This window comes from Corythoichthys intestinalis, chromosome 11 (genome assembly GCF_030265065.1).
Source record: "Corythoichthys intestinalis isolate RoL2023-P3 chromosome 11, ASM3026506v1, whole genome shotgun sequence".
NCBI lineage: Eukaryota > Metazoa > Chordata > Actinopteri > Syngnathiformes > Syngnathidae > Corythoichthys > Corythoichthys intestinalis.
The window spans coordinates 56,889,839-56,961,927 of record NC_080405.1 but is presented as its reverse complement, the minus strand read 5'-3'; the positions used below and the strand labels follow the sequence as shown (position 1 = coordinate 56,961,927).

The 72,089-nt window shown below is 41.2% G+C and overlaps 1 protein-coding gene across 1 annotated transcript; it reads left to right on the top strand.

The window, feature by feature from the left end:
- The first annotated feature begins 26,584 nt into the window (after window positions 1–26,584).
- On the top strand, window positions 26,585–70,438 carry fgf18a (fibroblast growth factor 18a). The gene is made up of 5 exons (XM_057849367.1): window positions 26,585–26,961; window positions 50,368–50,407; window positions 50,488–50,665; window positions 64,738–64,844; window positions 64,927–70,438. The coding sequence occupies exons 1-5, from the start codon at window positions 26,930–26,932 to the stop codon at window positions 65,197–65,199; spliced, it is 630 nt and encodes a 209-aa protein (XP_057705350.1). The 5' UTR covers window positions 26,585–26,929; the 3' UTR covers window positions 65,200–70,438.
- Window positions 70,439–72,089: the final 1,651 nt, after the last annotated feature.

Genomic DNA, 72,089 nt, shown 5'->3' with positions numbered 1-72,089 from the left:
TATATTTTTTGAGAGATAGGAATATTATTTTTGTTGTGCTTTCACTAAATGATACTGTAGCGACTTAACTGTTCCGCCCAAATGCATGATGGGAAGTTGGGCAACCATGACTGTCACTGGTGGCTGCAAATGATATACAGCAGGGTTCACTTAATGTGGACCTCGATGCCACCTCCCCTGCCGTTTTCTATGTCTCAGTCTCCTAAGACACCGGAATCAAATGACTATGTCATCAGCAATCTCCAGAAGCCTGGTATTGATCCTGATTACCATAAATTTTGGACCTGACTATAAGCCGCACCCACCAAATTTGACACAAAAACGGCATTTGTTCACAGATAAGCCGCACTGTACTATAAGCCGCAGCACTCATCACTGTATTATGGAATATTTACACCAAAAGAAACTAACCGGTAACAATTTATTTGACAGCGGCACTGTAAGACTGTCATAAGACCAAATGAACCACCATGGAGCTTTGAACCAATGGTCTGAAAAGCTTCATTGCTTCGAGAAGCTTAATTTGCCCATCACTGCTCCACCTGCTGTCAACACTGTTGTCGTCCAACATGCCTCCTAGCATGCATTGCAGCACTACAGATGTAAATAACAATCAAAATTCATGTTCTATGCAAATTATTTCTTCAGTTACTGTTTCAGTTGTTTCATTTATTGCTAGATATGGTATTTGGTAACTCTTTATTTGAAAGTGGTGCCATAAAACTGTCATTAGACAATCATAATTATGACATGACACTGTTCTGACAAATAATGAATGCTTATACCAGATGTCATTTAGTGTTATCCGGCAAATTATCTCATTTTTGAATGGATGTAAAAGATTCGAGCTGAACATAAATGGAGATAGTGACATAGTTTGCCGGATGACACTTAATGACATCTGTCATAAGCATTCAGTAATGCTTGATAGTGTCATGTCATACTTATGACGGTCATAAAATTTATAAGACATATGTGGTAACATTTTATTTGATAGTCGTGCCATAAGACTATCATAATTATGACATGACACTGCCATGAGCATTAATGAATCCTTATGACATGTCATTTTGTGTCATCGGCAAATTATCTCACTTTTGAATAGATTTAAAAGATCCGAGCTGGGCATAAATGGAGTTAGTGACATAGTTTGCTGGATGACAATGACATCTGTCATAAGCATTCATTAATGCCCTTGATAGTGTTATAATTTTGACGGTCTTATGACGCCGCTCTCAAATAAAGTGTTACCTATTAACCCAAATAAATTTACAAATAAGCCGCGCTGGACTATAAGCCGCAGGATACTGAGGGAGGGAAAAAAATAGCGGCTTATAGTCCGGAATTTACGGTATTTGATTCAGGTGTGTAAGAGGAGGGATACATGGAAAATGTGGCACGCTGAGGTCCGGATTTGGTGAACCCTGATTTACAGTATGTTCCGCGTTGTGTTCAATTAAGCGTATTAAGAAAAAGATCGTCTCCTGTGAGAGATAGAATATTATTTTTATTGCGCTTTCACTAAATGATACTGTAGCGACTGTAACTGTTCCGCACAAATGCATGATGGGAAGCTGGGTAACCACGACTGTCAGTGGTGGCCACATTTCCTTTTTGTTTTTTTTCAATGGCGTTTCTTCCCAGCCAATACTGTTTCACCGATCGACACCATAACGACCGGAATTCTCGTGTGATACAGGCTTTCTTCAGTTTGACACCCCAGAAATGACTATTTGCACAAAAATGCATTTTTTATGAAAACATGAAATTTCAAAACTCTACTTGTCCCATTCAACGTATTCCCCTAGTCATTTCCATTGATTTCCAATGGCCAAAATTTCCCATTCATTTCCAATGGCCATATTTGCCATTCCATTGGTAGGAAGTGGCGTGTGATCAACAGGAAGTGACCCGTTATAACCTGGAAAGTCCCTAAACACTTTACTATGCTCCTTTGCATTTCTCATGTTTGCCATGTTATATTCTCTCGTTTTTTTTTGTTGGTCTTTAGCCTTGCCACTGGGTAAAGGAGGAACTGTAAACCTTTTTAATGTGGTAGGTAATTACCCTGGCCGCAACTCCCATCATTACTCAACTCAACAAAGCACCTTCCAGTTGAGAGTCAAAGTGGGAGACCAAGAGGCTGCGCACCCCCTGCCAGGCTGCCATTAATCTCTCATTTCTCATGTTTTACTCATCTTTTCCCTCTTTTCGCACTCTCTCCATCCCTAACACTTTCCCCTGTACCAGGATTTTTAAAAAAGTGATATTGAATCCTTATTGCTATGTATGTGAATACTGGATAGGTTAACGAGGATATTACTTTTGGGGCCATTTTTGGCCTTGACCCGTGATCTGGTTTTTCTGCATGCATCCGGGTGGTGTGTTATGGGGTCGCTTTAAATAAGAGTGGAATTTTTTTATATGGGTGATGGTCCCAGGAGTGACCTGAATGGGGGATGACCACCATGCACTGTAAGACAAATAAAACGGAAATACGAAAATGGAGAGCTTCTACCAGTGCATTATGGGGACCTGTTGGGCAATCAATCAATCAATCAATCAATCAATCAATCAATCAATCAATCAATCAATCAATCAATCAATCAATCAATCAATCAATCAATCAATCAATCAAATTTATTTCTATAGCCCTTTACAAAAACCTGACAGACTTTCAAAAGTGCTTTACAACAAAGACAAATATGGTTCATGAAAGATAAAAGGAAAGAAGGCATGACATTGGGGAAAACATTAAGGAAAACATAATAATGCATCACGATAAAAGTCAAAACAGCAAATTAAAAAATAAAACAGAATCCAAAAACATTAAAACCCTTAAGAAATAAAGAGAGGCTAATTACTTACTCAGTAGCACTTTTTTTTTTTTTTTTTTTTTTAAAGCGCAGCCTCTCAAATAAATGCAAGAGTTGCATAGAAAATGCAATTCCTGGAGAAATTGCGATGGTAAGCTTTGCTGTGTTGGTTGGTATTTTAGGTCACTTCCTCCTGATTTTAAGGGCATTTCCCAAATCACTTCCTGTTTATTCAGAAAAATTTCAGCGTCACTTACTGTTAATACTGGGTTGTTGATACTGTATTTAAAATCTACGGTTATACAGCGCTAATGTCAAAATAAAAGCATGTGATCTTTTTTTTGTAGAATAGTGGTTTTTCAACCTTTTTTGAGCCACAGCACTTTTTTTCATTAAAAAAAAGAAAAAAAAAGGCACTCCACTTAGTCGATTATGCAAATATGTAAAAATAAATGTCAACTTTAACAATTGCTAGCCGTTAGCTGGCAGCCACTGCTGCTAGCCGGCCGGCGCTAGCTAAATACTAGCTAGACGTCGGCCACCGCTAGCTGTACACTAGCTAGCCATCTGCCGGCGGTAGCTGGAGGCTAGGTAGCTGGCGCCGGTAGTCACCACGAGCTAGCCAGCCCCCGCCGATACTAGCCGTCACTAGCTAGCTGGTTGCTGCCGCCAGCTGCTACTAGCTAGCTGGCTGCCGCCACTAACTGTACACTAGCTAGCCGTCCACCACCGGTAGCTAGCCATCCGCCGCCGGTAGCTGGACACTAGCTAGCCAGCCGCCGCCGCTAGCTAGCCGGCCTCCGCCGGTAGTCAACACTAGCTAGCTGGCTGCCGCCTCTAGCCACCACTAGCTAGCTTGACGCCGCCGCTAGCTGGATATTATCTAGCCATCCGCTGCCACTAGCTAGCCGTCCGGCGCCTGTAGCTGGACACTAGCTTGCCAGCCGCTGCCGGTGTAGGCGCACTATCCTATTATCAACAAATATTAAAGTTGTATAATCATATAGCCAGAATAAGGAACGTCACTGACAAGCGCAGGCCCCCGCGAGTGGATAGTGAGGGGAATAGGATAGTGCACCTACACCGGTACTCACAACTAGCTAGCTTGCCGCCGTCACTAGCTAGCTGGCCGCCGCCACTAGCTAGCTGGCCGGCACCGCCAACTGCTACTAGCTAGCCATCCGCCGCCGCTAGCTGGACACTAGCAAGCCATCCGCCGCCGCCAGCTAGACACAAGCAAGCTATCCGCCGCCGCTAGCTGGACACAACCAAGCCATCCGCTGCCGCTAGCTGGACACTAACTAGCCGGCCGCCGGACACTAGCTAGCCGGCCGCCGCTGGTAGTCACCAATAGCTAGCCGGCCCCCGCCGATGCAAGCCGCCACTAGCTCGCTGGTCGCTGCCGCCAGCTGCTACTAGCTAGCTGGTCGCTGCCGCCAGCTGCTACTAGGTGCTGGCCGCCGCCACTAAGTGGACACTAGCTAGCCGTCTGCCGCCGCAAGCTAGCCATCTGTCGACGCTACTTAGCCGGCCGCCGGCGGTAGTCACCACTAGCTAGCTGGCCTCCGCCGTTAGCCGCCACTAGCTAGCTGGCCGCCGCCGCTAGCTGGACATTGGCTAGCCGTCCACCGCCACTAGCTAGCCGTCTGGCGCCGGTAGCTGGACACTAGCTTGCCAGCCGCTGCCACTAGCTTGCCGGCTGTTGCCAGTACTCACAACTAGCTAGCTTGCCGCTGCCACTAGCTAGCCGGCTGCCGCTAGCTGGACACTAGCAAGCCATCCGCTGCCACTAGCTGGACACTAGCTAGCCGGCCACCGCTGGTAGTCACCAATAGCTAGCCGGCCCCTGCCGATGTAAGCTGCCACTAGCAAGCTGGTCGCCGCCGCCAACTGCTACTAGCTAGCTAGCCGCCACCACTAGCTGGACACTAGCTAGCTGTCCACCAGTCACTACGGTACGGCACAGTAGTGTGCCGCGGCACAGTGGTGAAGAACACTAATGTAGAAGATGAATGAGCCTGTCTGTCAGGCAGAACAAACCCGCCAGTGGGTCGGACTGGACCCCTTGCTGTGACGCTTCTGGCCGGCGGGCCATAGATTTGACACCCCTGTCCCACACGGAGCACAGCTGCATGAAGGGCGTAGATTGGTTCGAAGTACGCCAAGTCACACTCCAACAAGGGAACACACACACGCAAAGACATGATACAGCGCACACCCTTCTTGAAGCCGTCAGAATTGTCAGCGGAAACAATAGAGGCACGCGGCAAACAGCTGAACGTCGCATATTTATACACAAGATCATTGGTCAAAAGCAATTAGTGAGTACATCATCGAACAGCGTGCGATCCGGCGCCTGTTAATCAAGGTCAGACAGCATGCAGGCTGCCTTTTCTCTGCAAAATTCTTTGTTGTCCCATTGGACGTCTAGGGCCACCAATGGCAGATAGTGAGTTAACTTATTTGGCGAAAAATTAATTGGACACATGATATGTGACCGCCATTAATATAATCGATTAGGGAATAGTGTCGTTTCTCGTATTTACTGTTTAACTGTTTGTATTACTCTAACACACCCAATACTGCATAAAATAAATAGCACTTATACCGTAGTTTAAGGACAACGATCAGAATATAGGGAGTAAGAGATACAGGACGCCTTCTTATCACAAAAGCCCAACGTGTGCGTCATGCAACTGACTGAGCAAAATTGACGCTGACAAGCCTACGTCTGCACCACCAACTCTCGCAATCAGTTCTCCCGGACAGTCCAGAACAAATGGCGGGACGGCGTGGCTCAACACAAGGAACAGCGGAGAACGCCCGATATCCAACTGATAAAACTAGACTCCAAGAGCCCCTTTGACGATGAGGTGGCAAAATCCACAACCCTTGTTGCCCTGACAACAGTAACTCCCGAATCCTCCTGTCCAATCCACAAACAGACAATAATCCCAAACACACCCTTCTTCCTGCCCACGGCCCACCCCAAGAGAGCCTTCAAAAGACTATATGTTTAACCAAGCATGATCATTTCTCTCAAAACCAACAAAATATGACACCAACAGCAAGGCCGAGAACAAAAGGTGGAATTTGCCATGCGGCAAAATGATTTTGTCAGGTAGCATATTTTTTGCCATGTGGCAAAATGGATTTTGCCATGTCGCATTTTTTGCCATGTGGCAAAATAGATTTTGTCATGTGGAATTTTTTTTGCCATGTGCAAAATGGATTTTGACGTGGCATTTTTTTTGGTATACGGCAAAATGGATTTTGGTTTGTGACTTTTTTGGGGGGGGGTATATGGCATTTTTGGGGGGTATATGGCAGTTTTGCAGCCCATCCAGGTCCATGCCATTGACGGCCATGCACGTCCAAATTTTCCATTCATTTTAAATGGCAGAAAAACAGGTGTGGCTGTGATATTTGACGATACACTTCACATTACAGTGCATTATCATTCAACAGACACCCAAGTCAGGCTATGCCATTGACGGCTATGCATGTCCAAATTTTCCATTCATTTTAAATGGCAGAAAAACATGTTTAACTGTGATTTTTGCCCATCCACTTTACATTACAGCGCATTAACATTCAAAGGACACCCAGGTCAGGTTATGCCATTGACGGCTATGCATGTCCAAATTTTCCATTCATTTTAAATGGCAGAAAAACATGTGTGGCTGTGATTTTTGACCATACACTTTACATTACAGCGCATTAACATTCAAAGAACACCCAGGTCAGGTTATGCCATTGACGGCTATGCACGTCCAAATTTTCCATTCATTTTAAATGGCAGAAAAACATGTGTGGCTGTGATTTTTGACGATACACTTCACATTACAGTGCATTATCATTCAACGGACACCCAGGTCAGGCTATGCCATTGACGGCTATGCATGTCCAAATTTTCCATTCATTTTAAATGGCAGAAAAACATGTGTGGCTGTGATTTTTGACCATACACTTTACATTACAGCGCATTAACATTCAAAGAACACCCAGGTCAGGTTATGCCATTGACGGCTATGCACGTCCAAATTTTCCATTCATTTTAAATGGCAGAAAAACATGTGTGGCTGTGATTTTTGACGATACACTTCACATTACAGTGCATTATCATTCAACGGACACCCAGGTCAGGCTATGCCATTGACGGCTATGCATGTCCAAATTTTCCATTCATTTTAAATGGCAGAAAAACATGTGTGGCTGTGATTTTTGACCATACGTTTTACATTACAGCGCATTAACATTCAAAGGACACCCAGGTCAGGTTATGCCATTGACGGCTGTGCACGTCTAAATTTTCCATTCATTTTAAATGGCAGAAAAACGTGTGGCTGTGATTTTTGACCATACACTTTACATTACAGTGCATTAACATTCAAAGAACACCCAGGTCAGGTTATGCCATTGACGGCTATACATGTCCAAATTTTCCATTCATTTTAAATGGCAGAAAAACAAGTGTGACTGTGATCTTTGACCATCCACTTTACATTACAGTGCATTAACATTCAACGGACACCCAAGTCAGGCTATGCTATTGACGGCTGTGCACGTCCAAATTTTTTTTAATTAATTTTGAATGGCAGAAAAACATGTGTGGCTGTGATTTTGACCATACACGTTACATTACAGCACAGTAACATTCAACAGACACCCAAGTCAGGCTATGCCATTGACGGCTATGCACATCCAAATTTTCCATTCATTTTAAATGGCAGAAAAAAATATGTGACTGTGATTTTTGGCCATCCACTTACCGCCACATGGAAAAAAAAAAAAGCCACATGGCAAATACCACTTTTGGTTCTCGCTGTCTCTCCCAAATAAACAGGAAGTAGCCTGGAAGTACCCCAAAATCAATGTGAAGCAGCCCGGAAATGCCTGAAAAATCATCATCAAATGACCCAAAATTTACAGAAGGTGACAGCGAATATTTCTAATTTGTGTGCGTGCACTATTGCACCTGGCCCACTTTCATGTCCACAGTTACATTCGTTCATTCGGCCCCTCCCGATCAAAATGGATTGGGCATTTAGTGCCGTCAATAGCTAGTTAACAAGAAAGTGACCTAAAAATGCCCCAAAACTCCAGGTTTCTGTGGAGCTTCACTCCAGCTAAGTTTAGCGACAACAGCTGTAAAAGATTCCGGGACCTAGCGGAGCGCGAACCATATAAATCAGATTCATCTTCCGACGCCAAAAGACGAGAGTTGGCGGCGCGCTGCCGACTAACAAAAACAACATTGTGCCTTTATCTCGACCGCACGTCTCTATCACACAAGCGTCTCTCTGCTAATTTCTGGAATCCCTGCTCTCAGTTAGCTGCAGCTGTACCATTTCGCACGCGCAAACAAGTGGCGAGCAGGTTCTCGTTTCAAAGAGCGCCACATTGCGCGCATTCCACCACTTTGCATTGGGGCCCCAATTTCAAAAGACCTTTAAAAGTGTCTCATACGTTTACACATTGGGGAACACTTTAAACTTGGCCCGTGATTAACAGGGCTGCAATATCAATCCCAGAAATCCAATATTAGGCTAACATCTCAACATCTGACTTGGAGATGTTGGCTTAAGACATTTAAGGGACTGCAGGTATTAATAAAAGCCCATCAAAACATACAGTATACATACAGGACGTACGGTCAGTGGCGGAACAAATGTGAACAGTACCTGGGTGCTATTAGTATAGACGCCCCCGCCCCCCCCCCCCCCCCCCTCTCAAGGTGAACATCCAGCGGGTGGGGGGTCCTAGTGGATAATTATTTGCGGGTCCTTCCAGATGATCGTGTGCTGTGTTGGGTGAGGGCGGTGCTTGTGGAAAATTTTTCTGACAAAAAGCAGAGCAGGGGGCACATTTTAACAATTAAACACCATATTCCAGTTTTGCGCATCATTTTACCTTTCTGTTTGACTCCTCTCATCGCCTAACCACGCCCCCTGTACAACAGAAAACCGAGCCCCCGAGAGTTCGGCCTGGTGTGGGAGGGTATATTTTATAACTTAAACACTAGAGATGTCCCGATCGATCGTCCGATCACATCATTTTCAAAGTATCGGAATCGGCAAAAAAAATATCGGCCATGCCTTTTTTTAATATATATGTATTTTTTTTTAAATTAAATCGTTATCTAATTGTATTTAACGTTACAGACATAATATGTTACACTCATCCAGAGTCTTTAGTTTAGGCTTAAGGTAGGGTTATCAAATTTATCCCGATAACGGCGGTAATTAATTTTTTCAAAAATGTATCACGTTAAAATATTTAACGCAATTAATGCATGCACTGCACGACCCACTCACGCATTGTCGCGCTCAATCTGTAATGGCGCCGTTTTACCTATATAGAGAGATAAAAGGCTGCGTAAAATGAGTAAAGTGAATTTTGGCAGCCTTTGGAGCCTTTTTTTAATTGGCTAAAGCCTTACAATCCCTCTCCCTACGATTAGAAATATCATGGGAAGCAATGTGGGGAAGCAAGGTAGCAATTGATCTTTTTCTTAACACCTAATGTTATTTCCCAACGCAGAGAAGATATATCAATTGGTAGCACTACGCACAGTCGTGGTTCCACTTCCCATCATGCATTTGGGTATAGCTACAGTATCATTTACTGAAAGCTCAACAAATACACTAGATGGCAATATTTAGTCACAATATACAAAGTCACAAGTCTTTCTATCCGTGGATCCCTCACAGAAAGAATGTTAATAATGTAAATGCCATCTTGAGGATTTATTGTCATAATAAACAAATACAGTACTTATGTACTGTATGTTGAATGTATATATTCGTCCGAGTTTTATTCATTTTTTTCTTAATGCATTGCCAAAATGTATGTGATTGGGAAAAATTATCGGGAATGATTGGAATTGAATCGGGAGCAAAAAAAAGCAATCGGATCGGGAAATATCGGCAGATACTCAAACTAAAACGATCGGGATCGGATCGGGAGCAAAAAAACATGATCGGAACAACCCTATTAAACACTAAATGACAGCTCAGTGCATCATTTTAGCTTCCATTTTGACCCTTCCCCTTGCCTAACCACGCCCCCTTTACACCAGCAAACTGTGCTCCCTGAAGGTGCAGGTGTGGCCAGGTGGAGGGGGGTGTATTTGATCAAATTAAAACTATTTTATAGTTCCGCACGTCATTTTACCTTTCTGTTTGACCCTCCTTTCGCCTAACCACGCCCCCTTTATACAAGCAAACTGGGCCCCCTAGAGGCCCACGTGTGGCCTGGTGTAGGAAGGTATATTTCATCACTTAAATAATATTTAAGAGGTCGGCGCATCATTTTGCCTTTCTGTTTGACCCCTCTCCCTGCCTAACCACGCCCCCTTTACACCAGGAAACCCGGCCCCTGAGAGGCCCATTTTCGGCCTGGTGTAGGAGGGTATATTTTATAGCTTAAACACTAAATGACACCTCTGCGCATCATTTTAGCTTCCATTTTGACCCCTCCCCTTGCCTAACCACGCCCCCTTTACACCAGCAAACTGGGCCCCCAACAGGCAAAGGTGTGACCAGGAGGAGGCAGATGTATTTCATCAATTAAACACTACTTTACAGTTCCGCGCATCATATTACCTTTCGGTTTGACCCCTCCCCTTGCCTAACCACACCCCCTACACACCAGCAAACCGGGCCCTCAAGAGGGCCAGGTGCGGCCTGCTGTAGGAGAGTATATTTGATCACTTAAACACTATTTGACAGCTCCGCGCATCATTTTACATTTCTGTTTGACCCCTTGCCTTCCCTTCCCTTCCCTAACCACACCCCTTTGACGCCAGAAAACCGGGCTCCCTAGAGGCTTAGGTGCGGACTAGTGAAGGAGGGTATATTTTATCACTTAAACACTATTTTATAGCTCTGCTCATCCTTTTACCTTTCTGTTTGACCCTCCCCTTACCAAAACATGCCCCCTTTACGCATAGGCGGATCTATTATTCAGGCGAGGTAGGCGATCGCCTTAGGCCCCCAACTAGTAGGGGGCCCCCCCAACCTGCTGCCGTTGCCCCAATGAGCAAGGGCTTGGGCCACCAGAGCCAGCAGCACCCCCAACTATTCGTCATGTATAATTATGTCAGCATACCAAACAAACAAATAACAAAACAAACAAAAAAAAGCCATTTGAATGCTGCATTTATATTATCTCTCCCGCACACACACACACTATCAGTCGCTTAGCTTCATTTAGCGCCGTTTAGCTTCGCTTAGCTCCGTTTAGCATCGCTTAGCTGGCCAAACAATGCAGTACAGTTCCAATCAGTCATACAGTAGCACTCAAGAGCTGGTTAACAGCATTTGCTAATGAAAATAAAATTAAATCTATTAGTGACACCACAAGCAATGACGAAGAATGTTTTTTTACGGAGTGTAAAGCTTTAGGTTAGTGGTTTAGCGAACGTACCTCCGGTGAACATTTCAAAATAAAAGCACGTCATGTTCGTCATATTAATAAGAATTTCTGGAGTTAATCCCACATACTTCAGAATGAATATTAAAATATGCTGAGTAAATACTACAGAATACAGTTTCTACACAAAGAATAGACTCTTTGTGACAAATATGATTGGCAATGAATAATTATTATACTATTATATATAGTAGTATTCTATAATTTAGTTTTTTTTGGTTTTTTTTTTTAAGAATTGTTTTGAATAATGTTGGAAAGGCAAAGTCAGTGTTCTGAATCTGTTTACTTTCCATTCTTTTGCACTAGTAAATGCTATCAGCATTTAACCTCATTGTTTATTTGTGATTAATTATTGTTATTCACATGATTATTTGTAGTTTGATAAAGAATTTAAGTGTTCCAAAATGGTTTTGTGAATTAATAAGCGTCAACAAAAATTTCATTGCTAAATTAGTGAAAAAAAAAAAAAAAATTTGATTAATCGACTAATCATAAAACTAGTTGGCTTACTAATCAGGAGAAAACTTGTCGTTTAGGACAGCCCTAGTGTACCGGAACATATTTCCTCCACACCCTTCTCAGCTTTTTAACCCCTGACCCATGAAGAGGGCCCCTGGATATGTTCGCCTTTGGCCCCAAAATTGCCAAGTCCGCCACTGCCTTTACGTGAGCAAACCAGGACCCATAGGCTAGGTTCATACCGCAGGTCTTAATGCACAAATCCAATTTTTTCGTGTCTTTCCGACTCGAGTAAGGCATTAACTTGACTGTCTGGACGGGAAAAATCGTATAAAAGTGGACCATTTCAAATCCGATCGAAGTCACTTTCGTATGTGGTTGAAATCCAATTTGGGCCCCATTTTTCCAGAATTTTTCCAGAATTTTTCAACAATGTACATCGAAAATAAAGACATTGATTGACTGAAAATGGTTCAATATTCGATTAAATGGCTGTTTTTCCTCATGTATATCTATAATTGCTCTTTACCTTAAAAAAAAAATGTTTTATCCAATTACTCGATTAATCGATAGAATTTTCAGTCGATTACTCGATTACTAAAATATTCGATAGCTGCAGCCCTAGTGCTGTGAGATCCAAATTTAATATTTTGTATGACTTCCATGCAAGGCTTAAAGGACTGCATCCATGCGCTTCAGCAAAAATTCATACACGTCATCAGGAACATCAAAGAAAGTAGTCTTGCATGCCTGCCAGAGTTCATCAACATTCTTGGGTTTCGTCTTCCATGCTTCCTCTTTCATCCTACCCCAGACATGCTCAATGATGTTCATGTCTGGTGACTGGGCTGGCCAGTCCTGGAGGATCTTGATCTTCTTTGCCTTGAGGAACTTTGAGGTAGAGATTGAAGTATGCGATGGAGCACCATCCTGCTGCAGAATTTGTCCCTTTTTATGGTTAGGAATGTAAAAGGCAACTAAGATTTGTTGATATTTCAGGCTATTTATGTTGCCTTCCACCCTGCAGATCTCTCGCACACCCCCATACTGGATGTAACCCCAGACCATGATTTTGTCACCACCAAACTTCACTGTTTTCTGAGTGAATCTCGGATCCATGCGGGCTCCAGTAGGTCTCCTGCAAAACTTGCAGCGACGGTGGTGTAATTCGATGGAAGATTCATCTGAAAAATCCACCTTTTGACACTTTTCCAGCGTCCATCCTTTTGATGGACTTTTTATTTGTCCCTTTTTATGGTTAGGAATGTAAGAGGCAGCTAAGATTTGTTGATATTTCAGGCTATTTATGTTGCCTTCTAACCTGCAGATCTCTCGCACGCCCCTATACTGGATGTAACCCCAGACCATGATTTTGCCACCACCAAACTTCAATGTTTTCTGAGCGAATCTCGGATCCATGCAGGCTCCAGTAGGTCTCCTGCAATATTTGCGGCGACTGTGGTGTAATTCAATGGAAGATTCATCTGAAAAAGCCACCTTTTGCCACTTTTCCAGCGTCCATCATTTTGATGGACTTTTTATTTGTCCCTTTTTATGGTTAGGAATGTAAGAGGCAGCTAAGATTTGTCGATATTTCAGGCTATTTATGTTGCCTTCCAGCCTGCAGATCTCTCCCACACCCCCTTACTGGATGTAACCCCAGACCATGATTTTGCCACCACCAAACTTCAATGTTTTCTGAGTGAATCTCGGATCCATGCGGGCTCCAGTAGGTCTCCAGCAATATTTGCGGTGACTGTGGTGTAATTCAATGGAAGATTCATCTGAAAAATCCACCTTTTGCCGCTTTTCCAGCGTCCATCCTTTTGATGGACTTTTGATTTGTCCCTTTTTATGTTTAGGAATGTAAGAGGCAGCTAAGATTTATTGATATTTCAGGCTATTTATGTTGCCTTCCACCCTGCAGATCTCTCGCACACCCTCTTACTGGATGTAACCCCAGACCATGATTTTGCCACAACCAAACTTCACTGTTTTCTGACCAAATCTCGGATCCATGCGGGCTCCAGTAGGTCTCCTGCAATATTTGCGGCGACTGTGGTGTAATTCAATGGAAGATTCATCTGAAAAAGCCACCTTTTGCCTCTTTTCCAGCGTCCATCCTTTTGATGGACTTTTTATTTGTCGCTTTTTATGGTTAGGAATGTAAGAGGCAGCTAAGATTTGTTGATATTTCAGGCTATTTATGTTGCCTTCCACCCTGCAGATCTCTCGCACACCCCCTTACTGGATGTAACCCCAGACCATGATTTTGCCACAACCAAACTTCACTGTTTTCTGACCGAATCTCGGATCCATGCGGGCTCCAGTAGGTCTCCTGCAATATTTGCGGCGACTGTGGTGTAATTCAATGGAAGATTCATCTGAAAAAGCCACCTTTTGCCACTTTTCCAGCGTCCATCCTTTTGATGGACTTTTTATTTGTCCCTTTTTATGGTTAGGAATGTAAGAGGCAGCTAAGATTTGTGGATATTTCAGGCTATTTATGTTGCCTTCCACCCTGCAGATCTCTCGCACTCCCCCTTACTGGATGTAACCCCAGACCATGATTTTGCCACAACCAAACTTCACCGTTTTCTGAGCGAATCTCGGATCCATCCAGTAGGTCTCCTGCAATATTTGCGGCGACTGTGGTGTAATTCAATGGAAGATTCAACTGAAAAATCCACCTTTTGCCACTTTTCCAGCGTCCATCCTTTTGACAGGCTGTGGGCCTTGGCAAATGCCACACATTTTTTTAATTGTCTGCACCCTGAGAGTTCTACACACCAATGGATAAGCAACAAGACTTTTGTCAGGGAATGTATGTCTGGGTATTTGGGTCTCGTTATGTTTTTAGTCTCCCAAGACACGTTCTTTAAAAAACTGTTGGTCGACGAAATATTTTCGTTACGGGCGTCATTGACGAAAACAAGAATGCCGGACTCCCGTTTAAAGGAGTCAACAAGCCCCACTCCTTCTCTGTCACGACCTTGGGTCAAAGCAGAACGCCCTCATATCATGGGAGTGCCGTTTGGGGATTTGCCCGACTGTGATAAAGAAAGGGCACGCACACACAATGCACCCTGGCCTTTTGTCTGGGTGCTAACGCTATTGACTAGCACTGATCGATGTTAATTGCGAGACAGAATGGCCGTATTGACCCGGCTCCATGGATGAAGAATCCTGCCGGCCGGCTGAAAAGAGTGCCACATACAGACAAAGTAGTTTTGTAGTTACTCCTATCCCAATTACACACTCTCACTCTCTCTCGCTCTTTCATTCACTTTAATGAGACGAGAGAGCCAAACAAAGGCATCATGTCCATCAATGCCAAGTCTATAGAACACAATAGCGGGCAAAAATGTGTATGTTTGAGAATATAGGAATGTACAGTATGTGTTTGTGTTTAAGGAGGCCGTGAACTACCAGTATTACTACTACTAATAGATAGCAAAAGACAATAGGACCTTCATATGTGTTGTAGTTTGAGTGAATAAAAGTTGGTGTGTGAGTCCGTCTTAACCAAAGATCGATAGGCAGTAGCTGGAGAAGCAGAGACATGAGCAATCAATAATCAGGCAGCAAACTGAGGGAGCTGATAACATGGCAGGGCAGATCGAAGGGACTGATAGTGAGGACCGAAAATAAAAGAGTGAATGAAAAAGGAAACGCTTCCAGTCTCTTTTCTCTCAACTTTAAGATCAGGTGTGTTGAAATGCTTTCATGTCCAAAGCCAATACACAGCATTTATTGAGTTCCTTTCTCCTGAAAGATAGCATTTTTAAGTATACCAGCCATTTTCATTAAGGGTGTTATCGTACACAAGTCACGGTTCGATACAACAGGAAAAATAAACCCTTTAACCCTAAAACTAAAAATACAGCTCTATTTAAAGTGCAAAAATAAATAAAAGACAACATCAAACTTGTGAATTTGTGTTGTTATTGTTCTAAGAATCTTTATTTCACAGTTGATGTGCAAAAATAGACAAAACACCCTTTTTTGTAGGGATCAACTGAGGTAACAATTAAAGTCAGGTAGCACTCGCCTGCAGGTGACCTTTTTTTTTTTTTTTTTTTAAATATACTGTATATAAAAATAAAATACAACCATTTTCAATGTTAGATTACACACAATTAACTGTAATCCATTACCAGTCAACATACACGCTCACATAAGATTGATATTGAGATAGCTAGCTTGCTAACTTGATAGCCTTTACTGTATTATATTGTATACTAGAAACTGCAATTTCTGGAGAAATTACTTCTGGTCTTTGCCGTGTGGCGATACAGATCTTACCCCCGCCCAGGGTTATCAAAAGAATGGACAAACATGCCCGTCAATGGCATTAAACAAAGTAAATGCCATTAGAAATGAATGGGAAATTTGGACGTCTATGGCCGTCAATGGCAGCACCCTTCAAAAGCGTCAATGGAATCGGGGAAGTTTGGGGGACACGTCCTATTGATATCTGGTCATTTCCTGTTGATTTGGGGAATTTTTTGTTTTTTCCCATTGAAAATGAATGGGAAACATTTTGGACGTCCATGGCCGTCAATGGCATTGAGTTACATAGGCGTTGATAGAATTCAAGTCCATTAGCATCAATAGATTTGACATACATGGCCGTCAATGGCAACAATGCAATGTAGATTCTATTGGAAATCCCATTGAAAGTGAATGGGACATTTCCCATTAAAAATGAATGGGAACGTTTTTGGCAAATTCCCAGGGAACCGTAAATTTTTTCCAAATTCTGTATACAATCTTCATGCGCCTCACCATCCGAATTTTTGATGTCCAAATTATGTGATTTGGTCAAAAATTGTAGGACAAGTAGCGTTTTGAAATTTTTTTAAAAATCGGAAAATCGGCGTTTACGTGAAAACGGAAAAGTTTTCGGGGCCGTTTGACAAAAAGCCACAGTCACACTAAAATTCCGGACGTGTCGATGCCTAAACGGCGCCAATCGGTGCAGCGTTACGGGCTGTGCGGCGCGCCGAAAAAACGCGGAGAATAAGTTGATTTTTAAAAAATCATAATAAATAATAATAAAGTCGCAGAATAACATTATCTGGCTTTACCAAAAAGGCAAAGACCAGATAATGAACCTACATGAAATTACAAAGGCCTTGTTCAGACTCGCAGCCCAAATATGGTTTTTAGCCTATCCAGACTGGATGGCTCTTTTGTAGTCCGAACAGTCCCAAAGCACAGAAATCAGATTTTTGCAACTGATTGAAACCACATACGGGAGGTAGGCCATCATACATGGTCTTCGTTGTCACAGCGACCTGTCAGGTGTGTAAAAAATATGGTCCAGTTTGAATAGGCCCAGATCTGATTTGGACACCTGCTAAAAAATTGTGTGAACACTCAGTCCTAAAAATCACATTTCTGGAGGAATCTGATTGGAATCAGATATGCCTCATTTCTGAACGCAGCTAACGTGGTTTTAATCTGTCTCGTAAATATCAGATGTCTGTGCTTTGTGACTGTTCAGACTACAAAAGAGCCATCCAGTTTCAATCTGGATCAGCTAAAAATGGGGTTTTGGCCACCAGCCGCCACACACCCAAAAAAGGAGAAATGTCAACAGTTAGCCCTAAAAATTGGGTTTGAGGACAAAAAAAATCGGATTTGAGGACAAAACAGATTGGAATCAGATATCCCTGCAGTCTGAACGCAGCCAATGTGGTTTCAATCAGTCTCACAAAAATCGGATTTTTGTGCTTTGTGACTGTTCAGACTACAAAAGGGCCATCCAGTTTCAATCTGGATCAGCTAAAAATTGGATTTTGGCTACCTGTCTGAACAGACCCAATTCTGATTTGAACACATGTTCAAAAAATTTCAACAGTTAGCCCTAAAAAATCGGATTTGAGGACAAAAAAATCGGATTTGAGGACAAAACAGATTGGAATCAGATATCCCTGCAGTCTGAACGCAGCCAATGTGGTTTCAATCAGTCTCGCAAAAATCTGATTTCTGTGCTTTGTGACTGTTCAGACTGCAAAAGGGCCGTCCAGTTTCAATCTTGATCAGCTAAAACCGGGGTTTTGGCCACCAGTCTGAACAGACCCATTCCAATTGCACACATGATTAAAAAAAAAAAATGTCAACAGCCAGCCCTAAAAATCAGATTTGAGGACAAAACACATTGGAATCAGATATGCCTGCAGTCTGATCGCAGCCAATATGGTTTCAATTTGTCCTTCAAAATCAGATGTCTGTGCCTTGTGACTGTTCAGACTACAAAAGAGCCATGCAGTTTCAAACTGGATCAGCTATAAATGGGATTTTGGCCGCCAATCTGAACAGGCCCAATTCTGATTTGGATACATGTTCCCCCCAAAAATGTCAACAGTTAGCCCTAAAAATCGAATTTGGGGACAACAAAAATTGAATCTGAGGACAAAACAGATCGGAATCAGATAGGCCTGCAGTCGGAACACAGCCAATGTGGTTTCAATCAGTCTCACATACAGTAAATCGGATTTCTGTGCTTTGTGACTGTTCAGACTACAAAAGAGCCATCCAGTTTCAATCTGGATCAGCTAAAAATTGGATTTTGGCCACCAGTCCGAACAGAACCAATTCCGATTTGGACACATGATAAAAAAAATGTAAACAATTAGCCCTAAAAATCGGATTTGAGGACAAAACAGATTGGAATCAGATATGCCTGCAGTCTGAACACAGCCAATATGGTTTCAGTCTGTCCCTTGAAATCTGATGGCTGTGCTTTGTGACTGTTCAGACTACCAAATAGCCATTCAGTTTTAATCTAGATGGGCTAAAGATCGGATTTCGATGCTTAATGACTGTCCATACTACGAAAGATTTTCAATCTGGATTGGCTAAAAATGGGATTTTGGCCACCAATCTGAACAGACGCAATTCGGATTTGGACACATGCTTAAAAAATGTCAACAGTAAGCCCTAAAAATCAGATTTGAGGACGAAAAAATCGGATTATAGGACAAAACAGATTGCAATCACATATCCCTGCAATCTGAACACAGCCAATGTGGTTTCAATCCGTCTCACAAAAAGCAGATGTCTGTGCTTTGGGACTGTTCAGACTACAAAAGAGCCATACAGTTTCAGTCTGGATCAGCTATGACTGGGATTTTGGCCACCAATTTGAACAGGCCCAATTCCGATTTGGACACATCCTAAAAAAAGATGTCATCAGTTCGCTCAAAAAATCAGATTGGAGGACAAAACAGATTGGAATCAGATATGCCTACAGCCTGAACACAGCCAATGTGGTTTCAATCTTTTTCACAAAAATCTGATTTGTGTACTTTGGGACTGTTCACACTACAAGAGAGCCATGCAGCTTCAATCTGGATCAGCTAAAAATGTGATTTTGGCCACCAGTCTGAACAGACCCAATTCCAACTTGGACACATGCTCAAAAAAATGTCAACAGATAGCCCTAAAAATAGGATTTGAGGACAAAACAGATTGGAATCAGATATGCCTACAGTTTGAACGCAGCCAATGTGGTTTCAATTTGTCCTTTGAAATCGGATGTCTGTGCTTTGTGATTGTTCAGACTACAAAAGAGCCATCCAGTTTCAATCTGGATCTGCTAAAAATGTAATTTTGGCCACCAATCTTAACACACTCAATTCTGATTTGCACGCATGCTCAAAAATGTCAACAGTTAGCCCTAAAAATCAGATTTGAGGACAAAACACATTGGAAACAGATATGCCTGCAGTCTGAACGCAGCCAATATGACTTCAGTTTGTCCCTCAAAATCGGATGTCTGTGCTTTGTGACTGTTCAGACTACCAAATAGCCATTCAGTTTTAATCTAGATGGGCTAAAGATCGGATTTCGATGCTTAATGACTGTCCATACTACGAAAGATTTTCAATCTGGATTGGCTAAAAATGGGATTTTGGCCACCAATCTGAACAGACGCAATTCGGATTTGGACACATGCTTAAAAAATGTCAACAGTAAGCCCTAAAAATCAGATTTGAGGACAAAAAAATCGGATTATAGGACAAAACAGATTGCAATCAGATATCCCTGCAATCTGAACGCAGCCAACGTGGTTTCAATCCATCTCACAAAAAGCAGATGTCTGTGCTTTGGGACTGTTCAGACTACAAAAGAGTCATACAGTTTCAATCTGGATCAGCTATGACTGGGATTTTGGCCACCAATTTGAACAGGCCCAATTCCGATTTGGACACATCCTAAAAAAAGATGTCATCAGTTAGCTCTAAAAATCAGATTTGAGGACAAAACAGATTGGAATCAGATATGCCTACAGCCTGAACACAGCCAATGTGGTTTCAATCTTTTTCACAAAAATTTGATTTGTGTACTTTGGGACTGTTCACACTACAAAAGAGCCATGCAGCTTCAATCTGGATCAGCTAAAAATGTGATTTTGGCCACCACTCTGAACAGACCCAATTCGGACTTGGACACATGCTCAAAAAAAAATGTCAACAGATAGCCCTAAAAATAGGATTTGAGGACAAAACTGATTGGAATCAGATATGCCTACAGTCTGAACGCAGCCAATGTGGTTTCAATCTGTCCTTTGAAATCGGATGTCTGTGCTTTGTGATTGTTCAGACTACAAAAGAGCCATCCAGTTTCAATCTGGATCTTCTAAAAATGTGATTTTGGCCACCAATCTTAACACACTCAATTCTGATTTGGACGCATGCTCAAAAATGTCAACAGTTAGCCCTAAAAATCAGATTTGAGGACAAAACACATTGGAATCAGATATGCCTGCAGTCTGAACGCAACCAATATGACTTCAATTTGTCCCTCAAAATCGGATGTCTGTGCTTTGCGACTGTTCAGACTACCAAATAGCCATTCAGTTTTAATCTAGATGGGCTAAAGATCGGATTTCTGTGCTTTTTGACTGTTCAGACTACGAAAGCGTTTCAATCTGGATGGGCTAAAAATTGGATTTTGGCTACCAGTCTGAACAAGTCCTAAATGAATCGATCAACTCTCCTTCTGCATTACACCAATACATGTTCTACAGTCCATCTTCTTGAACCCTTCCATCTGGGCTCTCATACCTCATCACCACAATGTGGTTCGAATCCTTCTCCGCAACATTGACGCTCACGTCCCTTGCAGCGGTGTGGCGAGCAGACGAGAAAAGCGCCCAAACACAGGTGCAAAGTTACGGAGCGAGCCAGTGGTATAGGAAAAGCAGGCCAGAGGCTTTTCTGTGGAGCATGACTGGAAAGGCATTCAACCACAGCACCCCAGTGCCTGTCCCAGCTGAAGCGCAAACCAACGTGCATGTGTGTATGATTTAAAAGTACGACGATGAAAAGAATAGGCCTTCACTTTCAGCCAAGATAACTGTCCCTTGAGTGTAAGGACTAACTCTCCTCCCCTCATGCACTCTCTCTCCTGTATGTGTGTGTGTGTGTGTGTACATGTGTCATTGAAAGGTATGGCGGGAGTGTTGTGTTGGCTTGGCTGACTGTCTGCGGTTGTGCAGCGGTGAGGTTTTTTTTTTTTCCGGGGTAGCGCGGAGCGGGCGTTTTTGCAGAAATCTCTGAGAAATGTTCCTTTTGGATCGGTGTCCTTGCTTACATACCGCCCTCCCGACTGTCTTTCATTGTCCGTTTCATTTCCCCTCTTAAGGTTTCACTTAAAAGTTAAGAAAAAGCAGAGTCATAATGCATCACTTGAACGCACATTGACGGGGCTGGGGGATCGGGGTGTATGTGGGCAATGGAAATCGAGATGATTCTAAAACAGATGTTTACCAACTGCTTAAGACTTTGTCCTTCACGGGCTTCCACTGTCCAATTTTCCACTTTGTTTAGGTTCAGAAGAACATTGCTGTACATTGTCTTAAAGTGCATATGACACAAGAATGCGTGTTTATTTCATACTACACGCAGTATTTTATGCTCCTGGATGAAATGGACCACTTTGATGTGCGTGGAAGCGATCGATATGTTTATTACATTTTTTTTAATCCCGCGCTGCGAAAATGAGAGACTTTGTAATTGACTAATTTGCTCCCAAAAATACATTTATTCATATTAGGGCTGTCAAAATTATCGCGTTAACGGGGGGTAATTAATTTTTTAAATTAATCACGTTAAAATAGTTGACGCAATTAACGCACATGCCCCGCTCAAACAGATAAAATGACAGCACAGTGCAATGCAAACTTGTTACTTGTGTTTTTTGGAGTTTTGCCGCCCTCTGCTGGCACTTGGGTGCGGCTGATTTTACGGGCTTAAGCACCCTTTTGTTTACGCTCTCTCCTCCATCTCCGAGCCCCAGAAGGCAAACGACAAAAGCCAGACTAACTTCGGTGGCATAAAATACCGCTTGGGAGGTTTTAATTTCTCGTCATCTGCGCTTTGCCAAATTGTTGTATAAAGTGGAATTGTCTCAAAATATGATTTTAATTCAAATAATAATGCTATTTGTTTTTGTTGTTTTTTTTTGTCATGCCATATGCTAAAGTCCCAGTCTGATAATTCTAAGCTTTTCAAGCCTAACTGCTTAAAAAACAAAAACAAAGAAAGACTGAGAGCTGTTGAAGAAACAAACTCCAGCCAGGATATTGGCTTTGTGTTCATCTAAACATGCTCAAGTTTCACACTTAGTAAGTATAAATTAGGGCTGTCAAAATTATCGCGTTAACGGGCGATTAATTTTTAAAAATTAATCACGTTAAAATATTTGACGCAATTAACGCACATGCCCCGCTCAAACAGATTAAACAGCACAGTGCAATTCAAATTTATTACCTGTGTTTTTTGGAGTTTTGCCGCCCTCTGCTGGCGCTTGAGTGCGACTGATTTTATGGGCTTAAGCACCCATGAGCATTGTGTAATTATTGACCTCAACAATGGTGGGCTACTAGTTTATTTCTTGTTTGAAAATTTTAAAAATTTTATTAAGAGGGGTTTTAATATAAAATTTCTACATCTTGTACAAACATTTATCTTTTAAGAACTACAAGTCTTTCCATCCATGGATCGCTTTAAGAGAATGTTAATAATGGTAATGCCATCTTGTTGATTTATTGTTATAATTAACAAAACAGTACTTATGTACAGTATGTTGAATGTATATATCCATCTTGTGTCTTATCTTTCCATTCCAACAATAATTTACAGAAAAATATGGCATATTTCATAGATGGTTTGAATTGCGATTAATTACGATTAATTAATTTTTGAGCTGTAATTAACTCGATTAAAAATTTTAATCGTTTGACAGCCCTAATTTATATGAATATGTTCTATTTTTAATAGACTTATTTATACGTCTTTTACATTTTTTTTTTCAGAAGAGACATCTCTAGGTTCTGATGCAACTTGGCTCATAAGCACAATGCTGAAAATCAATTTTAAAGCAATAAAGCTGGCCAATGGAGGGCAGTAGCACATTTGGTAAAACCCGCAACCCGATTCAACGGAATGAACGGACGACCAGGAGGCCAGGCAGCGGACGACCGAACAGAACAACCGGAAGGACGCCTGGGATGCCAGGCGCTGGACGACCGAGCAGAACGACCAGGACCACCGATGCAGCGGACGATGCCATTGAGTCCGTGCTGCTCGCCGAGCAGAGCCCGGAAAAATCGACCCAGGTGTTAAAGGTCTTCGTTCAACGTCCATCTAGTCTGATTAATAGGTAAATTTAGTAAATTAAATTAGCCTAATTTGCCTAAAAAAGTCCATTAGCTTAAATGCTACGAATGCTAACGTAGTTACAATTCTCATAGCAAATCGCTCACACATAACTCCACAAACTGTAGCTCTAAAATTAATTACAAAAGCCTACACAAACATGTATTAGCTGAAACAACTTACGGCCTGATGTGGGCAAACCAGAGCGCAGCTGTCCTTTTTATCCACGTCAGACGTCTGAGTCTGCTTCTCAGTCATACAAGGCAAGTGTCCAGCCAGACCTAACGCTGCCACCTGAGGGCAGTGTATCGTCCATCACTAAACAAAATACAGTGGTATCTCTAGATATAAAGTGAATTCTTTCCAGGACCTTATTTTTAAGTCGAAATGGGAGAGACAGCGAAAACCAAAACTGGTATTTGCCATGTGACAAAATGGATTTTGCCATGTAGCATTTTTTTTGCTATGTGGCAAAACAATGCCACATGGCAAAAAAAAAAAATCCACATGGCAAAATCCATTTTGCCATGTAGCATTATTTTTGCTATGTGGCAAAAAATGCCACATGGCAAAATCAATTTTGCCACATGGCAAGAAAAATGCCACATGGCAAAATCCATTTTGCCTCATGGCAAAAAAATCCCACATGGCCATATCCATTTTGCCACATGGCAAGAAAAAGGCCACATGGCAAAATCCATTTTGCCACATGGCAAAAAATGCCACGTTGCAAAATTAATTTTGCTATATGGCAAAAAAAATGCCAAATGGCAAAATAAATGCCAAATGGCAAAATGTCACATAGCAAAATCCATTTTGCCACCTGGCAAAAAATACCAGATGGCAAAATAAATGCCAAATGGCAAAATCCACATGGAAAAAAAAGTCACATGGTAAAATCCATTTTGTCACATGGCAAAAAAAATGCCACATGACAAAATCCATTTTGCAAATACCACTTTTTGTTCTCGGCCCCAGGGGTCGCGTTAACCGAATATTTTTCGTCGTTGACCGTTTTTTTAAAACGGTGACGGAAAAAAATGAAGCCCGTCCGTCATTTTGACAGGTTGCAATTCACACCCCAGACCACAGGGTGGCGAGTGAGCATATTAATTAGCTATTGTCTCTTACTTAATGCATGACGTCGTTGGCTATTCTGTCAGAATATTGTAGCGTCACCGGGGTCTGGCGGCAGCACCGTGATTGACACATCAACGCGAGGTTCTTATTGGTGCACCCGGTGTCCCAGCGCGTCATCCAATTGGTGGACTAGATTGCCGCCTGTGTATAGACCCCAATCACATGACGTCACAACTCCGCCCCCCTGACTGGAGCCGCCATATCGTGTTTACACATTACCGTTACGTACATGCCTCCTATTACGGCGTGTTTTTCTGCTCGATAACATTAATAATCAAAATGGTGAAGGCGTGTGTGGCGGTTGGTTGCAGTAGCAGAGAAGATAGACGGAGAGACTTGAAGTTCTACCGTATTCTCAGAGACCCGAAGAGGAGAGCGAGATGGACTGCTGTAATTCGACAAGAAATCTGGGCACCAAACGATCACCACAGACTATGTAGTCATTTTATATCTGGTAAGATGCATTTAATATTTATTTAGAAGATTTTGGGCTGATAACCACAATTAAGATCATTGTGTGACGTTGGTGATTGGGGTCTATATAGTTGCCTCTTTTTCTTTGGGGGCGGAGTTGTTGTTTTGTTGGTGTTGTTGGCAGTAAGCAGAGTAAAAAGAGGGAGAAAAATACCACGACTTCCGTGTCTAATTTTTCGCCGCCAAGCAAGCGTTACAATATTATTTAAAAATGAATGAAAACTATTAAAACTATTGAATATGTCATCATTATCATTTTAAAAATTTAAGTGACGGGTAAAAATAGATTATGACCGGATTTTTATGACCCTGTCAGTCAAAATGACAGACAACGAAAATGTCTAGCGCAACCTCTGCTCGGCCCTGCTGCGAAATGGTCACATGTCGATCAGGATTTTCCCATAACAATAGATTTGTTTACATACATCATTAAAAAAAAAATTTGACCGAGGATTTTATCATTCATGCATCAGAGGGTTAAAGGCCATATTCCTCAGCTCATATGGCAGTGCATTTGCGCCCCCTAGCAACCTGGACCCCCGGGGCGACCGCCCAGCCCGCCCCATGCCAGGAACCGCCACTGCATGTGCTTGTGAGAGAGCGCGAGAGGAAAAGAGAGAGAGGGAGGTGGGAGCGAGAGGAGGGAGGAAGGGAGGATTGATCCGCGTCTGTAAAAATCTTGTTCTGGTTTTCTTGGAGTGAGGTCTGTGCCTGCCGACGTGCCTCTCCCGTGCAGCCCCCTCAACGAGAGCTGTTTATGCAAAGAGTCTGTCGGGTTTTTTTAAAGCAAGAAACATCTGCATGATTGCAGGAAAGTGGATAAAAACGCAAAAGCTTGGATATATTTTCTGAATTGTGAATGAAAGAAAGGTGCAGCAAAAGGACAAGAAGAAGAGAGGAGCTGCAAGTTTTGGACTGCGAGTGGATCTGTCAGTGGGATTTTGGGTAAACACAGCGTTCAACTTTTTTTTTTATTCCTTTACTAACCTGGCGAGCTCGACCCCTCTCTTCTTGCAACGCGGGGCTGTTTTTTCTCTCTCTGAGCGGAGACACTTTCGCGCCCCCCCCTTTCGCTCTTCATAGGAACAGCTTTAACTTTCTAGGTTTAAAAAAATAAATAAAACGATCGGATTGCATTTTCCCCCTTCAAACATTTTGGAGGTGATGTCATCGAGCTGTGTTTTGGCTGGTATTGTGTCGAGGAGGCGCAGGGAGAAGAACTGCAGCCAGGCGGTAACCAGCGGCTGAGGAGTCCGGAAAATCAGGTGCAAAGTGCGGCTGTCATTTCCTCTCAAAAGCCGCCCCATCCTTCTGTTCGCCCACCCGCCCACCCCGTTCCCTTCGTCTCCTCTGTGCCGGAGCGCTTCAGGACCTCGTCAACATTTGTGACGGACACTGCGGGAGGGTGTCAACGGAGCAGCGGAGCCGACATGAGCGAAGCCGCTTTGCATCACCCTGCGCCCGCAGAGCCTCCGTCTCACACCTGCTGCGTGCGCGAGCATCCTTGTCACCTTGCCGAGAACCGCCAGCAGTTGCCGGACCGCCTCAGTCGGGACTGAAGTGGATTACGCTTGGATTACGCACAAGATTGCGCGCGAGCTCACCGGTCTTTTTGGGAGTTACAGCGCGTGATTTCACCTGTTCTCGCCTCTGTCGTGGGCGCGCATCATTTTTTTGGCTCCGCCCACTCACAGCTGTTCGAGGTTGCCCTGCGGTCACAGTGGCCCGGCTCCTCCGGCCTCAAATCCAACTATTTATTATCCGCGCTGTGGGGAAGCGCCGATGCCAACTGGAGTGGCCGCTGACTCTTTGACTCTGCCTAACAGCCGCCGGATTTCAACCGCAGAGGCCGACTCTCCGGACTGTCGGACTGGCTCGGGCCGAGCGAGGAGACCGTCTCTGGGCCAAGTTCCATAGTGGAGGGGGGAAGCGATGTGGTCCCTTCTTTCCACGCTGACCGTCTTGTAAGTCAACCCTTTTGAAATACAGTGGTACCTCTACTTACGAAATTAATTGGTTCTGGGAATACAGAACCTACGAACGTCTACTTACGAACGTCTCTACATGCGGAATTTTCAGGTTGAGACACGCCTCAAAAGGAAATTATTGCCTCTTGTTACAAAAGAAATGTCAGAATGCGAACTGCAAAAAAAAAATACAGTATGGCCGGTATACCGCAGCTCCCAGAGTTTACTGAATGTAACATACAGGGGTACCTCTACTTATGAACGTCTCTACATACAGAATTTTCAGGTTAAGACACGCCTCAACGGGAATATATTAACTTTAGTTACGATAAAAATTTCAGGATATGAAATGCATAAATACATTATGGTTGGTACTCGCAGCTCCCAGCGTTTAATGGACGTAACATACAGGGTTACCTCTACTTATGAACTCTCTACATACAGAATTTTGAGGTTAAGACACGCCTCAACGAGAAAATATGGCCTCTTGTTACAAAAGAAATTCCAGGATACGATAGGCAAAAATACAGTGTGGCTGGTATTCGCAGCTCCCTGCTTACAGAACTTAACACTGTTTTACACAGTGATACCTGTACTTACGAACTTCTCTGCATACAGAATTTTCAGGTTGAGACACACCTCAAAAGGAAATTATTGCCTCTTGTTACAAAAGAAATGTCAGAATGCGAACTGCAAAAAAAAAATACAGTATGGCCGGTATACCGCAGCTCCCAGAGTTTACTGAATGTAACATACAGGGGTACCTCTACTTATGAACGTCTCTACATACAGAATTTTCAGGTTAAGACACGCCTCAACGGGAACATATTAACTTTAGTTACGATAAAAATTTCAGGATACGAAATGCATAAATACATTATGGTTGGTACTCGCAGCTCCCAGCGTTTAATGGACGTAACATACAGGGTTACCTCTACTTATGAACTCTCTACATACAGAATTTTCAGGTTAAGACACGCCTCAACGAGAAAATATGGCCTCTTGTTACAAAAGAAATTCCAGGATACGAAAGGCAAAAATACAGTGTGGCTGGTATTCGCAGCTCCCTGCTTACAGAACTTAACACTGTTTTACACAGTGATACCTGTACTTACGAACTTCTCTGCATACAGAATTTTCAGGTTAAGACACCCCTCAGCGGGAATATGTTACCTATAGGTACGATAGGAATGTCAGGACACGAAATGCAAAAATACAGTATGGTTGGTACTCGCAGCTCCAGAGTTTAATGAACGTAACATACTTTTACAGTGATACCTCTACTTAAGGACATCTCTACATGTAGAATTTTCAGGTTAAGATATCCCTTCAATATTGACTGTATTTACGAAAGAAATTTCAGGATACGAAAGGCAAAAATACTATATGGCAGCTCCCAGATTTTACGGAACGTAACATACTGATACAGTGGTACTTCTACTTATGAACGTCTCGACATACAGATTTTTCAGTTTAAGACACGCCTCAATGGGAAAATATTGCCTTTTGTTACAAAACAAATTTCAGGATACAAAATGCAAAAATACAGTATGGTTGGTATTTGCAGCTGCCAGAGTTTAACGAACGTAGCATACTGATACAGTGGTACCTCTACTTAAGAACGTCTCTACATACAGAATTTTCAGGTTAAGACACGCCTCAATGTGAAAATATTGCCTCTTGTTACTAAAGATATTTCAGGATACGAAAACTTACAAAAGTCTCTATATACAAAATTTTCAGGGGGAAAATATAGCCTCTTGTTACGATGAATTACATGATAAGAAAGACAAAAATACTATATGGCAGGTACTCGCAGCTCCCAGAGTTTACTAAACGTAGCAAACTTATACAGTGGTACCTCTACTTACAGACGTCCCTACATACAGAACTTTCAGGTTGAGACACGCCTCATTGGAAAATATTGTCTTTTGTTACGAAACAAATTTCAGGATACAAAATGCAAAAATAAGGCATGGCTGGTATTCGCAGCCCCCAGAGTTTACTGAACACAACATACTTATACAGTGGTACCTCTACTTACAAAAGCCTCTACATACAAAATTTTCTGGTTAAAACACGCCTCAACAGGAATATATTGCTTTTTGTTACGGAAGAAATTTCAGGATACAAAAGGCAAAAATACTATATGGCGGGTACTCACAGCTCCCTGAGTTTACTAAACGTAGCAAACATATACAGTGGTATCTCTACTTACAGACGTCCCTACATACAGAACTTTCAGGTTGAGACACGCCTCATTGGTAAAATATTGCCTTTTGTTACGAAACAAATTTTGGGATACAAAATGCAAAAATACAGCATGGCTGGTAACCGCAGCCCCCAGAGTTTACTGAACACAACATACTTAAACAGTGGTACCTCTTCTTACAAAAGCCTCTACATACAAAATGTTCTGGTTAAAACACGCCTCGACAGGAATATATTGGAATATACTGCGAACTGCAAAAAAATACAGTATGGCCGTTATACCGCAGCTCCCAGAGTTTACTGAATATAACATATAGGGGTACCTCTACTTATGAACGTCTCTACATACAGATTTGTCAGGTTAAGACACGCCCCAACGGGAATATGTTAACTTTAGTTACGAAAAAAATGTCAGGATACGAAATGCATAAATACAGTATGGTTGGTACTCGTAGCTCCCAGAGTTTAATGGACGTAACATATAGGGTTACCTCTACTTATGAACTCTCTACGTACAGAATTTTCAGGTTAAGACACGCCTCAATGAGAAAATATGGCCTCTTGTTACAAAAGAAATTCCAGGATACGAAAGGCAAAAATACAGTATGGCTGGTACTCGCAGCTCCCAGAGTTTACTAAACGTAGCAAACTTATACAGTGGTACCTCTACTTACAGACGTCCCTACATACAAAACTTTCAGGTTGAGACATGCCTCATTGGTAAAATATTGCCTTTTGTTACGAAACAAATTTCATGATACAAAATGCAAAAATACAGCATGGCTGGTACTCGCAGCCCCCACAGTTTACTGAACACAACATACTTATACAGTGGTACGTCTACTTACAAAAGCCTCTACATACAAAATGTTCTGGTTAAAACACGCCTCAACAGGAATATATTGCTTTTTGTTACGGAAGAAATTTCAGGATACGAAAGGCAAAAATACTATATGGCAGGTACTCGCAGCTCCCAGAGTTTACAAAACGTAGCAAACTTATACAGTGGTACTTCTACTTACAGACGTCCCTACATACAGAACTTTCAGGTTAAGACACGCCTCAATGTGAAAATATTGCCTCTTGTTACAAAAGATATTTCAGGATACGAAAGGCAAAAATACAGTATGGCTGGTATTCGCAACTCCCACAGTTTACAAAACGTAGCATACTTATACAGTGATACCTCTACTTAAGAACGTCTCTACATACATAATTTTCAGGTTAAGACACGCCTCAATGTGAAAATATTGCCTCTTGTTACAAAAGATATTTCAGGGTACGAAAACTTACAAAAGTCTCTACATACAAAATTTTCAGGGGGAAAATGTCGCCTCTTGTTACGATGAATTACAGGATACGAAAGAAAAAAATACTATATGGCAGGTACTCGCAACTGCCAGAGTTTACTAAATGTAGCATACTTATACAGTGGTACCTCTACTTAAAAACGTCTCTACATACACAATTTTCAGGTTAACACGCGCCTCAACAGGAATGTATTGCTTTTTGTTACGGAAGAAATTTCAGGAGACGAAAGGCAAAAATACTACTGTATATGGCAGGTACTTGCAGCTCCCAGAGTTTACTAAACATAGCAAACTTATACAGTGGTACCTCTACTTACAGACATCCCTACATACAGAACTTTCGGGTCGAGACACTCCTCATTGGAAAATATTGCCGCTTGTTATGAAAGAAATTTCAGGATACGAAAGACAAGAATACAGTATGGCTGGTACTCGCAGCTCGCAGAGTCGTAACTGGAAATTTATGCATGTAGAGACGTTTTTAAGTAGAGGTACCACTGTATGTTATGTTCATTAAAGTCTGGAGGCTTTGAGAAACAGCCATACTGTATTTTTGCCTTTCGGATTCTGAAATTTCATTTGTATCAAGAGGCAATATTTTCCCGTTGAGACGTATTGTAACTTGAAAATTCTGTATATACAGACGTTTGTAAGTAGAGGTACCTCTGGATAAGTATGTTCCATTCAGTAAACTCTGGGAGCTGATACTGTAATTTTTGCCTTTGGTATCCTGAAATTTCTTTCGCAACAAGAGGCAAAATATTCCTGTTGAGTAGTGTTGTAACCTGAAATTTCTGTATGTAGAGACGTTCGTAAATAGAGGTACCACTGTATCTTTTATCCAGCGGAAATCAGATCTCGCTGCTCAGTCTCCCCCTCGTGTTTAAACTCTAACACGTGAAGATGATGGAAGGGTTGCGGTGTCAAAGCATTACATCACTCCTCATCAGTCCCCGGTGAAAACATGCCAGGAAAGCCCTGTTTTGATTGGCTGACAGTTCGGGGTCACTGGGTCGCACTCGGGGCTGTGTTACTCATAAAAACTGCCATAAACATCTCCATCGCCGTCTACGCTTACTTCTGGGATGACCCCGACTGGCTCCGATTTTCCCGTTTTTTAGCTCCCGCCGAAAAATATTTGCAGCTTAAATAACACGCTTTATCTAGCGGGATGGGAACACGACCGAGCGGCGAAAGCCAAACCGAGGGAGGATGCGTACTCGGGGGCTTTCGAGGTGTGTCTCGAGAAAAAGCCGAGAGCGATTTATTTTTCTACGCCAGATACTTCTCATTCCTCGCTCGACCTGCGTCCCACTGTCTCCGTTCTACCCACCTAACTGCCTACATCTGTCTCCTCGACTCGCACGTGACGGTTTTTCCACAGATGCTCGCCGAGATAAAACGTAGGAATTAATAACCGATGAATGACGGCGCCCCTGGCAGCATCTGAGGACGAGCAGACCCACTGTTTAGTCTGCTGCTTTTAGTTAAGTTCCACCAAAGCCAATCATCGAGCCGTTCATTTCCTTCCTCGCCTATCACTTTACCGCAGACATTTACGGATTTATTCCCGCCGCCGCCCCCCAAAAATGCAGTTTTGCCCGGTTTATCAAAGTCGAGCGCGCAAAAGGGAATACGTCCTAACCGCGGCAACCTGTTGCCGCTCTCTCGAAAGCCGCAGCTCCACTTTGAGGCTTTCTTAAACTATTGTTTCACAGTTCCTGCCGATACCGCTCGCTCGCCGCAGAGGCCCACAGACTAACACGCGACGCGCCCAGGCCCGCTGGTGCAGTGTCGGCCTACCGCTCTAACCGCGACTACACGCAGCCGAAACCGCCGGTCTGTGTGCCGTGTCCAATTGCGCGCTTTTAGCACTGACGCTCTACCGCGCTTGTTTCTCTGAGCACTGACGTACTGGTGCAAGGGTGTCAAACTGTTTTAGGTTGGCGCGACACATTTATGGCAATTAGGCTAGGTTCATACCGCAGGTCTTGAAGTGCGTATGACAGGATAAAAAAAAGTCTTAAATAGCATTATTATGTGAATTAGAATCATATTTTGAGACGATTCGACTATATACAGTGGGGCAAATAAGTATGTAGTCAACCACCAATTGTGCAAGTTCTCCTACTTGAAAAGATGCCTGAGAGGCCTGTAATTGTCAACATGGGTAAACCTCAACCATGAGAGACAGAATGTGGGGGAAAAAAAACAGAAAATCACATTGTTTGATTTTTAAAGAATTTATTGTGGAAAATAAGTATTTTGTCACCTACAGACAAGCAAGATTTCTGGCTGTCAAAGATGTCTAACTTCTTCTAACGAGGTCTACTCGTTACCTGTATTAATCCCACCTGTTTTAACTCATTATCAGTATAAAAGACACCTGTCCTCCAACCCGGGTTGGAGGTCCCGGTGCCGGGATTGGCGATACGGCGGCGTAGGGTTATGTCGCCAACGGGCTTACACTCATAAGAGATTCACACGATTACTGGGTTCTAGATCACAAAACTGATTTGTGTACACTCTACCCCTTTCAATCACTTAGCTTATAGTCTTATAGACACCCCCACCCCCATTCTCCTCTTTCACTGGCCAATAGGCCCCCACATGGTGTAAACCGGAAATACATCTCGCTGACGATAGCACCAGCATATTAGTAACTAGCTCAGATGTTCAATGTATTTCTTGTTGTTGTTTGTGTATGTGTTTCTTTTCTTTCTTCTCTTGTATTTCTTTTCTTCTGTCCCCCCATAATCCCTTCCTGTTCGCTGCTTTGTCATAATAAAAAGGTACTTTGAATGATCACAATGGGAGTATGTCAGACTCTCAATGTGAAACATTAAAACTGTTCAGAATCCGGGCACTTAGACTTCCATTCTCTGTGTCAAATAGCTGAACAGGACAGGTTTAAAAAAAAAAAAAAAAAAAAAAAAAGACACCTGTCCACAACTTCAGTCAGTCACACTCCAAACTCCACTATGGCCAAGACCAAAGAGCTGTCGAAGGACACCAGAGACAAAATTGTAGACCTGCACCAGGCTGGGAAGACTGAATCTGCAATAGGTAAAACGCTTGGTGTAAAGAAATCGAGTGTGGGAGCAATTATTAGAAAATGGAAGACATACAAGACCACTGATAATCTCCCTCGATCTGGGGCTCCGTGCTAGATCTCACCCCGTGGCGTCAAAATGATAACAAGAACGGTGAGCAAAAATCCCGGAACCACACGGGGGGACCTAGTGAATGACCTACAGAGAGCTGGGACCACAGTAACAAAGGCTACTATCAGTAACACAATGCGCCGCCAGGGACTCAAATCCTGCACTTCCAGACGTGTCCCCCTGCTGAAGAAAGTACACGTCCAGGCCCCTCTGCGGTTCGCTAGAGAGCATTTAATAATAATAATAATAATTAGGGTTGGTCCGATCATGTTTTTTTTCTCCCGATCTGATCTCGATCGTTTTAGTTTGAGTATCTGCCGATCCCAATAGTTCCCGATCCGATTGATTTTTTATTTGCTCGCGATTCAATTCCAATCATTCCCGATCATTTTTCCCGATCATATACATTTTGGCAATTGAAGGAGAAACGATATCGTCATCGCACACACCATATAATTGTCTGCATTAGTCTAACACATATATAGTCTAACACATACATATGGTACAGGTTGGCACCGTCTAACTGTTTGCATTACTCTAACACACGTAATATAATTAATCAGGAAATAGTATCATTTTCATATTTACGGTAGGACTACACTAATATAAAATAAACAGCACACCATAGTTTAATGAGAAGAAATAGAAGAGATACACAATGCCGTCTTATCACAAGATTGACGCACCAACTCGTGTAATCAGCTCTCCCAGCAAACTCCAAGGACAAAGCGCTTTGTCCTAAAACAAGTACAACCAGCCCGGACAGCAAAGTTGATAGCAGGCGTCCCAATCCGCGCACGAACCTAAGCCGCCCAAAACCGGCCACAGCGGGGATGGCCCAAAAGCAACGCCCAGAAACGCCTTCGACAAGACCCGCGTCAGCAAAGACTCAAAAAAGACTGGACACTGAGATAAGACAGATTTCTTCTGCTCGGAAACATGTAGCCTTGTTTTGGATCCAGAATTGTCCCTCCGTCGTCTGTTTTTGCCTTGTTTTTTACCATTATCGACGAATAAATTGTCAACCTGCATTAAGAAAAAAATGAATAAAACTCGGACGAATATATACGTTCAACATACAGTACATAAGTACTGTATTTGTTTGTTATGACAATAAATCCTCAAGATGGCATTTACATTATTAACATTCTTTCTGTGAGAGGGATCCACGGATAGAAAGACTTGTGACTTTGTATATTGTGACTAAATACTGCCATCTAGTGTATTTGTTGAGCTTTCAGTAAATGATACTGTGGCCATCCCAAATGCATGATGGGAAGTGGACCCATAACTGCGTCGTGCTACCAATGGATATATCTTCTCTGCTTTGGGAAAGAACTTAGGACGTCAAGACAATGATCATTAGCCATCTTGCTTCCCGACATTGTTCCCATGATATTTCTAATCATAGGGCGAGGGATTGCAAGGCTTTAGCCAATTAAAGGAAGGTTCCAAAGGCTGCCGAAATTCACTCTACTTATTTTGCGCTGCCTTTTATTTCTTTATAGTGGTAAAACAGCGTCATTACAGATTGAGCGCTACAATGAGTGAGAGGGAGTGCAGCGCATACATTAATTGCATTGAATATTTTAACGTGACACATTTTTTAATTAATTAATTGCCCCCGTTGTCGGGATATTTTTGTTAACCCTACCTTAAGCCTAAACTAAAGACTCTGGATGAGTGTAACATATTATGTCTGTAACGTTAAATACAATTAGAAAACGATTTAAATAATATATATATATATTAAAAACAGGAATGGACGATATTTTTTTGCCGATTCCGATACTTTGAAAATGACGTGATCGATCGGGACATCTCTAATAATAATACATTTCATTTCAAACCACACAAAGACGATTCACAAGGGACATGGAATCATAGGACTATAAAAAGGTATTAAAAGCACAATAAAAAGAAGTAAAAATATAACAGAGCTAGGGGTTATGGTGGGTAAGAAAGAGTGAACAAGTGTGTTTTCAGTCTGGATTTGAAAAGTGATAGGGTAGATATGCTGCGAAGATCAGGGGGTAGAGAGTTCCAGAGCTGGGGGGCACACTGACTAAAAGCTTTGGAACCAAAGGTGGAGAGGCGGACACGGGGGACGAAGAGGGGACGAATAGTGGTAGAGCGAAGTGAACGTGTTGGATTGTTTAGACTGAGAAAATCGCAAAGGTAGGGTGTTTTGAAGGTGATGAGGAGGATCTTGTAATTGATTCTTTGTTTGACGGGAAGCCAGTGAAGTTGACGGAGGATGGGGGTGATGTGGTGTGTTGCGGGGGAGGAAAGTGTGCTGTCGAGGATGACACCCAGACTCTTAACCTGAGACAAAGGAGAGATCGGTAAATTGTTGATGGTAATAGAGAACTTATGGACATTAGAGAGCATTGTGGTGGTTCCAACTAGGAGGACTTCTGTTTTGGAGCTATTGAGTAGGAGGAAGTTAGAGGAGAACCAGGAGTTAATGTCAACCAAGCATAGGGTGAGGGAGGAAGGTGGGAGGGAGGCGGTTGGTTTTGAGGAGATGTAGAGCTGGGTGTCATCCGCGTAACAGTGGAAGTGAATGTTGTGTTTGCGGAAGATGGAACCGAGGGGGAGAATGTAAATGATAAAGAGGAGCGGCCCCAGGACAGAGCCCTGGGGCATACCAGCGGAGACAGGGAGGGAACTGGATTTATGGGGGCCGAATTTGACTAGTTGTGTGCGGTTGGACAGGTAGGAAGTGGATGATCCAGAAGAGGACTGGGAGAATGTGTTATGGGCAGATGAAGCCAAAATAGAACTTTTTGGTAGAAACACAGGTTCTCGTGTTTGGAGGAGAAAGAATAATGAATTGCATCCGAAGAACACCATACCCACCGTGAAGCATGGGGTTGGAAACATCATGCTTTGGGGCTGTTTTTCTGCAAAGGGACCAGGACGACTGGTCTGTGTAAAGGAAAGCATGAATGTGGCTATGAATCGAATGATTTTGAGTGAAAATCTCCTTCAGTCAGCAAGGGCATTGAAGATGAGACGTGGCTGAGTCTTTCAGCATGACAATGATCCCAAACGCACAGCCAGGGCAACAAAGGAGTGGCTTCGTAAGAAGCATTTCAAGGTCCTGGAGTGGCCTATCAATCAATCAATCAATCAATCAATCAAATTTATTTATATTGCCCTTTACAAAACTTGAAAGGCCCTCAAAGTGCTTTACAACAAAACATGGCTCAAGATAAATAAATGGCAGGAAAATACTATACAATGACATTAAAAAAATAAAATAAAACAAAGACAGCACATCGCGATAAAAGTCCAGCAAATAAAACAATAAAATCCAAAGACATTAAAAAACCCTTCAGCAAATAAACCCAGGCTATCCTAATCTGTGTAAAAGGCGAGTCTAAATGGGTGTGTTTTTAGCCGAGACTTAAAAAGACCTAGATCCGTGATGGTGCGGATTTTGGGGGGAAGGCTATCCCACAGCCTGGGGGCAGCAACCGCAAAGGATCGGTCTCCCCACTGTTTAAGTTTCGACCTCGGAACATCTAAAAGAAGCTGGCCGGTCGAGCGAAGAGTCCTGCCAAAGTTACGTAAAGTTAAAATTTCCGATAAATAAAATGAGGCCTGGCCATTAATAGAATTAAAAACAAACAGAAAAAGTTTGAAATCAATTCTAAAATGGACTGGAAGCCAGTGGAGTGACGATAGCACGGGGGTAATCTGCTCACGTGTAGGTATACCTGTTAAAAATCGAGCAGCAGCATTTTGAACAAGTTGCAGCCAAGAAATCGAGGACTTGGGGAGGCCAACACAAAGTACATAGTCCAGCCTTGAGCTTATAAAAGCGTGAATTGCTTTTTCAAGGTCGTGGCAACTAAGAATAGTCTTCACTTTGGCTAAGAGACGGAGCTTGAAAAAACTTGCTCTTACAACAGAGCTAATCTGTTTGGCCTAGCTAGTCTCCAGATCTCAACCCCATAGAAAATCTGTGGAGGGAGTTGAAAGTCCATGTTGCCCAACGACAGCCCCAAAACATCACTGCTCTAGAGATCTGCATGGAGGAATGGGCCAAAATACCAGCAACAATGTGTGAAAAGCTTGTGAAGAGTTACAGAAAATGTTTGGCCTCGTTATTGCCAACAAAGAGTACATAACAAAGTATTGAGATGAACTTTTGGTATTGACCAAATACTTCTTTTCCACCATGATTTGCAAATAAATTCTTTAAAAATCAAACAATGTGATTTTTTTCCCACATTCTGTCTCTCATGGTTGAGGTTTACCCATGTTGACAATTACAGGCCTCTCTAATATTTTCAAGTGGGAGAACTTGCACAGTGGTTTGGTCTCAATATTAGTAGGGACAATATAACAGCATAATCTGCACTTTTTGCTGCGGACGGGACATTAATAGGACCAAACAAATTGGGTGAACGGGGTCAGGGCTACATTTCTCACCAATATAAACCCAATTAATTGATAGGCTAAATGATTCATGCAAAAAAAAAAATTGTATTGTAGTGATGCCGATCAATCGGGTCCGATCACGTCATTTCCAAAGTATCGGAATCGGCAAAAAAATATCGGCCATGCCTTTTTTTTATATATATATATATATATATATATATATATATATATATATATATATATATATATATATATATATTTTTTTTTTTTTTTTAATTAAATCGTTTTCTAATTGTATTTAACGTTACAGACATAATATGTTACACTTATCCAGAGTCTTTAGTTTAGGCTTAAGGTAGGGTTATCAAATTCATCCCAATAACGTCGGTAATTAATTTTTGAAAATGTATCACGTTAAAATATTTAATGCAAATAATGCATGCGCTGCACGACCCACTCACGCATTGTCGCGCTCCATCTGTAATGGCGCCGTTTTGTCAATATAGCGAGCTAAAAGGCAGCGTAAAATGAGTAGAGTGAATTTTGGCAGACTTTAGAGCCTTATTTTAATTGGCTAAAGCCTTACAATCCCTCTCCTTACGATTAGAAATATCATGGGAAGCAATGTGGGGAAGCAAGGTAGCAATTGATCTTTTTCTTAACACCTTATGTTATATCCCATCGCAGAGAAGATATATGAATTGGTAGCACTACGCACAAGCATGGTTCCACTTGTTATGGTTCCACTTCCCATCATGCATTGGGCATGGCCTTCAGTATCATTTACTGAAAGCTCAACAAATATACTAGATGGCAATATTTAGTCACAATATACAAAGTCAGAAGTCTTTCAATCTGTGGATCCCTCTCACAGAAAGAATGTTAATAATGTAAATGCCATCTTGAGGATTTATTGTCATAATAAACAAATACAGTACTTATGTACTGTATGTTGAATGTATATATTCGTCCAAGTTTTATTCATTTTTTTCTTAATGCATTGCCAAAATGTATATGATCGGGAAAAATAATCGGGAATGATTGGAATTGAATCGGGAGCAAAAAAAAGCAATCGGATCGGGAAATATCGGGATCGGCAGATACTCAAACTAAAACGATCGGGATCGGATCGGGAGCAAAAAAAAACATGATCGGAACAGGCCTAATTATTATTATTATTATTTTTAGTTTTAAGGAAGTGGGTTTTTGCAATGCATATGTATTGATTCAGGTGATACACCATTCGATTCAAAACTTCAAAACTACTTAAACTACTAAAGAAACATTTTTGAAAACTTCCAGAATAAATGTCTGGATTTTATTTGCAAATTTAAATTGCAATACTTGAACACAAATTATATCAACATTCAAATGAAATACATACTTGGTAATCATCTCTTATCTATCCAGGAATGCGAAAAAAATAAACATTTGTCTTAATACCACTCACTGTCTGTCTATATAAATCAAAGATGACAAAAAACTTCTTAGTTAGGGAATAACAAAAATAAATAAAAATGGAGCCTTCCTTCATGTAAAACACTACTGTTTTTGTCCACAAGCATAGCCAAACTCAACAAAAAATGAAAGCTCCTTTGGGCTGCTTTAAGACCACATAAATAAAATAAGAATCCAAACTAGGGAGAAGGGGGTAAACTTTGGTTCACAATGTTTCTTGCAGTTCAATTAACATTAACAGTGGAAAACATACAGGAGGATATTTCTCTTAAAGTAGCTTCCTCCTTGAGTTCGAGAAATTCGCACAGATTATTCTTATGGTAACTCTGATGCAGGTCGGACTCTCAGTAGCAAAATTAGTGGTGTGTCCCCCACCTCCACAACATTAACGTCTCCTTACATTACTTACAGTGGCCGCTGCTGGTGGGAAAAAAAACTTATAATTAGGGCTGTCAAACGATTAATATTTTTAATCGACTTAATTACATCTTAAAAATGAGCAATCGTAATTAATCGCAATTCAAACCATCTATAAAATATGCTATATTTTTCTGTAAATTATTGTTGTTATGGAAAGATAAGACACAAGACGGATATATACATTCAACATACGGTACATAAGTACTGTATTTGTTCATTATAACAATAAATCAAAGATGGCATTAACATTATTAACATTCTCTTAAAGCGATCCATGGATAGAAAGACTTGTAGTTTGTAAAAGATAAATGTTCTTACAAGTTATAGAAATTTTATATTAAAACCCCTCTTTATGTTTCCGTTTTATTAAAATTTGTAAAATTTTCAATAAAAAATAAACTAGTAGCTCGCCATTATTGACGTCCATAATTACACCATGCTCACTCCCCAAACCCATAAAATCATTTGGACCCAAGCGCCAGCAGAGGGCGCCAAACAATAAAAAACAAGTAACAAGCGGACATTACACTGCTGTCATTTTAATCTGTTTGAGCGGGGCATGTGCGTTAATTGCGTCAAATATTTTAACTAGGAGTGTGACAAAATATCGAAATGGTGATATATCGTGATACTTTGTTTGCCAAAAGGTTATCAATATGCTCCTGCCAAGAATCGATATATCGTTGTAGTTCACTTTTTGTTTATTTTAGGGCATTTGCAGGTCACTTTCTGTTTGAGTTTGAGTCACTGCCTATTCATTTGGGGAGATTCTTGAGTCACTTTCTGTTCTGTAATCCAAAATAAACCGGAAGTGACCCATAATTGCCCCAAAGTGACTAAAAATCAACAGCAAACGGCATGAAATGCACCCATATTAAACTCATTGGTTGCCATTGAAAGCCATTCATTCCAATTCACAGCAAAATGATGAAAATAGCTTGTTTTTTTCTGTTTATTAGTTGTTTTGTAGATTATCCTACGATGATTTCCTGACCAATGTATCGATAATTGCCATATCGCCGTATCGTATCGATCATCGTTATCGTGAGCATTGTATTGCAAATCGTATCGTATTGTGAGGTACCTAGAGGTTCCCACCCCTAACTTTAACGTGATTAATTTTTAAAAAATAATTACTGCCCGTTAACGCGATCATTTTGACAGCCCTACTTCATTTATTTTGCCAGCAATAAAAAAAAACACAAAAGAGAATGGGAGAAAAAATAAGTCAGTGTCATTTTACACAAAATCAAAAAAATACGCCGGACTAAAGTATTGGCACCCTTTGAAAAATCATGTGATGCTTCTCTAATTTGTGTAATTAACAGCAGCTGTTACTTACCTGTGGCACATAACAGGTGGTGGCAATAACTAAATCACACTTGCAGCCAGTTAAAATGGATTCAAGTTGACTTAACCACTGTCCTGTACCACATTGAGCATGGAGAAAAGAAAGAAGTTGTCAACTGTTTGAGGACTTGAGAAACAAAATTGTGAGGAAGCATGGGCAATCTCAAGGCTACAAATCCATCTCCAAAGACCTGAATGTTCCTATGTCTACCGTGTGCAGTGTCATCAATAATTGTATAGCTCATGGCACTGTGGCTAACTTCCCTAGATATGGACGGACCCAATATCAACAGGATGAGACCCTGAAATGCTCCCAACTCAACAGTAAGTGAGCTGATATCAACAGAAAGTGACCCTCAAATGCCCCCCAAATCAACAGTATTATATATAATATATTATTATTACTATTATTAATTTATAATATATAGTAGTGCTCTAACGATAAACACAAGTAATTCAATTAGAAAAAAAGTTCAGATCAAATTTTGCTGCTTTGTGTATTCCTTTTATTAAAGTGGCGTTGTAATGGTTTGTTTTGAAGGTGTTTGCATTACACTGCCCTCTCGTGGCAACAGTGAATATGAGACAACTCATTCTACATGTCTAAATCCAGCTTGTCCCTGTTATGACCAACGTAAGTTTGAGCTGATTTAATGAGTACGTGATTTAGTTTATAGGTATATTTAGCCGTTTTTTTGTGAGAATATGTGTTTGAACCATTTGTTAAGAGCAATGTAATTTTTTTTTTTAGCATTTTATAGCATTTAAGCTAGCATACTTTTGGTATGTTAAGTTAGCCAATTGTTCTTACGTTGTACTTGGAGCCTCATTTATTTTATTTTTTTTATAATGTTTGAGGCTCAGCTCAGGTATTTGAACTTTTTATGTTCCTCATCTGATTAGTTCATTATTATTATTATTATTATTACCTATTGATGACACTGCGCACGGTAGACAGAGGAACATTCAGATCTTTAGAGATGGACTTGTAGCCTTGAGATTGAATGAATGAAATGTTTATCGTCATCATCATCGGTATCATTGACAATTACAAAATGTGATATGATGAGCCCGAAGAAAGACAAGGGCAGACAGGAGAAGCATATCAATACCCGTCCCCCGACAGCCAAGGACGCACAATCAAACATGGTGGAGTTGAATACATTACATTACATGAGCTTTTCTTTTCTGTTGTTTTTCTTTTTCACATGAATTATCTTCCCTAAAGTTATTAATTGTCGTGGCACTTAAGCAATGTTGTCGATTAGTGTGTGTTCATTGATTAGAGTGATTGTCAAGTTTGTGTAGGGAGGGATAGCCGCGGGAGTCATGTAGGCCCACATCCACTGCAAATGCAAATTGCCAATGCATCCTCACAATTTGCCTTCTCAAGTCCTCAGACAATTCTTTGGTCTTCTTTCTTTTCTCCATGCTCAAAGTGGTACACACAAGGACACAGGGCAGAGGTGGAGTCAACTTGAATCCATTTTAACTGGCTGCAAGTGTGATTTAGTTATTGCCACCACCTGTTCTGTGCAGTTAGCACCTGTTACTTACCTGTGGCAAATTAGAGAACATCACATGATTTTTTAAAGTGTGTGCCAATACTTTTGTCCGGCCCATTTTTGGAGTCTTGCGTAATATGATAAGGATTTTTCATTCTTTTTTTGTGTTTTTTCATTGCAAGGAAAATAAACTAAGATATTGCTGCCAAGGCATTTGTAATTGCAATCATTTTCTGGGAGAAATTGAGCATGATCTGACAGAATTGCAGGGGTGCCAGCATTGTAGTTGGTAGTTACCATCAATGACTAAAATATGATGAAGACTAATAAGCATTTTAGTCCAAAAGGACTAAGACGAAAATGAAGCGGGCTGCCAAAAACAACAGTGATGCTGTGTTGGCTCTCACATTTTACCAGCGCCGCCAAAAAAACCTGAGCCCCTGCGCATTGTGAGGACTCTCAGCTGTTAAAACACCACGGCCGTACTGCCGTCGAGGACACTGCGAGGAAAAGTGCCTCGACACTGGATTCCCCGATCCCGCAAAAACCACAGACACTCCGTGTTATGCCAGCCGGCGGAGCGAAGGCGAGAGGAAAGAGGGGACTGCTCGGGGTTGGGGGAGGGATGAGAAAAAGGACAGAATAGGAGCAAAAAAAATGTTTGGCAGAGCAAAGGTATTGTGATTTAGGGGGGGGGACGATACGGGTAACTCACTGTGATGATATGTGGCTCAAAATAATGACTAGAAACTGCAATTTCGGGAGAAATTACACCTGGGTCTTTCCTCAGTGGAGATACAGATCTTAGCCCCACTCAGGTGTAGCAATAGAATGGACAATAATGCCAGTCATTGGCATTAAAGAAAATAAACGCCATTAGAGATGATTGGGAGAATTGGACGTCCATGGCCGTCAATGGCGGCACCCTTCATAAGCGTCAATGGAATTGGGGAAGTTTGGGTGACACGTCCTATTGATATCTGGTCATTTTTTGTTGATTTGGGGAAAAAAAAAAAAATTCCCATTGAAAATGAATGGAAAATTTTTTGGACGTCCATGGACGTCAATGGTATCAACTTACATAGGCGTCAATGGAATCAGAGCACATTGGCATCAATAGAATGAAAAAACATTATTAAATGCCATTAGAAATGAATGGGAAATTTGGACGTCCATGGACGTCAATGGCAGCGCCCTTCATAAGCGTCAATGTAATTGGGGAAGTTTGGGGGAAATGTTCTATTGATATCTGGTCATTTCCTGTTGATTTGAGGAAAAAAAAAAAAAAATTCCCATTGAAAATGAATGGGAAAAATTTTTGCGATGACGAGATGTGAAGGCCTGCAGCTATTGATTATTTTAGTAGTCGATTAATTGGTGAACTAGTTAGTTCGAATAATGAACTAATCGGATGAGGAACATAAAAAATTCAAATACCTGAGCTGAGCCTCAAACGTTATAAAAAAATTAAAAAATAAATGAGGATCCAAGTACAACAAAAGAACAATTGGCTAACTTAACATACCCAAAGTATGCTAGCTTAAATGCTATAAAATGCTAAAAAAGTTTTACATTGCTCTTAACAAAATGGTTCAAACACATATTCTCACAAAAAACGGCTAAATATACCTATAAACTAAATTACGTACTCATTAAATCAGCTCAAACTTACGTTGGCCTTAACAGGGAGCAGCTTGATTTAGACATGTTGAATGAGTTATCTTATATTCACTGTTGCCACGAGAGGGCAGTGTATCCACCCAAATCAATAAAACTAAATTCAAACACCTTCAAAACAAACCATTACAACGCCACTTTAATAAAACGAATACACAAAGCAGCAAAATTTGATCTAACCTTTTTTTCTAATTGAATTACTCGAGTTCATCGTTAGAGCACTACTATATATTATAAATTAATAATAGTAATCATATATATAATACTGTTGATTTGGGGGGCATTTGAGGGTCACTTTTTGTTGATATCAGCTCACTTACTGTTGAGTTGGGAGCATTTCAGGGTCTCATCCTGTTGATATTGGGTCCGTCCATATCTAGGGAAGTTAGCCACAGTGCTATGAGCTTTACAATTATTGATGACACTGCACACGGTAGACATTGGAACATTCAGGTCTTTGGAGATGGACTTGTAGCCTTGAGATTGCCCATGCTTCCTCACAATTTTGTTTCGCAAGTCCTCAAACAGTTCTTTGGTCTTCTTTCTTTTCTCCATGCTCAATGTGGTACAGGACAGAGGTTGAGTCAACTTGAATCCATTTTAACTGGCTGCAAGTGTGATTTAGTTATTGTCACCACCTGTTATATGCCACAGGTAAGTAACAGCTGCTGTTAATGACACAAATTAGAGAAGCATCACATGATTTTTCAAAGGGTGCCAATACTTTTGTCCGGCATATTTTGGGAATTCTGTGTAAAATGACACTGACTTATTTTTTTTTTCCCATTCTCTTTTGTGTTTTTTTATTGCAGGCAAAGTAAATGAAGTCGGGCTGTCAAAATGATCGCGTTAACGAGCGGTAATTTTTTTAAAAAATTAATCACACTAAAATATTTGACGCAATTAACGCACATGCCCCGCTCAAACAGATTAAAATGACAGCAGTGTAATGTCCACTTGTTTTTTATTGTTTGGCGCCCGCTGCTGGCGCTTGGGTCCAAATGATTTTATGGGTTTGGGGAGTGAGCATGGTGTAATTATTGACGTCGTCAATGGCGAACTACTAGTTTATTTTTTGATCAAAAATTTTACAAATTTTAATAAAACGAAAACATTAAGAGGGGTTTTATTATAAAATTTCTATAACTTGTACTAACATTTATCTTTTAAAAACTACACGTTTTTCTATCCATGGATCGCTTTAAGACAATGTTAAGAATGTTAATGCCATCTTGTTGATTTATTGTTATAATAAACAAATACAGCACTTATGTACCGTATGTTGAACGTATTGTATATTGTGTCTTATCTTTCCATTCCAACAATAATTTACAGAAAAATATGGCATATTTTATAGATGATTTGAATTGCGATTAATTACCATTAATTAATTTTTCAGCTTTGATTAACTCGATTAAATATTTTAATCGTTTGACAGCCCTAGTTCAAACACATATTCCCACAAAAAATGACTAAATATAATTATAAACTAAATTATGAATGCATTAAAAAAACATTAACTCAAACAAAAATTTAGCTTATGTTGGTCCTAACATGGAGCAGCTGGATTCAGCCATGTGAAATGAGTTACCCCAAATCAAATAAAATAAAATGCAAAAACTTAAAAAAAAAAAAAAAAAAACGTGACAACGCATATTTAGTTAAACGAATACTCGAAGCAGCAAAATTTTTATTTGAATTTTTTTTTTTTAATCGAATTGCTGGAGTTAATCGATTAACTGTTGCAGCACTAGATTTTTTTATGTAGAGTATGAATGAGCCTGCCTGTCAAGCAGAATACCCCCGCCATAGGGCCGGATTGGACCCCCTGGCGGGCCGCTTTTGGCCCGCAGGCCGTGCATTTGACAACCCCTGTTCCACACGGAGCACAGCTGCATGGAGGGCATCAAATTAGAGAAATTAGAGGTTAGAGAAGCATCACATGATTTTTCAAAGGGTGCAAATGGTTTTGCCCGGCCCATTTTTGGAGTTTTGTGTAAAATGATGATTTTTTTCATCGCAAGCAAAATAAATGAAGATATTACTCCCAAAGCAGTTGTAATTGAAATAATTTTCTGGGAGAAATTGAGCATTATCTGACAGATGTGACGTTTGGCTAGCAGTGTAGGCAAACTGCAGCTTTTGGAATATGTAAAAAGGTTGTCCACCTGATTGCCTGCCTGAGCGGTCCGCTGTCAGATAAAACCAACAAACTCAAGATGCTGATTGGAGCAATCCAACCCTGTGGTTTTGCGAGTGTGAATGACTAATGAGGACCGTAGTGCTCACAAAAGATATGCTGATTAGGGTCAGATGATCCTTCTCTGGTTACAAAAGTGATTTGTAACAACTGCCATGGTAGTTCTAATGCTTAATCAACAGGAAGTGAAGTTTACCTGCCAAAGCAAAGTACAAAATGACATTTTCCAGCTTCGGTATAAATTTAAACAACACCGAACGGTGATGGCAGAGGTATCCACCGCGGTCGAAAAGAGGAGGGGAATGCGATGATGTACATTTGCCAGAGTCAGGAGTCAGTGACTTATGTTATGATGTGCATGACTTGTAACCTCTTCCCCTTTCTTTCCCGTTATTTATCTTTTTGTCTACTTCTCACGCCAGACCACACTCTGCGTCTGTTGCCTTTCTTTTAGTTCTCCTCAGAGATGCAACCTTTTCTCCCCCGCACATAAACTCCTGATTTGATCTCTCAGGTTTTTGGGTTTTATTAGCGATTCAGTCTCGCGTCACCTTCTCTCACCCGCTTTGAGGTCGCTTCTCCACCATCTCCCGGTCTCAAGAGATGGAGCGCATGTCTTTGCTTTGGCCCAGCTGTCAGCTGCCCGCTCCTTCTGCGTACTCACATCTGTGTGCATGCCCATGACAGCGCGGAGGAGTCACCTCACTAACCCCAAACATAAACCGGGAGACAGGAAAATGATACGAGGGAGGGGAGGGAGAGAAAAAGGTGGAAGGAGAGATAGGGAGGACAACAAGTCAGAGAGAGAGTGGAGTAGAAGGGGCAAGTGGGGAAAGACGAGATTGGGAGTATTGCTTTTCGGCTTCTGCGCCGGGTTCTGAAAGTCATCGAGTCGCTAATGCGGAGCAGCTCAAGGACTTCCAGATTCTGCAAAGTCCCAGTTCAAATGATTGCTTCAAGGTTGACGGTCTAATCTTAGATAAATACAGATATGTTCAGCTAGGACAGTGGTCTCCAACCCGGTCCTCAAAGGCCCGCTGTGGGTCGTGGTTTTGTTCCTGCCGATCCAGCACAGATAGTTGAACCAATGAGGTTTCTGCTAAAACTAACAGCACCTGACTGCAATCAACTGATTGCACTTGTAAAACACCAGATTGGTGGAAAAGTGTAGTCATCTTGTTTGGTTGGAATGAAATCCTGCACCCACAGCAGGCCTTTGAGGACCGGGGTGGAGACCACTGAACTAGGCCAGTGGCTGAAAAAATGTGAACAGGGCCCAGATAGGATGAGTATAAAGGTAAACGGCGGGCGGGTGAGGGTCATAGTACGCTGCCCCTTCAAGACAATCGTCTGATGTGTGGGGCTGGGCTGGCGCTAGTGGAAAATCTTCTGCAGGCCCTTCCAGACAAACAGCTTGAGCAAGTGGCGAATCTGGGTTGGAGATATTTTAAAACTTAAAAACTATATTCCAGTTTGGCATATCATTTTTCATCATCTTTTTGTTTGACCCGCCCCCCGACCGACCACTCCCTCTCTACGACAACAAACCAGGCACCCAAGAAGCCCCGGTGCAGCCGGGTGGGGTATATTTTAAAAACTAAACTGTCAGGAACGCAGGCAGACAGGTTGTGTGGACCCAAATGCAGGGAAACGAAAAAGGCAGCGAGGCAGGTGGCAGTGAACTCAAAAAAAGGTTTTAATTATAACTAACAAAAGCACAAAGTACAAACAAAAGGACTGGGGATCAAAAAGGCAAGGTTCAAACAAAACTTACTTTCCCGGAGGGACTAATACACGAGGGCTTGGACAGGACTTCGACATCTACATTGACGATGCAACAAGGGCTGAAAAGAAACTGGGAGTGTATATACACACGCAGACAAAGGGTAACGAGACAATGAGGAACAGATGGGTGACACAGGTGGACGCAGTTTGGAGGATACACAAGGAGCGGTACACCAGGTGAAATCAAATGGCAATTTCAAGGACACACTAGGAGGGAATCAACACAAAACCTAACATAAACAATATATTCCAGCGCCGCACATCATCTTTGACTTTCCCCTCAACCAGCCAAGTCCCCTACGCCCGCAAACTAGGCCCACAAGAGGCCTGGGTGCGACTGTGGTATAGTATTTTAACACTTAAACACCACCCTCCCCTCGCCCCCTTTACGCTTGTGAACCATGCCCACTAGAGGTCTGTGTGCAAACAGGGTATATTTTAACACCTAAACAATATATTCCATCTCCGTGCATTGTCTTACCTCTCTGTTTGATCCTCCACTTGCCCAACCACACCCCCTTCACACCTGTAAACCGGGCCCACAAGAGACCCATGTGCGACCAGGGTATATTTTTACACTTAAGCACTATATTACAACCATCCCCTCACCCAACCACGCCCCCTTTACACCCATAAACCGTGCCCACTAGAGGTCTGATGCGGCAAGGGTATATTTTAAAACCTAAACAATATATTCAAGCTCCGTGTATCGCCTTACCTTTCTGTTTGACCCTCCCCTTGCCAAACCACGCCCCTTCACGCCTGTAAACCGGGTCCACAAGAGACCCAGGTGCAACCGGGGTATATTTTAAAACACTAAACAATATAATCCAGCTCCTCTCATCATCTTACCTCTCTGTTCGATCCTCGCCTTGCCCAACCACGCCCCCTTTACGCCCGTAAACCAGGCCCACTAGAGACCCGGGTGCAACCGGGGTACATTTTAACACTTAAACACTATAATCCAGCTCCACGCATCATCTTACCTTTGTGTTTGACCGTCCCCTCGCCCAACCATGCCCCGCATACACCCACATACTGGGCCCACTATAGGCCCGGATGCGACCGGAGAATATTTTAACACTTAAACACGATATTGCAACCCTCCCCTCGCCCAACCATGTCCCCTTTACATGCGTAAACAATGCCCACTAGAGGTCTGTGTGCAACCAGGGTATATTATAACACCTAAACAATATTTTCCAGCTTTGCGCATCGTCTTTCCTTTCTGTTTGACCATCCCCACACCACACCACGCTCCCTTTACGCCTGCAAACCCACTAGAGGCCCAGGTCTCAATGCTGCCGCACCCCCCTAAGCTCCTCCCCTGAACTAGGCCAAAGTGCATGATTAGTAATAACAAAAATAAACAGTGTGACTGCACACATGACTTCTTCATCGCCATAATTATTCCTCCAGAAATGATTTTTCCGCACATATGGAAGCTCATGTTCTCACTTATTCATAGATTCCTTAATTGGTACCGCAACCCTCTTCTGGCCAAAACCACACCACTGCTTGGTGCGCACCTGTAGTCCGGCCCAGCTGTCTACATATTGGCGGCGGCCAAAAGAGCCGACTCATTCCCTCAGATGTCCCAACCAAAACATATTCTATTTGTCTCGGAATGCGTGCCATTCTGCTACGGTCCAGTCAGGTCATTTGGAGGCCAGATTTTGGCAGAACTTTGGGCTCGGAAAGAAGTCAGGTAGCGTAACTATAAACAGGGTTCTGGGTGTTGCCTTTCTGCTGATGCCTGGACATCTGCTCGCCTGTACGTCTGTTCCTGCCAGCCAGCGGAGTGAGCCACTTGCCAATAAGAGCTGTTGAACAGAGGGAACTGCAGAATAGGGAATGAACGCTGTTGTCATGCTCGACTCTCACAGCTGTCAATGGTTTCTTGACGATAGCTCTGTTTTGACTTTTTCCAGATGTATCCAGATGTTGCTGGTGATGTGCAATCCATTACAGGTGAGGCACATGACAACGAGGAATTTCGCCGTCCTGTATTTTGACTTCCTCAGACCTGTCCGTGTGCATGTTTCTACCAGGTACTCGGTGTGGATGGAGTCAACTTCAGCGTGCATGTGGAGAACCAGACGCAGGTGCGAGACACCATGAGTCGACGACACCATCGGGTTTACCAGCTCTACAGTCGCACCAGCGGCAAACACGTCCAAGTGATGGGACGCCGAATCAGTGCCCGTGGAGAAGATGGGGACAAATATGGTAAGACGCACTCTCGCACGTGACAAAAACATTATTGGTTAAACAAGGGAATGTGTAAGCAGATGTAGGCGGCATCCACACCCGCATGTATGCTTTTAATGCCAGTACTGCACTACCCTCCCCACACAACCCCATCACGGGGGCAGAGGCTACCAGTCAGGGACCAAGAAGCCACAGTGATAGGGCGGTAGGTGGGTCCCACACTTTTCTATAAGGTGCAGCTCCCAGGGCGGGGCTGCCTTTTTGTCTGGGCTGTCGGTTGCAGGGGTGAGGGGGTCTGGGCTCCGGTCCCGCGCCACCCTCTTGGCATTCTCCTGACGTACAGCAGGCGTGATTGTTACCGTAATTTTTGCACTATAAGCCGCTACCAACCAAATTTGACATGAAAACAACATTTGTTCATAGATAAGCCGCACTGGACTATAAGCCGCAGCTGTCCTCACTGTATTATGGGATATTTACACCAATCTGTAAAAACTTTATTTGACAGCTGGATCATGAAACTATCATAAGACCAAATGAACCACCACGAAGCTTTGCAGTCAGTTGGTTAAAAACTTCATTGCTTCAAGAAGCTTCATTTGGCCATCACTGCTCCCTTGGGACAGACAGTCAACCTCTGCTGCCACCTGCTGTCAACACTGTTTCCTTCCACTATGCCTCCTAGCATGAATTGCAGCGCTATAGATGTAAATAACAATCAAAATTTGTTCTGTGCTAATGATTTCTTCAGTTGCAGTTCCAGTTTTTTCATTCATTGATAGCTCTGGTATTCCGTAACACTTAATTTGACAGTGGCGCCATAAATCTGTCATAAGACCACCATTACGACATGACACTGACATGAGCATTATTGAATGCTTATGACAGATGTCATTTTGTGTCACTTTTGAGTAGATGTAAAAGATCCGAGCTGGTCATGGAGAAATGGAAATAGAGATAAGCGACATCATTTGCCTGAATATACTAAATGACATCTGTCATAAGCATTCATTAGAATAGAATAGAATTGAATGAAAAGTAGTCGGTGTGAAGCTCATATAATAGAGTTGATTTATTTTCCCCTCAAAATAATTCAAAATATAAATATATGGAATTTGGCAACACTTTATTTGACAGTGGCAGCATAGCATAAGACCAAATAAACCATCATTGCTTCAAGAAGCTTCAGTTTGGCCATCACTGTTCTCTCGAGGGAGACATTCAACCTCTGCTGCCCCCTGCTGTCAACACTGTTGTCTTCCAACATGCCTCCTAGCATGAATTGCAGCGCTACGGATTTAAATAACGATCCAAATTCATGTTCTCTGCTAATAATGTCTTCAGTTACATTTCCATTTGTTTCATTAATTACTACTTGTGGTATCTGGTAGCATTTTCTTTGACAGTAGTGCTATAAGACTGTCATAAGACCATCATAATTATGACATGACACAGCCATGAGCATTAATGAATGCTTATTACAGATGTCATTTTGTATCATCCGGAAAATTAGCTCACTTTTGAATGGATGCAAAATCTCTACGCAGGACCAGTGTTGTCACGGATTACTTAAAAAAGTAATTACTGATTACACCTCAAAAAAGTAATCTAGTTACTTTACTGATGACTTTATCATCAAAGTAGCTAAGTTACTTTAAAAGTAACTTATCAGTGACTTTTTACCAATTTTTCTCCTTTTGCTGCCTCAACATAAAAATAACAGACAAATGTCATCGCCTGTAATTGAGTTTTTCACATAAGGCTTAATCTTTGAGTTAGCGGAGGTTCAATTAGTCGATGGAGTTGATTTCAATCACCATTGACCCGCACAAAAAAAAGCACAAAAATACACACGGTTCCAGGCTTCAACTGGGACCGTGTGCTTTGGTCAGATAAGACCAAGATTGAGCTTTTTGGCAACAAACACTCTAAGTGAGTCTGGCGTGCCACGAAAGATGCGCATGCTAAAAAGCACCTCATACCCACTGTGAAGAATGGGGGTGGGTCAGTGATGCTGTGGGGCTGTTTCGCTTCCAGAGGCCCTGGGAACCTTGTTAGGGTGCATGGCATCATGAATGCTTTGAAATACTAGGACATTTTAAATCAAAATCTGTTACCCTCTGCCCGAAAGCTGAAGATGGGTCGTCACTGGGTCTTTCAGCAAGACAATGACCCTAAACATATGGCCAAATCTACACAGAAATGGTTCACCAGACACAAAATCAATCTCCTCCCATGGCCAGCTCAGTCCCCAGACATTGTTTTGTTGGCAAAAGGGGGTTGTACAAAGTATTAACACCAGGGGTGCTAATAATTGTGACACACATTATTTGATGTCAAATAATTTTTTCTTTATGTGGGATTTTTTCCCCACTGAATGAATGCACTTGTATTGAAGGTTGGATTTTTCTATTTTTTCCCATTAAGGTCCCATATTATTTGAATTTAAAAAAAAAAAAAAAAAAAAAAATATATATATATATATATATATATATATATATATATATATATATATATATATATATATGTTAGAAGCTAAAAAACACATCTTTTTCAGGGGTGCCAATAATTATGGAGGGCACTGTATGTGTCCTCTGAAGAAGAAAGTGTTCAAATCATGGCCAACAGAATGAGTTGGTAGGGCTCTTACTAGAGAGAGTTACCTCCCACCCAGGGCAGAGCACAGAACCACAATATCCTCAGAAATCGGTCAGTTCCTCCACAAGGGCTTAGCACCGCTGTCTCACCAAAAAGATGCATGGGAGCACTTCATCATTGATGATAAAATACAGGTGTTAGGTTTTGTGTCGCTTTCCTCCTTGTGTGTCCCCGTGATTGCCTATTAATTTCACCTGTTGTGCCTTCTCCTAGTTTATCTCTGAAATTGCATTTTCCTGTGCTCACCTGTTCCTCGTTGTCTCGTTATCCCTTGTCTGCGTGTATGTACAGTGCCTTGCAAAAGTAGTCGGCCTCCTTGAATCTTGCAGCCTTTCGCCACATTTCAGGCTTCAAACATAAAGATATGAAATTTAATTTTTTTGTCAAGAATCAACAACAAGTGGGACACAATCGTGAAGTGGAACAACATTTATTGGATCATTTAAACTTTTTTAACAAATAAAAAACTGAAAAGTGGGGCGTGCAATATTATTCGGCCCCTTTACTTTCAGTGCAGCAAACTCACTCCAGAAGCTCAGTGAGGATCTCTGAATGATCCACTGTTGTCCTAAATGACCGATGATGATAAATAGAATCCACCCGTGTGTAATCAAGTCTCCGTATAAATGCACCTGCTCTGTGATAGTCTCAGGGTTCTGTTTAAACTGCAGAGAGCATTATGAAAACCAAGGAACACACCAGGCAGGTCCGAGATACTGTTGTGGAGAAGTTTAAAGCCGGATTTGGATACAAAAAGATTTCCCAAGCTCTAAACATCTCAAGGAGCACTGTGCAAGCCATCATATTGAAATGGAAGGAGCATCAGACCACTGCAAATCTACCAAGACCCGGCCGTCCTTCCAAACTTTCTTCTCAAACAAGGAGAAAACTGATCAGAGATGCAGCCAAGAGGCCCATGATCACTCTGGATGAACTGCAGAGATCTACAGCTGAGGTGGGAGAGTCTGTCCATAGGACAACAATCAGTCGTACACTGCACAAATCTGGCCTTTATGGAAGAGTGGCAAGAAGAAAGCCATTTCTCAAAGATATCCATAAAAAGTCTCGTTTAAAGTTTGCCACAAGCCACCTGGGAGACACACCAAACATGTGGAAGAAGGTGCTCTGGTCGGATGAAACCAAAATGGAACTTTTTGGCCACAATGCAAAACGATATGTTTGGCGTAAAAGCAACACAGCTCATCACCCTGAACACACCATCCCCACTGTCAAACATGGTGGTGGCAGCATCATGGTTTGGGCCTGCTTTTCTTCAGCAGGGACAGAGAAGATGGTTAAAATTGACGGGAAGATGGATGCAGCCAAATACAGGAACATTCTGGAAGAAAACCTGTTGGTATCTGCACAAGACCTGAGACTGGGACGGAGATTTATCTTCCAACAGGACAATGATCCAAAACATAAAGCCAAATCTACAATGGAATGGTTAAGAAATAAACGTATCCAGGTGTTAGAATGGCCAAATCAAATTCCAGACCTGAATCCAATGGAGAATCTGTGGAAAGAGCTGAAGACTGCTGTTCACAAACACTCTCCATCCAACCTCACTGAGCTCGAGCTGTTTTGCAAGGACGAATGGGCAAGAATGTCAGTCTCTCGATGTGCAAAACTGATAGAAACATACCCCAACCGACTTGCAGCTGTAATTGGAGCAAAAGGTGGCGCTACAAAGTATTAACGCAAGGGGGCCGAATAATATTGCACGCCCCACTTTTCAGTTTTTTATTTGTTAAAAAAGTTGAAATTATCCAATAAATTTTGTTCCACTTCACGATTGTGTCCCACTTGTTGTTAATTCTTGACAAAAAATTAAAATTTTATATCTTTATGTTTGAAGCCTGAAATGTGGCGAAAGGTTGCAAGGTTCAAGGGGGCCGAATACTTTTGCAAGGCACTGTATATAAGCTCCCAGTTTCTTTTCATTCCTTGTTGCGTCATTGTCAATGTCTGTCTATGCGCATGTCCACGTTCATGTCAGCATTTTCCCCCAGTTCCTCATGTTCCTTATCCTGCTTTTGAAGTAAGTTGATTTGTAAGACTGACTTTTGTTTGTTAAGACTTTTTGGATTCCCCGGTCATTTTGTTGGTACTTTGTTTTTTGTTGGCATTGATTAAAACATTTTTGCACCACCTTTTATGCCTCGCTTCACTTTTCCTGCATTTGGGTCCACACACCACCTGCCTGGCCGCATTCCTGACACAAGGAAGGATAAAGTCTGTTTCTGTTCTGTTTTTTTTTTTTTTTTTTTTAATACAAAAAATGTTAATTGAATCATAAAGATATTTCAAGCATGAAATCATTCTTGTGTGGCCCTAAATATAATACTAATTAATATACAAATGATTATTCTTCACCAAAATGGCATAAAAACACATTGGTTCTAATATGGGTCATTTTTGACCCACGTATGGAAGAGTGTAGGGTCCAGTAACTTGTGCATCTAAGGGTTAATTTGTGGGGACTTGGAAAGGATTGGGCATTTGTACCTAAAAAACGTGTCTCTACTTAGAGAATTTTCAAGTTACGAAACTACTTCCAGAACCAATTCATTTCGTAAGAAGAGGCACCACTGTAAGTATTTTCGTCAAAAAGACTTAAGACAAAAAAAAAAAATCAAAGGGCTGCCAAAAAACAACACTGTGCTATTGTTGTGTTTGTACACATACAGTAAAGCGTAGCTTCATCAAAGTGTGCTTCCGCCTGATTCAAAATATATCCCTAAAATGGTTTCTACATGACCTCAGTCAACAAAGGGGTCAACGGGAATCAATAACTCCTTCCCTTCTCTTCCCCCAACTCTACATCAGCCTTCTCACATGGCAATATTTGATTCCTGAAATGCTTTGTGACAACGTATCGCTCCGGGTGGTGGTTAGTACATTTGCGAACGGCGTAGAGATCCTACCAACGAAGCCACCGAAGGAGCATCCGAAGTAACGTTTCTATCGACCATCCATCCGGTGTCGTTTAAGACCGGGTTTTCGGCATAATGACGTTGAAGAATAGAATGGGGGATGGACACGAGGAGTGTTAAAGAATGGTAGAGGAGAGGGAGGAAGGGAAAGGAAGCCTGCTGTTTTAAATCCAGAGGAGACACCGGCGAGGATGAGAAATCAATGTCCGGATCGATGGGGAAGATGAGTTTCTAGCATCGGGTCTTAGCGCGCCTACCAGTCTTCTGCTTTAACTAACTCGGAGACCCCTTTTTGGTTTGTTTTTCCGTATTTTGCCGACTACTGAATCAGCGACTAGTCGATGGGGTCCTTTGTACTCCTAGGACTATCTCCTGCCAAAGCCTGGGGAGTCATAGGTGCATGTGTGGATGCCGCCTACATCTCATACATTTTACTTGTTTAACCACTGGTGTTTTGTTTTGTTTTTTTACCTGTCCTATTCAGCTGCTTAGCCCAGTGTTTTTCAACCTTTTCTGAGTCATGGCACGTTTTTACATTGGAAAAAAATCTCACGGCACACCACAAACCAAAAAGGTTCCAAAATGTATTTTTGTTCAGTATATTTAATTATAAAATCATTACCCAATATTATATATTTATTTATTTTTCTGTCAAACGATTAAGATTTTTAATCGAGTTAATTACAGCTTAAAAATTAATTAATCGTAATTAATCGCAATTCAAAACATTTATAAAATAATAGTGTTGCACCGATACCATTTTTTGGGCCTGATACCGATACAGATACCTGGCTGTGCCGATACCGATACCATTCCGATTCCACTCTGTTTGCAAAAAACAAAACAAAACATTATACATATATATATATATATATATATATATATATACACACATATTAGGGCTGTCAAACGATTAAAATTTTTTATCAAGTTAATTACAGCTTAAAAATTAATCAATCGTAATTAATCGCAATTAATCGCAATTCAAACCATCTATAAAATATGCCATATTTTTCTGTAAATTATTGTTGGAATGGAAAGATAAGACACAAGATGGATATATACATTCAACATACGGTACATAAGGACTGTATTTGTTTATTATAACAATGGGCATTAACATTATTAACATTCTGTTAAAGCGATCCATGGATAGAAAGATTTGTAGTTCTTAAAAGAAAAATGTTAGTACAAGTTAGAGAAATTTTATATTAAAACCCCTCTTAATGTTTTCGTTTCAATAAAATTTGTAAAATTTTCAATCAAAAAATAAATTAGTAGCCCGCCATTGTTGATGTCAATAATTACTTACACAATGCTCATGGATGCTGAAGCCTATAAAATCAGTCGCACCCAAGCACCAGCAGAGGGCGGCAAAACTCCATAAAACACAACAAGTGAGCGTTTCACTGTGTACTGTCATTTAAATCTCTATGAGTGGGGCATCTGCGTGAATTGCGTCAAATATTTTAACATGATTAATTTTAAAAATTAATTAAAGCCCGTTAACGCGATAATTTTGTCAGCCCTAATATATATATATATATATATATATATATATACAAATATATATATTTTTTTATTAGTAAATTTATTAGGATCATGGAAGCTTTCACTTGGGGAAAATATATACATACAGTATATCCTGTATATACATAATATAATAAAAGTATACAGTACTGTGCAAAAGTTTTAGGCAGGTGTCCTGCCTAAAACTTTTGCACAGTACTGTACTGGACTGTCTCAGAAAATTAGAATACACAATATTCTAATTTTTTGAGACAGTCCTGTGTATATATACAGGACTGTCTCAGGAAATTAGAATACACAATATTCTAATTTCCTGAGACAGTCCAGTATATATATATATATTTATATATATGTAAGTATAAGGGATGCAACGATAGAGTTAAGTCACGGTTCGGTACGATTTTCGATACAATTGAATACATTAAATGCTCTGAAACAGAAAATACAACTGTTATTATTATTATTATTTTTATTTTTTATTTGCTAAAAAGCAAAAATAACAGTGCCATCATATAAACAAACATCTTAGTGCATAATATTTATCTAACATAGGACAACTAGGTTGCTATTTGATTATATGTATCTAGTGTGCGCGCTGCGCCGCTTGAGTGTTTTCTGGCCACAGAAGTCACTTCTGCTCCTTACTGCACAACACCAGCACAACACCAGCATATGACAATCGACTTTTATAAACAGGACGAGTTTGAAGTACAGCGCTTTTAATTTGCCACTCATTGTTCATCATGAAACCATGAGTTTGCTTAGTCTCCCACGGTCTTAAGCGTTCTGATCCCATCGGCGCTACAACAGGAGGTGCTAGCTCAAGCATGCTAATCGCTTGTGAATGCCATGTTAGATGAGCAGCGTAACATCGCGGATATGCGTTGTAGTGAATATCCTTAATATTGAAGACGAAGGTGTTTATTTCGTTTGGAAATTTCGAGACAAAGACATACAGATGTCACGCATCGGGATTTGGGAAGGACAGCACATTTGCGTTCAAGTGATGCCAGTAGATGGTATTGGCGCCAAAAAAAAATAAATGGTATTGGCGCCCTAAATGTTGGTACTCGTCGATACCGATACCACCAATTCGGGTCGGTTCGGCGCCCCCTGCTGATACTGGTATCGGTATCGGTGCAACTTTATAAAATATGCCATATTTTTCTGTAGATTATTTTTGGAATAGAAAGATAAGACACAAGATGAATATATATTCATACATTCAACATACGGTACATGAGTACTGTATTTGTTTATTATAACAATAAATCAACAAGATGGCATTTACATTATTAACATTCTGTTAAAGCGATCCGTTGGATAGAAAGACTTGTAGTTCTTAAAAGATAAATGTTAGTACAAGTTATAGAAATCTTACATTAAAACCCCTCTTAATGTTTTTGTTTGAATAAAATTTGTAAAATTTTCAATCAAAAAATAAACTAATAGCCCGCCATTGTTGATGTCTATAATTACACAATGCTCATGGGTGCTTAAGCCCATAAAATCAGTCGCACCCAAGCGCCAGTAGAGGGCGACAAAACTCCATAAAAAAACACAAGTAACAATGTCATTTTAATCTGTTTCAGCGGGGCATGTGCGTTAATTGCGTCAAATATTTTAACGTGATTAATTTAAAAAATTAATTACCGCCCGTTAATGCGATAATTTTGACAGGCCTAATTTATACTTACTCAGTGTAAAACTTGAGCATGTTTAGATGAACACAAAGCCAATATCCTGGCAGGAGTCTTCTTCAACAGCTCTCAGTCTTTCTCTGTTTTTGTTTTTTAAGCAGTTAGGCTTGAAAAGCTTAGAATGATCAGACTGGGACTTTAGCATATGGCATGACAACAAAAAAAACTTAAATAGCATTATTATTTGAATTAAAATCATATTTTGAGACAATTCCACTTTATACAACAATTTGGCAAAGTGCAGATAACGAGAAATTTAAACCTCCAAAGCGGTATTTTATGCCACCGGAGTTAGTCTGGCTTTTGTCGTTTGCCTTCTGGGGCTCAGAGATGGAGGAGAGAGCGTAAACCAAAGAGGAGGTTGAGAGGTACAGTAGGCTACATGCTAACCCGAACCGAGCGGCTTTTTCAAGTCTCTTCCTCGCCTTTCAAACACGAACACAGAGGTGGGGGGTGATTGCCTTCACCGATTGCTGGGGACGCAGCAGGGGAATGAACGCCGAAAATGGCATATTCTCGGTGGGCCAACCGGCCGACGTCAGAGCGCGTGGTTGCCCAAGCCGCGTATAGCACTCTGTAGGCGAGGAGGGTGTTTGGAAGTCGAACTTACGCTTACTCACTTCCTCGTCCGTCCAATGGTCCCTCGATTGTCGGACTTGTTTTGCCCATTCTTTGCAGTGAACAGGACCTTTTGGAAACCCAAGAAAGCTCACAGCACTCTCCCTTGTGTAGCAACAAAAGCCTGCAGCACATTGGGTTGACGTGAAGCGAAAAATAGACGAATTAATCCGCAAAATCAGCTAAATCCGCTGTTCTTCCAATGCAGATTCTTGTCTCTGGACACCTTGTCCAATGTAGATTCTTGACTCTGGACAAGGTGATGATGCTGGAACTTTGGTTAGGTGCTGTTCCAGTGAGATTTACAAAGGTGACTGCCTGAAGAAAAAAAAATTCCCACAGTCCTCGATGATATGGGGCTGCATGTCAGGCAAAGGCGCTGGGGAGATATCTGCGTTAAATCTTCAATAAATGCACAAGTTTACATTGAAATTTTAGATAGCTTTCTTATCCCTTCAACTGAAGATACAGTGGGGCAAATAAGTATTTAGTCAACCACCGATTGTGCAAGTTCTCCTACTTGAAAAGATTAGAGAGGCCTGTAATTGTCAACATGGGTAAACCTCACCCTTCAGAGACAGAATGTGGGGGGGGAAAACAGAAAATCACATTGTTTGATTTTTAAAGAATTTATTCCCAAATTAGAGTGGAAAATAAGTATTTGGTCACCTACAAACAAGCAAGATTTCTGGCTGTCAAAGAGGTCTAACTTCTTCTAACGAGGTCTAACGAGGCTCCACTCGTTACCTGTATTAATGGCACCTGTTTTAACACATTATCGGTATAAAAGACACCTGTCCACTACCTCAGTCAGTCACACTCCAAACTCCACTATGGCCAAGACCAAAGAGCTGTCGAAAGACACTAGAGACAAAATTGTAGACCTGCACCAGGCTGGGAAGACTGAATCTGCAATAGGTAAAACGCTTGGTGTAAAGAAATCAACTGTGGGAGCAATTATTAGAAAATGGAAGAGATACAAGACCACTGATAATCTCCCTCGATCTGGGGCTCCATGCAAGATCTCGTGCCGTGGCGTCAAAATGATAACAAGAACGGTGAGCAAAAATCCCAGAACCACACGGGGCGACCTAGTGAATGACCTACAGAGAGCTGGGACCACAGTAACAAAAGCCGCTTTCGCACTCTAGGAACGATCTGCAGTTCATAGAACATTTTGGGGGATAATTACTTCATTTTGTGTGTTCGCACATGAGGAACTAGGGACCAGTAACTTGAGTTCCGAGAACCATTTTAGTTACAGTGGGGCTGTAGGAACTTGATTAAGTAGGTGTTTGGTGATTCGCTGAAATCAGCAGCTACACCCCTTCCATTATCGCATGTCTCCAGGAGCCACCATATTTTAAAAAACAAACAAACAAACTACCCTGTACTAAATTTGTGTGCTCTTCCAGTGTCATCATTAGACGCTGGATTTGTTTGCTGATGGAAACTATTCCCCTCAAACATGCAAGAATTGCTGCTGTGTCCTTAACAGTCTCCAGTTTGTTGTTTTCCATTCAGCTTAGTTTCCCGGTCACTGGTGCACAGCAGTTCAGATCAGTACACATGTGCGAACATGACTGGCGAACTATGGAGAGGCCTATAGTTATAGGAATTAAGTATTCAGGTTCCTACAGTCTAAAAGTGGCTAAAGGCTACTATCAGTAACACAATTCGCCGCCAGGGACTCAAATCCTGCACTGCCAGACGTGTCCCCCTGCTGAAGAAAGTACACGTCCAGGCCCGTCTGTGGTTCGCGAGAGAGCATTTGGATGATCCAGAAGAAGACTGGGAGAATGTGTTATGGTCAGATGAAACCCAAATAGAACTTTTTGGTAGAAACCCAGGTTCTCGTGTTTGGAGGAGAAAGAACACTGAATTGCATCCGAAGAACATCATACCCACTGTGAAGCATGGGGGTGGAAACATCATGCTTTGGGACTGTTTTTCTGCAAAGGGACCAGGACACCTGATCTGTGTATAGGAAAGAATGAATGGGGCCATGTATCGAGAGATTTTGAGTGAAATCTCCTTCCATCAGCAAGGGCATTGAAGATGAGACGTGGCTGGGTCTTTCACCATGACAATGATCCCAAACACACAGCCAGGGCAACAAAGGAGTGGCTTCGTAAGAAGCATTTCAAGGTCCTGGAGTGGCCTAGCCAGTCTCCAGATCTCAATCCCATAGAAAATCTGTGGAGGGAGTTGAAAGTCTGTGTTGCCCAACGACAGCCTAAAAACATCACTGCTCTAGAGGAGATCTGCATGAAGGAATGGGCCAAAATGCCGGCAACAGTGTGTGAAAAGCTTGTGAAGAGTTACAGAAAACGTTTGGCCTCTGTTATTGCCAGCAAAGGGTAAGTTACAAAGTATTGAGATGAACTTTTGGTATTGAGGTATTGACCAAATACATTGACCAAATATTTATTTTCCACCATGATTGGCAAATAAATTCTTTAAAAATCAAACAATGTGATTTTCTGGGTTTTTTTCCACATTCTGTCTCTCATTGTTGAGGTTTAACCATGTTGACAATTACAGGCCTCTCTAATATTTTCATGTGGGAGAACTTGCACAATTAATGGTTGACTAAATACTTATTTGGCCCACTGAATACAACTCCAGTGATCCCTTGTTTTTCAGGGTTAATCGGGACCGAAACCCGCCGCAATGCGTGAAAAACCGTGACGTAGCGCGCCCCCCCCCCCCCCCAAAAGAATATATTAATAACTAATAATGACTAACTATATGTTTGTCATTTTCCAATATGACAATTCATCATGCCACAGAGCTTAAACTGTTAAAGCATTCCTTGGAGAAAGACTCATCCAGTCAATGTCATGGCCTGCAAATAGCCTAGATCTTAACCCTATTGAAAACCTGTGGTGGAAATTGAAAAAAATGGTCCACAGCAAGGCTGATCTGGCAGCTGCAATCAAATTGGCACCAAATTGATGAAGAATACTCATCAATTGCATGCCTCAGAGACTGCAGTCGCTCATAAAAGCCAGAGGTGGTGCTACTAAATACGAGAGATGTGTTTTGATTGTTATTTCTTTGTTTGTTTCTCATGATTCATATTTTGTTCCTCAGAACGGAGTGATTTCATATATATTTCCCTGCACTTGCTCGATAAAATTAACTTTACTGACCACCACAATGTTTTTTTTCCCCATTTCTTTTAGTGTTTCTGAATGCTAAAAAGTTGCCCTTTGTAACTAATTCATAATTTTTTTCAAGCTTTTTATCCGAGTTTGTTCTACATGATAAATCTCTGAGCGAGTGCTCGTCCGAGACTGGTGATTCCATACTTTTTGTTAGGGGTTGTACTAGGATGTCCCGATTGGTCGGCGATCGATCGGGTCCGATCACGTCATTTTCAAAGTATCGGAATCGGCAAAAAAATATCGGCCATGCCTTTTTAAAAATTTTTTTTTTTTTTAATTAAATCGTTTTCTAATTGTATTTAACGTTACAAATATAATGTTACACTCATCCAGAGTCTTTAGTTTAGGCGGTAATTACTACGCACAGTCATGGTTCCACTTCCCATCATGCATTTGGGCATGGCTACAGTATCATTTACTGAAAGCTCAACAAATACACTAGATGGCAATATTTAGTCACTATATACAAAGTCACAAGTCTTTCTATCCGTGGATCCCTCTCACAGAAAGAATGTTAATAATGTAATCTTGAGGATTTATTGTCATAATAAACAAATACAGTAATTATGTACTGTATGTTGAATGTATATATTTGTCCGAGTTTTATTCATTTTTTTCTTAATGCATTGCCAAAATGTATATGATCGGGAAAAATAATCGGGAATGATTGGAATTGAATCGGGAGCAAAAAAAAAAGCAATCGGATCGGGAAATATCGGGTTCGGCAGATACTCAAACTAAAACGATCGGGATCGGATCGGGAGCAAAAAAAAACATGATCGGAACAACCAGGGGCGGCCCAGCCTATACGCAGACTATGCAGCTGCTTAGGGCCCCTGACCACTAAGGGGCCCCCAATTTGGCAATTGTTTAATTCTATTTTGTTTACTACAGTTTGCTTTACTTGACTTTTCTGAGTTTTGATACTTGATTACAAGCTTAAAAAAATAAAAGTTCTTCCTTAACTTCTTTCTTTCCTCTTTGAAAAAAAGCTTTGGCGCTATCTAATGTAAGTACTGACAATCATTTGGGATGAGAAGTTTGAAGTATGTAGTGCAACAAAATCTGATTAATATACAAAATATGGACGTATGGGTTGGATTGCATGTATGGGTTTCACAGTACACTGTGATGAAATGTTGGGCCAAAAATATCGGCCCCTTTGCATTATTTTGCTTAGGGCCCCCAAATGGCCTGGGCCAGCCCTGGGAACAACCCTAGGTTGTACATACAACCGCAACCTTCTACCTACTTCATCCTTCCTACTCCAACTCCGCCCAACGATGTTAAAAAAAGAAAATAAAGCGATATTGGATAAGTTCTCGCGGAACACCTGAGGAGCCGTCACAGCACACCGGTTGATAAACGCTGCCTTAGCAAGATACACTTTGAGCTAACCCTCATTGAAAGACCAGCATCTGTCACTGATTGCCCTTTGGCTCTAATGTCTGTCTGTTTTCTGTCTGTCCCTTCACAAGCCCAGCTCGTAGTGGAGGCAGACACCTTTGGTAGTCAGGTGAGAATCCGGGGCAAAGAAACCAACTACTACCTGTGCATGAACCGCAGGGGAAAGCTGGTAGGAAAGGTATGGATTGATTTCTGTAACGTCGCCGCGTTTGACACAACTATCCTTTCCTGAACAGCGTTTCTTTGCGTCTCCTTTTCAGAAGGCCAGCAACAGAAGCGCCGACTGCGTCTTTGTGGAAAAGGTCCTGGAAAACCACTACACCGCTCTAATGTCGGCACGCTACGCGGGGTGGTATGTGGGCTTCACGAAACGAGGGCGCCCTCGCCGCGGACCCCACACTCTCCCCAATCAGCAGGATGTACACTTCATGAAGCGTTTCCCGCCAGGGGAGCAACCCGACCTCACCACGCCGTTCCGCTTTACCACCATCGGCAAGAGAGGCAAGAGAGTGCGTACTACTGGACCGCGCTAGCGGCCTACGCTCAAACCAAAAAGCGTTCCTCTGAACAACTCGCTTTGCTGGGACAAACATTGAGCAGAAACTCGACTTTACGCCAACTATTTTGCCACTACAGCCCCATTGTTGTAGATCTTTTTTTTTTTTACCCGGGACCGACCGGACTCTTGGTGGTCCATCACTGGAAGCGATACGGACTCGGTCTGCTTCACTTCACAGACCGGAACTATTGACAGAATACCTGAAGGGCGGCCAAAAGAGGCTCCGCAAAGGTTCCACATCCACACACAAAAAAAAAAACACATGGCCGTTTTACATCTCCTGCTGTGGACCAGCTGGACAGTATCGAGACTGGAATTACAACTGGACCATACGGAGAGAGGACAAAGGTGGAAAGGGGTTAGTGAATACTCCGTCTTAAGGGGAAAAGACGGCAATGCAGATTTATCTGCACAGATAAAGGACCAATGTTGACATGCGACGATGCACTTACTCCTCTCACTGCTTAGTTGCTGGGAAGTTTTGAGAGCAATTGGCGGATGGGGGGACTCACATAATACATGCATGTCTGTAACGGGGGGAAAAAAACGATTGTGTGTTTGTGTGAGTGCATCGACAAGCATGAAGGAAGCTAACTCCAACAACATGGACCGAAGCTTTAGGAACTGGAATGTGTAAAACAAAAGTATGGAGCTAAATTAAAGCCAAAAGTATTGTAATATGAAAACAAGATTGCAAAACAAAGAAGGTCAAAACTGAAAGTTGAAGGTTTCTTCTTTAAAACATAAAAACACAAATCAGTGGTACCTCGACATTCTAATTTCATTCGTTCCAGGACCTGGTTTGCATTTCAAAATTGAGGTGGATTTCTCCATAAGAATTGAAGGAATCTGACCCTCTAGCCAGGAATCGCGCCAGCCGACAATCCGGCCAGAAGGCCAAACTCTAGGGCTGCAGCTATCGATTATTTTAGTAGTCAATTAATCGTTGAACTATTTAGTTCAAATAATCGAGCAATCGGATAAGGAGCATAAAACATTAAAATACCTGAGCTGAGCTTCAAACTGTATAAAAAAATTGAATAAATGTACAACAAAAGAACAATTGGCTAACTTACATAACAAAATTCCGTTAGCTCAAATGCTATAAAATGCTAACTTTTTTTTAACAATGCTCTTAACAAATGGTTCAGATACATATTCCCACAAAAAAACAGCTAAATATACCTATAAACTAAAATACGAATGCATTAAAAAAAAAAAAAACTTTAGCGCAAACAAAAACTTATCTTAGGTTGGTCTTAACAGGGAGCAGCTGGATTCAGCCATGTAAAATTAGGCAGACTAGAGGGCAGTGTGTCCACCCAAATCAATCAAGCTAAATGCAAACACTTTCAAAATAAACCACTAGAACACCACATTAATTAAATGAATACTCGAAGCAGTAAAATTTAATTTGAATCTTTTTTTCTAATCGAATACTCGAGTTAATCAATAAGAATAATCTTAACCCTTTGAACTATTTTGAAAGGTTTTAAGAAGGCTCACCGAAAACAACTTTACAATTCATTCAGGTCGACAGCAAACAAAACGGCAAGGCGAAACAGAAACACTCAGGCGGGGAGGCAAGGTCACCCTATAACATGTCAACAAAAGGTTCCCGAGAAAAAATGACACGGATTAGTTAAACATTCAGTCTTTTGAAGGCTTTCGCTGGGCAGGCCGTGGGCAAGAAGAAGGGTGTGTTTGGTATTATTGTCTGTTTGTGGATTGGACAGGAGGATTTGGGAGTTACTGTTGTCTGGGCAATGAGTTGTGTAGTAGGGTTGTGGATTTTGCCACCTCAGGAGAGACAGCAAGAACCAAAAGTGGTATTTGCCATGTGGCAAAATGGATGTTGCCATGTGGCTTTTTTTGCCATGTGACAAAATGGATTTTGCCATTTGGCGTTTTTATTGCCATATTGCAAAATGGATTTTGCCATTTGGCGTTTTTTATTGCCATATTGCAAAATGGATTTTGCCATTTAGCGTTTTTTATTGCCATATTGCAAAATGGATTTTGCCTTTTTTTTTTTTTTTTTTGCCATGTGGTCAAATGGATTTTGCCATGTGGCTTTTTTGCCATGTGACAAAATGGATTTTGCCATCTGGCAATTTTTATTGCCATGTGGGAAAATTGATTTTGCCATTAGTCCTTATTTTTCTTTTTTTTTTTTTTTTTTTTTTTTTAGCCATGTGGCGTTTTTTGCCATGTGGCATTTTTTATTGTCATGTGGCAAAATGGATTTTGCCATTAGTCTTTTTTTCCCCTCTTTTTCTAAGCCATGTGGCATTTTTTGCCATGTGGCAAAATGGATTTTAGTTTGTGGCATTTTTTTTGTTTTGGTCATGTGGCAAAAAAAAAAAAAAAAATGGATTTGCTATGTGGCATTTTTTTGCCACATGGTGAGAAAAAAAATGTCACAAACTAAAATCCATTTAGTTTTGACAGCAATCAAAACGGCAAGGCGAAACAGAAACACTCAGGCGTGGAGGCAAGGTCACCCTATCACACATCAACAAAAGGTTCCCGAAAAAAAATGACCACGATTAGTTAAACATTTAGTCTTTGGAAGGCTTTCACGGGGCAGGACGTGGGCGGGAAGAAGGGTGTGTTTGGGAATATTGTCTTTTTGTGGATTGGACAGGAGGATTCGGGAGTTACTGTTGTCCGGGCAACTAGGGTTGTGGATATTGCCACCTCAGCGTCAAAGGGGCTCTTATAGTCTTGTCACAACTTGTTATCAGTTGGATATCGGGTGTTCTCCGGTGTTCCTTGTGTTGACACCAGCCCAAAAATGTGCAATGAAGTAGAACAAAAAAAACATATAAGTCTGTAGGCGGGGTTTGACTTTTGTAGGAGGTGGGAGGGGGCAAAACATGTTGATGACCCCAAAACGAAGTGTCAGCAATGAAGTTAACTTACAATATATGTACTCTACATAAGGTCCGTGTACCTTTTAGCCATTCGTTTTTCCTTGAAATTCTGGAAAACAAAAAAACGAAAATGAGCCCAATTTTAGCTTTTAAGTGTGTTAGCAAAAAACTAGAAATGAATTGTTTCCCGTTTAAAAAGTGGTAATTCAATAACAGAAAACAAGCTAAGGCTCGTTTTCTGTTACTGAATTACCAGTTTTTCCAATTATTTTACCGTTTTTTAATTGCTTTTTTTAATTACTTTAAATACGTTTTTAATTTTGAATGGCTGTTTTTTTCAATGTCAGTTTATTGAACTGAAGTTGAAAAACAAAATATGCGCAATATTTGTTTTCGTAATATTAATTTATAAGAATTCATTAAGCCAACACTGTGTATCGTTTCATTTTTGTTCGATTTTAGTGACACTGGTGGACAATAGCGGTGGTGTCTTGCCTTAAGCAAGACCACATTTCCCATGAGGACCAGTGCACACCCGCACAGTGTCGTAAAATCATGATCTGCAGATGTATTAAACGACATTTATGTTTCCAGCAGCTGTGTTAAGGATGAATAGTAATAAGGTAATGAATCCAGTTGTGACTAAACAGTAGCATATGATGGTTAGCAACCGTGTGGCTAAGGAACATCCTTTGGAGATTTGGCCACAAATCCCCAAATCACCATAACTAAGTTTGTTTCAGTTTGAAACTGGAAAAAAGAAAAGATCTGAAAGTGGGGAAAAACATATATATTAGGGCTGTCAAACAATTAACATTTTTAACCGAGTTAATCACAGCTTAAAAATTTATTAATTGTAATTAATTGCAATTTAAACCATCTATAAAATATGCCATATTTTTATGTAAATTATTGTTGTAACGGAAAGAAAAGACACAAGACGGTTATATACATTCAACATACTGTACATAAGTACTGTATTTGTTTATTATAACAATAAATCAACAAGATGGCATTAACATTATTAACATTGTGTTAAAACGATCCATGGATAGAAAGACTTGTAGTTCTTAAAAGATAAATGTTAGTACAAGTTGTAGAAATGTTATATTAAAACCCCTCTTAATGTTTTTGTTTTAATAAAATTTGTACAATTTTCAAACAAAAAATAAACTAGTAGCTCGCCATTGTTGATGTCAATATTTACACAATGCTCATGGTGCTGAAACCTATAAAATCAGTCGCACCCAAGCGCCAGCAGAGGGCGACAAAACACCATTTAACACAAGTAACAAATGGACATGACACTGCTGTCATTTTAATCTGTTTGAGCGGGGCATGTGCGTTAAATGCGTCAAATATTTTAACGTGATTAATTAAACAAATTAATTACTGCCCGTTAACGCGATAATTCTGACAGCCCTAATATATATATATGTATTGAAACTGAAAAAATAAGATTTGAAAGTGAAAAATAATTTCATGAACATGCAAATATCAATTTTGTAACTGGATAAAAACATGTTTTTATGTTTTAAAAGATATAAGAACAAGCCTTTAACTTTCCGTTCCAACAGTCTTTTTAATCTTTGATAGCACTTTATTTGACAGTGTGTTCATAACACTGTCATAAGACAGTCATATTTATGACATGACAATTATGAGCATTAACAAATGCTTATGACAATTGTCATAAAGTGTCAATTTTTCTCACTAGTAACTTTTATGTCCAGTCCACATCTTTTACATCCATTTAAAAGTAACATATGATATCTGTCATAATTAATTCATACTTGTGACCGTGTCCTATGACAATCATATGACGCCGCTGTCAAATACAGTCATAATGCAATCTATTCTCTTTTTTCAGTTCACAATACTTTTAGCTTTGATTTAGCTCCATACAAACGTACCAAAAAAAAAAAACAACAACCAGCCAATCATAGAACACAAAACCAAAGACAACCGAGGGCCTTCTTCAGGACTCCTCCCCCTGTTCACGGCACCCTCTGCTCGGAGGTGACACCAGGGAAGATGCCTTCTCCATGGAAACAACCCCGCGGGAGAGGATGCTCACGTGCGATGCCGTGGATACCGAACGCTGCTATCGGGACATTCATTGGACCAAAAAAAAAAAACATTTCATGCATTACACCAAGGAGAACAAAATATTAAAGGGAACAATTTATTGAAAGCTATATATATTATATATATGAAAAAGAAGACGGAAAGCCTGAATAAGCAATCTTCTACGACGGTTAGTCTAATTATAATGATAAAACTATTTCATTTATTTATTTCAGCTATGTGTGCAGCAGTCTTTCTCGACTCAGTAAACTTTACAGAACCATTTCATGTGTCTTTGAAGTGATTTCCCCCCGCGTGACACCGATACACAACAAAGGCGAGTTGACCGAGAGCTTCGTCCAGGACCGAGCGGCTTTGAAATGAAACAAATCCCACATGAGAAAAACCCCAAAAACATGACGCTTGAATAGAATGAAGCATGACTGTGGCCTCAATAATTGATGTGTGGAATCCAAGGAACTGACGGATGCAAAGTGCAGAGTAGAAAGGCAACAGAATTGACAGTCACACTACTATTAGAACCAGAGGTAAAATTAGAACAAGTTGGTAAAAACGGAATACTGCATAGTCAAAAATTGCAACGGCACGTTTTTCTGACATTTAAAATGAATGGGAAATGTGGACGTGCATAGCCATCAAAGGCATGGACGTGCATGGCCTGCCAAAAATGCCATATGACCCCCCCGCCCAAAAAAAAAAAAAAAATCTGCAATGTACAAAAAAAGCCACTTGCCAAAAGCCATTTTGCCATATACCAAAAAAACTGCCATATGCTAAAATCCATTTTGCCACATGCCAATAAAATGCCTTATGCCAAAAGCCATTTTGTCACATGCAAAAAAAACCTGCCATATACCAAAAGAAATTTTGCCATACATATAAAAAAAAACCTCCCATATACCAAAAGCCATTCTTCCATATGCCCAAAAAATGCCTTATGCCAAAAGCCATTTTGCTGTATACAAAAAAATGCAATATGCCAGAAGCCAGTTTGCATGTGCCCATGGAAATGTGGACGTGCATAGCAGTCAATGGCATGGACATGAAAAAAAAAGCCATACACCAACATCCATTTTGCCACGTACCCAAAAAATGCCACATACCAAAATCCATTTTGCCACATATCCAAAAAATGCCATATGCCAAAATCCATTTTGCCACATACCCAAAAAATGCTACATACCAAAACAAATGCCATATACCAAATTCCATTTTGCCACCAACCAAAAAAATGTCATATACCAAAATCCATTTTGCCACTGACCAAAAATAAGCCACATACCAAAATCCATTTTGCCACATATTCAAAAAATGCCATATGCTTAAATCCATTTCGCCACATACCCAAAAAATGCCACATGCCAAAATCCATTTTGCCACATACCCCCCAAAAAATTTGCTACACACCAATTAAAGGCCAAAGGCTATACAGAAATCCATTTTGCCCCATACCAAAAAATGTCATATACCAAAAATCATTTTGCCACCGACCAAAAAAGGCCGTATACCAAAATCCATTTTGCCACATAACCAAAAAATGCCATATGCTTAAATCGAATTTTGCTACATACCCCAAAAAAATGCCATATGCCAAAATCAATTTTGCTTAAATGCATTTTGCCACATACCCAAAAAATGCCATATGCTTAAATCCATTTTGCCACATACCCAAAAAAATGCCATATGCCAAAATCAATTTTGTTTGAATCCATTTTGCCGCATACCCAAAAAATGTAATTTGCCAAAATCCATTTTGCCACATACCCCAAAAAATGCTACATACCAAAACAAATGCCATAGGCTATACCAAAATCCATTTTGCCACATACCAAAAAAAGCCATATACCAAAATCCATTTTGCCACGACCCAAAATATGCCATATACCAAAATCTATTATGC

Coding starts and splice junctions, on each gene's coding strand:
- fgf18a (XM_057849367.1), top strand. CDS start 26,930: ATGTGGTCCCTTCTTTCCACGCTGACCGTCTT. Junction 50,408..50,487: donor TGATGTGCAATCCATTACAG/GTGAGGCACATG, acceptor TGTTTCTACCAG/GTACTCGGTGTGGATGGAGT. Junction 50,666..64,737: donor AGAAGATGGGGACAAATATG/GTAAGACGCACT, acceptor TCCCTTCACAAG/CCCAGCTCGTAGTGGAGGCA.